Source organism: Spea bombifrons, chromosome 8 (genome assembly GCF_027358695.1).
Source record: "Spea bombifrons isolate aSpeBom1 chromosome 8, aSpeBom1.2.pri, whole genome shotgun sequence".
Taxonomy (NCBI): domain Eukaryota; kingdom Metazoa; phylum Chordata; class Amphibia; order Anura; family Pelobatidae; genus Spea; species Spea bombifrons.
In genome coordinates, this window is record NC_071094.1 from 22270347 (window position 1) to 22342435 (window position 72089).

General features: G+C 38.9%; 4 protein-coding genes and 1 long non-coding RNA gene across 5 annotated transcripts in view; 2 read left to right on the forward strand and 3 right to left on the reverse strand.

Moving 5' to 3' along the window:
- The window catches only part of ARR3 (arrestin 3), a 14857-nt gene extending 14592 nt beyond the window's left edge, over positions 1-265 (reverse strand). Inside the window, exon 1 of the mRNA XM_053474011.1 lies at positions 184-265. The gene's annotated coding sequence lies outside the window, so the exon portion shown is untranslated. The remainder of the gene's footprint in view (positions 1-183) is intronic.
- Positions 266-6163: 5898 nt separating this feature from the next.
- Positions 6164-31298, forward strand: LOC128503836 (phosphatidylinositol 3,4,5-trisphosphate 5-phosphatase 2A-like). The gene is made up of 22 exons (XM_053474031.1): positions 6164-6297; positions 7140-7203; positions 12388-12526; positions 12783-12975; positions 13375-13462; positions 14392-14463; positions 14678-14806; positions 14894-14972; positions 15895-16091; positions 16708-16825; positions 17025-17121; positions 17207-17345; positions 19002-19101; positions 19237-19322; positions 20171-20252; positions 25266-25349; positions 25622-25720; positions 28778-28866; positions 28942-29029; positions 29213-29389; positions 30241-30325; positions 31079-31298. The coding sequence occupies exons 1-22, from the start codon at positions 6164-6166 to the stop codon at positions 31296-31298; spliced, it is 2559 nt and encodes an 852-aa protein (XP_053330006.1).
- Positions 31299-34369: 3071 nt separating this feature from the next.
- On the forward strand, positions 34370-37665 carry P2RY4 (pyrimidinergic receptor P2Y4). Its single transcript, XM_053474010.1, has 2 exons — positions 34370-34470; positions 35759-37665. The coding sequence occupies exon 2, from the start codon at positions 35811-35813 to the stop codon at positions 37278-37280; it is 1470 nt and encodes a 489-aa protein (XP_053329985.1). The 5' UTR covers positions 34370-34470; positions 35759-35810; the 3' UTR covers positions 37281-37665.
- A 13687-nt stretch (positions 37666-51352) lies between these two features.
- On the reverse strand, positions 51353-52935 carry LOC128503826 (uncharacterized). Its single transcript, XR_008355305.1, has 2 exons — positions 52702-52935; positions 51353-51595 (listed from the first exon to the last, which is right to left on the reverse strand). It is a non-coding gene; the product is annotated as an uncharacterized LOC128503826 (long non-coding RNA).
- A 448-nt stretch (positions 52936-53383) lies between these two features.
- On the reverse strand, positions 53384-63270 carry LOC128503819 (diacylglycerol O-acyltransferase 2-like). The gene is made up of 8 exons (XM_053474012.1): positions 63030-63270; positions 61607-61735; positions 60090-60197; positions 59381-59451; positions 56275-56479; positions 54778-54952; positions 54056-54258; positions 53384-53592 (listed from the first exon to the last, which is right to left on the reverse strand). The coding sequence occupies exons 1-8, from the start codon at positions 63067-63069 to the stop codon at positions 53438-53440; spliced, it is 1086 nt and encodes a 361-aa protein (XP_053329987.1). The 5' UTR covers positions 63070-63270; the 3' UTR covers positions 53384-53437.
- Positions 63271-72089: the final 8819 nt, after the last annotated feature.

Below are 72089 nucleotides of genomic sequence, written 5' to 3' on the forward strand. Positions count from 1 at the left end.
ACTTACAAATTCCTTGTGGCACACAAACTGTAAATGCTATCATAATGCATATGTCTATATACACAAATGTCCAGTAAATAAATGCTGTAAATTCGCAGATATGGACAATGCATGCATGGGTTTGCAAATCTGTTTATCAAGAGGCAATATACATTAAACAAAGCCATTATTGTGGATACATACCTTGGCACCGGGGATTTATTTCCTAAGGCTGTCTTGTACTTGTATCCTCTGTTTAAAGGCAGCTTTTCATGACCTATGTCTCTCTTCCTTATATAATACTAACCCCCCACTCCAAGAAGGACATCAGATTGGGAGAGAGATATAAAATCCTATTAGTAGAGGATTCCTGTGAGGTGGGAGGCAATAGTAAGAGTGATTTATAAATATACCCCTGAAGAAGCTTATTGAGAAAAGTCCCCAGCAAGATTAGAGGATGAATAACGACACATGGCACATGGTACTTAACTTCTCAACACATCGTCATTAGAGTCACCAGCATGATCTCTTAGAGTCACATTGACACAAAACATGCACAAACATACAGCCCTGGCAATCCCTACACAATATATTGCAAATATGTTTGGCACTGAATGTAATTACCAATGAAAGAAATTCACACATTTCTTATTTCGCAGTGGGTAGAATCTGTTTAGTTACCAGAGATCATGAAAAGTACTTGAATCTATGTCTTTTAGGGAGTAGAGACTAAACAGCTGTTTAGGGCTCCAGTTGTCATAAAGAAGCCTCTTATAGGATGAAAAGAAGGTACTAATATAAATTGACATAAATGTGTCATTATATTATGTTGCCATAATGTTGTTTTTTCTTTAAAGCAAATTTCTGGGCATAAATATTGCATTCTTTAGTTTATGCTAAATTATTATTTTCATGACTTTTGATAAAGGCATAGTTCAGCCATCATAAAGACTTTAATACATATGATAGTTGTGAGGGCCCTTTACGTTTTCCGTTTTTCTCCACTTTAACGTATTAGCCATGAAGGAGATGTCAGCTCCAGCACTGGCTCTGCGAGCAGTCTGGCAGAGTCAAATGAGACCTCATGTGGCCCTACATAGGCAATTAGTGAGATGATTTTAATGCCTACTATCTTTTAAGCATATCTTCCCAGGATCGGCTACTTGGAGCCCCCTTCTGGGAGAGTGGCTTTATGAAATGGTCAGGTGGCCCACACACAAGTGCAGTATTAGCTGTGTGTAGGGGTGGGGCTAGCCCCAAACAGCCAGGAGGGAAGTGGGAGGAAAGTGGGTGGTAATAGACAGGAAATGGGCATAGAGCGGGTGTGGCCAAACAACACTCCCATGCCAGAGAAGAAGCTGACCAGGGGGAAGCAGGGCATCACCTGCAGACTCTGGGTCAAGCTCAGTAAATCAGGTTCAACCACAATGTCTGATAGTTTTGACGTGTCATAACCTCAGTGGCATTTATTGTGCTGTCTCTATGTTCTGCCCCCTCCCCAGGTGCTTGTGGTATCTTATTAAGCGAAGACATTATACATACTTTGCACTTTTAAGTCATAGCCACAGTCTTGTGGGTAGAGCGATCTCACAGTTTCCTTCCTTCTCAATCTGCCTTTCTGGAAACACATTGCAGCAAGAAGAGTTAATGCAACGTATACCTTCCAGGTCTAAGAAAAAAAGGCAGCAGGTGAGCAGTTATCCAAATCATTAAAAGAACAAGGTAAATTATCAAATTTATACACCAATTATACGAACACACCATCACAACTTCACAGTAACCCTTGGTATTTTCAGTGATACAACTTTACAGTGCAAATATACATCATACAAGACTTTTCCTTGTGGCTGTCAAATACCAAAAGCCGTATGAACTTTATGATCCTGTTTCAATGTGAAAAAAAAACATTCATTCAATTTTGCCTACAACCCAGTCCCCAGGTTGAGAAAATCCATTATATTTTCTATGTAATTTAGAAGAGCGCTATGGATTGTAAAATTCTGAATACAGGCAGTACAGAAGAGGACTCATCACGAAGCAATTGTGATGTCTTATATTCTCCACATATTGGTTTGAATTGTATCTGATTGTGTTTGTTTAAATGAGCATTTTCTTTGTTAGAGCTGGCTCCCTCGGTGCAACAGAATACACTGACCCTCTATAAATAAACGATAACACTGTATACTACTGTTATTGCTATACATATGATACACACTAATCTCATCAGTACAAAAACATATTAATCTCTGGAAATGTTATGCTTCAACACCCTATTGTATTATATTTAAATATTTTGTATTTATGTGGTTACACCGCAACTGAACAAAGCATATTTTTTCATAAGACATTCAAAGGTCTTACTAGCTTTTAAATTACATTCATTGGCACATCTAGTAGCTGTTAAGGCTTCACTAATCTCATATGCTACTCATATTTAATCTTCTAACTATCCCCAACAATGTGTATATGACATCTAAAATACCTACTTACGTGACATACTGTATCAAGCATAAACAAAGGGTAAGAGTAAGAAGTAAAGGGTTCAGGAGCTGCAGGAGTGGCATACCTGGAAGAGAGGAACATGGTGGGGTTAATGCAGGAAAGCATATTTGGCAGGTAGTGTGGATAAAGCACGATTGGAAAAAAACATGATAGGGTGGATGCCTACATATAGTCCTGTTTAACTTTAGCTTAAATACAGGCGACTGCATTCAGGATAACTTTACCTCCTGACAAGTAATTGTTTTCCTTATTTGCTTCTTTGATGCACATTGTAGTTTTTAATTTAGTGCATATCTCAACATACTGTATACTTGCCTTTCAGCGTAGTCTCATAGTTTATTAGTTACAGCCTACGTGATTCGATGGAAAGGGTCATCTCTCAAGGCTTCACCGAGAAATACTTATTTGTAGACTTGTGCACGAGGTCGAAAATAATTTGGGCCAAATTTTGTTTTTGTTTGTTTACTAATTCATTTTTGGCTCATTCATTTTAGATGAAATTCTGGGGGCCAAAAACACGTCTCTGTCCCCCAGAACCGTCTGTGCCCCTGCATCCTCCTCCTGCCTTGTATCTACCCCACCTGCTTTCTCCTGCCTTTTCTTGTATCCACTGATTTATTGGCAGATGCAGAGATCTTGTTGACAGGGGGGGGGTGACAGTATGTGAGACAATGTCCTGCTGCATAGAAAAAACACAGAAGGGGATCCTTCTGTAAATTATAATACAATAATTGTAGAAGTAAATCACTGCCCTACTTTCCTTACATTTCATGGTCATTTGCATATTAATTATGCTCCTCCTGAGATTTTTACTTTTATTTAATATACTAAAGTTATACTTAATGTAAAGAAGGCTTACTTTAATTAGAGGGTGGTGGATATGTGGAATGCTTCCAAGTAGAAGTAACTTAAGGTCCAGAGAACCCCAGAGATCTTTATTATTCTTTTCCTTATCTTCGCACCTCTTTAATATAAGTTGGTGTTTTGGTTCAGATTTTTATAGATAATATTAATATAAGTTTAATATTAGAGTGATCGGAGAAAGGATTTTTTCAGTATAGCTATCTCTGGCATTGCCTTTTTTTTTCTTTTGCTGTTAGGTAACCTTTCGCACACTGTCCTTTATTGTTTCCTGTGGAGATTTCATTTGCTAATACTTAACAAGCAGCACCGTCCCAGAATATGTGTGAAAGGCGTAGATTTCTCATAGGCAAAAAAATGAACGAATGTAATGAAATTATGGCGGTTTTGCTGCTGACTTTTTCAGGAAAGATTCACCTCACATCATCTCTACTTAAACCTTGACAAGCATTGCAATGGAGTGCATATTAACATTGCAGAAACCACATTCTTGCAACTACTAGTGCTTATAGTAGTTTTAGCTTAAATAATGATGACAGGCTTTCTAGAACAAATAACTGGCCCTTGAGCCAGTTATTTTGAATATTCGAATCATATACTCAGGAGTTGCACAAATCAGTACAGAAGGCTACAAATACTTTACAGCGCCATAATAGTAAAGAGTAGACATTTGGGCGCCAGCCAACTCTTCATGTTCGTCTTCGCGGGGGAAAAAATATTTGTATTCCAGGAATATTCGCCCGTTCCTGTGTTCAGTTCGGGCGAATATTCGTGTACATTCTTCGTGCTCATTTTTTTTCTTCATTTGTTTTTTAGAAGGGGTTAATACTGGTTAACGCGGTACGCAGCAGCTTTGGTGCCAGGATTTTAATGGTCCGTACGAGCAAGTCTATTCCCTGGCAGGGGCCTCCTATGCCATCAACCAATTAAGTGCAGCTGCTCATCATTGGTTGATGGCAGACGAGCCCCCTGCTGGCGACTTATAGAGTTACTCGTACAGACTTTTAAAATCCTGGTGCCGAAACTCGGCCTAGGGAGAGCACGCCACATCCCATTTGCCCTCTTTAAGATAAGACTAACCTCCAAAACAATTTCCAGATTTTTAGAAAAGCATTCCTCCCTACCCACTAAGCCCTTAAACCATCCATGAATTCCCAGTCATGTCCACTAAAATAGCATTAACCTCCCATAAAAATCCTCAATTATTATTTTGATCATGTGGTAGTAATTTCTTTAGGTATGGATTTACAGACCCTGGTATGTGTCCCAATATGTGCTCAGCAACATCTCCTGAGTACAGTGACACCACCCGTGCATAGGTGTGTTGGGTTGTTTGGGGGCTAAAAGGCCACAGGGTGGTGCACATCTTTTTTACATTTTGACATCTGGTCAGTCTGTGTCCATGTCCTATTTGGGACACCTTTGAACCCAGCCAATTGAAGTTACCACATCAAACCATACATTTTGTAGATATATTGTAGGATATTTCAAATGCTGGTATTTTAACTCTTTTCAGGATTTTTTGGAAGATGCAGCACCAATTTTAGGAATTGCTCATAAAAATAAACAGTTTTTAACTTTTTGATGTAATGGCAACATCACTGGGGTCTTTTTTAAAAAAAATTATAACATGTTTATTTTATTTTTTATATATTGTGACACAATACCCCTTCACTTTGGTACTGTCTGGGAATCTTTACTTACACACAGTCTTTCAGGCTGCAGAGACGGCTCAGACACGAGGAGGGTAAAATAAAAAGGCTGGGCCTGTTTTATTTTGTCACAGGCATAACAGGAAAATAAACAAATCAAAACAAAAGCCTTGCTCTTGTGAGCACTAACTAATACACGGATCTCCAACCTAACTACAGTTGGACGGCTTATCCGTTCCCAACAAACAAAATAACAGTTTGTATGCAATAATTGCAGCAGTCAGTATTTTTGGCAGCTCTCTCCCTCTCCCTCTCAGGGGGCCAAATGATCTCTCTTGCTCTCAGATCAGGAGGCTATTTAACTGCCTCTCCCATTAATTAGTGGAACCAGGTGAGTAGTAGGAGAGTTTCTGTTAATCTCCGGACTGGATTCTCACCTGCTGGTCTTCAGCTGCTCACAAAATGTGGAGTGGAGCACTGGCCCGCCCTACTCTCCAAATGCTCCACCCCAGGGACCCAAAATAACAGCAAACATTAATAATTACATTTGTAACAATACATCTCCCTGGGGCTAGTAACTATTGAGGGTAACCACCCTGCAGAATATAAGGTGAAATATACATTCCTTCCATTATCATTCCCTGCTTTCTGTCACAATATATATATATATATATATATATATATTATAATTTGTATTCATTTTTATCACTTTCTACGCTTGTTTCATCTTATGATGTGCCAGGCATGTCAAGAGGATCTGTCACCTAAATCCTAAAGAAACCTATGCAATGGTATTTACACATAAAAAGAGGCCTAGGTATATTAACTGCCTTTTCTTAGGATGTTTATTCCATCTCATTATGTTTTCACCTATTGTTAAGCCATTCTTTACCTCAAGAAACATGGCAAGAAGGCAAGTAAAAAAAAAATACCCCAAAAAACAAGCAGAGATAGGGGAGATAGGGATAAAGTCTTAACAAAGGAATGCAAACCAGAGAGTTGTAATAGTAATCTGAGAAGCATTCAGGTAAGTGGACTGGCTTGAGAAATAAATGTGGTCAGTTTTATAATATTTATTTACCATTTATAGTTATGGTGAATGCTGCAGTGCAAAAAAGCCTTCTATTTATGCAATTCTATTGAATAAAGCAAACATATTTTCACAGAATATGAATGAATACTGGTACCACGCAGGGCTGAGCCAGACATGTGCTGAGCAGTTGCTGATTCGTGACGGTCGGGATGGTGCTTTCCTTGTGCGTCCCAGTGAGTCTGTGAGAGGAGCATTTGCAATATGTGTTCTGTGAGTGACCGCTTGTTATCATATGCCATATTTTCCTTTCACCCTTTTGTCACATGTTTTTGTGTCTAAGAATCAAATGATATCTCTCAAAAGTCTTAATTTTTATTTATTTTGCTCTTAAAGTTAAAAGCTGTGTGAAAATTGTCTTTGAACTCCTTAACATCTCTCTAGATTAAATATATTTTTATATACGGTATATAGTTTTTAGTTTTTTGTAAGACGTATGTTTCATGGCTTTTGTATCATAGCCATACCCAGGCAGAAGCCAGAGGAAGAACTTGCAGTTGTTTACAATTTAAGCAACTAAATGGGTAAAATAATTGCGATGGTATTGTACTAGAGTTATGAGTGGTACCTTTAGTAGACATAGAGGTAGACACTCAAACCCTTTTCCTTAAAGGAACTGGGAGTAATGGAAGCGTGAAACTGGGGTGACAGATGATGGGGATAATGGATATTGCTTTGGTTGTTTAGATTTTTTTCCTTTTTTTATTTTCTTTTCTGTTTTGTTATTTCTTCATTCCCTGTTCAAAATTTTAAGTCTACGGGCCATACTGGAAGAGGATATTACTTCTTACGTTTGTATGGTTTTATATGAAAATGCAAATAAAAAGACCTTAAAAACATAATAATAATTGAAGTAAATGAGGTGAAAATTTGGATCGCAAATTGACATGTTTTCATTTTTTTTAAAACATATTGAATGGTGGAGGCTGTCATAAATGGCCATGTATATTCTACTGGGGTCTTTGAAATGCATGAATCTCATCAAGCATTGCCTCCAGTTTGTGGAACTCATCCTTTGCTGCCTTCTTTTACACTGTGCTTATTGTCTTCCGTAGTTTCAGAAAACAAGTTCACACGTATCGAGTTTTACCAGAAGAAAATGGATTGTTAGCTGTGCAGGTAGGCAACATTTCTTCCACTATTTCTGCCTATATCTTAATTAAATTGATTAAGTATGAAACAGACACGCTCGTGAACATTTATGATAATAAAGAAAGATAAAAATATTTTGTGTCGTCCTCAAATTAGAGGTTTGGCTGGAAGCTAAAATGGGCAATTGTCTTAAACTACTCAGGAACAAGTTTTAAGTATTAAACAACTGAAAGACAGTCACACTGTGAGCAAGCCCCGTAGAATGCCTGGTTTTCTCACCAATATTTATTTATGAAGAATAATATAAAGTATGATAAGAAAGAAAATATTTTGTATTGTCCATGAATTAAAGGTTTGGATAGTAGTGTAGATGGACAACTGTCAATTAAACTCTACTCAGTAATAGATCAGTATTTAATAAAAAAAAACTAAAACACACTGTATGAAAGCACAGTCAAATGCCTAATTTTGTCACAAATATTTTGTGTGTTGACCAAAAAGTGCATGTTTTGCCCTAAAATAAATTGAGAAAAAATGTCTGATGCAGTCCCTGTAAATGGTACATGTAAATTACCGTATTTGCTCGATTATAAGACAAGGTTTTTTTCAGAGCAAATGCTCTGAAAAATACCCCTCGTCTTCTAATCGGGGTCGTCTTCTAATCAGACCTCAAATAGAGGTCTGATTAGGAGACTAAGATCCAGATCCCCCGCACCGCTGCAGGGGACCTGGATCCTCCTGTCCCCCCCCCCCATCATACACACACTTACCGGTGCTTCCTGCTGTGTTGCCGGGGCAGCGGGTTGATGTCTACGCGATCCGCGTAGACAACGTCCGCTGCAGCCGGAAGGAGGTGTGGCTAGCAGCGGGGGTTATCTGCGTCCGTCGCATAGACCTTCCCCGACTGTCAGAGATCAGAACTCTGATCTCTGACAGCCGGGGAAAGCATACGCGACGGACGCATACAAACCCCCGCTGCCAACTCCACCTCTTTCTGGCTGCTGCAGAAGGCGACGTCAACCCGCTGCCCCGGCTGGAAGCACCGGTAAGAGAGGGCTGAGAGGGGTGAGAGAGAGAGTGTGTGTGTGTTAGTTAAATGGGGGTATAGGGTGTGTGTGTGTGTGTTAAATGGGGGCATAGGGCATTTCTGGAGTGGCGTTAAGGGGGCATTTAATAGAGCACTCTGCCTCCTGAAATGCCTTATACCTCCCTATATGGCACTCTGCCCCATAACATGCCTTTTAACCCCCTAAATGCCAGAGTGGCATATAGGGGTATAAGGCATTTCTGGAGGCAGAGTGCTCTATACAATGCCTTTTAACTCCCTTAATGCCACTCTGCCTCCTGAAATGCCTCATACCTCCCTATATGCCACTCTGCCCCATAATATGCATTTTAACCCCCTAAATGCCAGAATGGGATATAGGGGTATAAGGCATTTCTAGAGGCAGAGTGGCACATAGGGAGTCAAAAGGCATACCATGGGGCACAGTGGCATATAGAGGGTTAAAAGGCATATCATGGGCCACAGTGCCATATTGGAGTGGCAAGCCTGGGGGCAGATGTGCGTAACTGGGGGACAGGTTGGAAAATACAAGAAATAAAAACAAAAAAAATATTTTTCTCAATCATAGCTTTTATTAAAAAAAATAGTTTACATGAATTAACATTTACTGGTAAAACTTTTTTCCTTTGGGGGTCGTCTTATATTCAGGCTTTTTCTTTTTTTCCTATGTTAATATTCAGATTTTGGGGGGTCGTCTTATAATCAGGGTCGTCTTATAATCGAGCAAATACGGTATAAAAGAAATAAAAACAAAAAAAAAATATTTTTCTCAATCATAGCTTTTATTAAAAAAAAATAGTTTACATGAATTAACATTTACTGGTAAAACTTTTTTCCTTTAGGGTCGTCTTATATTCAGGCTTTTTCTTTTTTTCCTAAGTTAATATTCAGATTTTGGGGGGTCGTCTTATAATCAGGGTCGTCTTATAATCGAGCAAATACGGTATATGAGGCTGGTCTCCAAATGTTTCCAGGGCTGCTTTTCATTCCCAGTCAGGCCCTGCCTCTGAGCTCTATCTATCTTAGTGTGTGTGTTTGTGCCTGGATATGTATTTAATCTGGGTATGTTAGTGTGTGTCTGGGTATTTTATGTTAGTGTCTGTCTAACAGTGATGGGGAGACCAATAAAAAGAAATAGTAGGAGAGAAGGGGTATTAACATCAAAGAGAAAAGGAAGAAATAATAAGCAAGAGGAAAAAGGGAGAGATAAAAAGAAATAAGAGCTAACAATAAAGAGGGGTACATATAAATAGGAGGAGAGATAGAGATGAATGGGAGAGATGGAAAAAAAAGTAGAACAGGAGACATAGTAAGCAATAGGAGGATCAAAGAGAAGGGGAGAGACTAAGAGATAGCAGAGATATAAAGTGAGTAATAAGAAAGGGGAGAGATGGGTAAAAAGGGCAAAGGTAATGAGTGTGTAAATGCAAGGGTAAGTGTAAGACAGGATGTTTATGTGTAGGGGCAATCGTGAATATGCATGTGTATGTATGTGTTTATGGGCAGGCATTTGGAAGGATAGAGTATTTGTATGTATTTGGATAGTCTATCAATTACTGGAACTGTAATCAATTAAGGGTATAAAAAAGTAAAGGTTGTGCATAAGCCATACGTAGAGGAGATCCGAGATCCAGAGAGAGGCCACTGTGGGTGCATTCTGGGTGCTGGATAAATCCTGTGGATGCAATCTGGGTGCTGTTTGTGCAATCTGGGTGCTAGGGGCAATATGGGTGCAATGTAGGTGCCAGAGCTCGTCTTTGGGGTGTGCGACCTGTGATCTGTCAATGTATGGGAAGGGGAAGGTCGTGTATATAATGTGCTCACACGACTACACCCCCTTGCAGCAGCCCTGTGTGTGCGATGTTTAGTCAAAGTAAGAAAGCGTGTTCCCTATACCTCCTGAATTCAGCTAGCAGCATTGCTTACTTTACCTCTTTTTTTTTAACCCTTGCTTTGTTGTTCTTTATCTCTTCTCACTGCTTCATCTCCCACACACCCTATTTTCTTTCTTAAAATATGATTTCCTTTCACAACCGCAGAGCAGAGGTGTTACAGCCCAAGCCATATAACAAAATTTGTTACAAACCACGTCACAACATATAGTCATGGAATATGGTTATTTGATGCATGCAGAATGAAATCTTACATTTTGACATGACTACTTTAACTGTTTAAATTCGAGTTCATGACTATAAGCTCTAATTATGTTTGTTTTCTCTTTATTACATTTGTTTGTCTGTTTGTCAGCGCAGTTAAACACAAGGTATAGCTAAAAGACTTTTGTCAATATGGAAATTAATTAGGATCAAGACTGTGAGGGCAGACATGGGAGTAGTGGAACGGCGGCCCCAAGATGTGCCCGTGGCCGTTACTACCAAAAGTTGCATTTTATGCTTTACTTGCAAACCCATTTAAAATGGTCTGTGATGCATTCTCAGCCTGATTATATACCTTTTGTAGTGCCATAATCTTTATATTCACTTATGGTTTACATATATTTTGTTAATTTTAGGGTTATATATTAATATATTTCCCTAATCCACATTAAAATGCATAATTGTATAGTAATTAGGGCTGAAAGACAATGTAAGACCATCAAGTTCAAAGGCAAAAATTGTATCTGATGTAGGTTGTAAATTCCACTTTCTACTGTTATGTTTGGACTCTTCTTACTTCAAGTCCTAAAAGATAATCTGGAGGTCCCCAGAGAGTTTTTGAATGGCTTTGGAAGTGTTTGTAACGTTATCATATACACCCTTAGCCACCTAGAACTGAGCTCTACTGTCTTTTCTCATATCTATGTTGTTCAGTTTATCTTATTAAATGTGTGGTTTGTCTGTGTACCTTTTCTAGGTCTATAATTTGCCTTCAATTGCACGGTTGATTCAAAAAGAAGTCTTAATTTTTATCTGACTAATAAACAGGCTTTACCATCGACTTACATTGAATTGCACTCCCTTCCCATAAATTAACATCTGTTACACATTGTATTAATTGTCCTGGCAGTGACTAATTGATTGATTATAGCAGAGTGTATATTCAGGAGTATTTATTTTGCTCACCAATCTCACCTAAGCTTGTTTTGACCCAAAAAACAATATCTAATCATTCAGCGCAAAGTTGTTTATAAAGTAGTTTACAGGTGAGTTAAGGAAAGATGAATAATTTCAATTCACAGAATAATGCACCATTAAGGGGCAAGTCTGGCCAATTTCCCCTGCAAGAAAGGCTAAGCTGTGTAACATGATGCTCGGCTAAACCTGTGAGGTGTGAAATCTCACCAATTTAGTGGTGCATTATAGACAGCTCTAAGCTTTGGGTTAAAAGCTCACTGTGGCTATATCAGTGATTTAAATTTTTCTCCTCTAGAGAAGAAATATGTCCCCCCCCATGCATTTTGTCTGCAAGTACCATCTCAAACATTGCTGGTATATCAAGTCTTCAGTTTGGGCTGCATGCGCATAAACACATCAGCTAATAATATAATTTAGTTTTTTAGTATTATCGCCAAGATAATACGCTGATGCAATTTTCTACTTATCCTTTAAAGGGACGGCCTTTCCCATTTTATACTGTGAATTTAAGAAGAGGTTTTACCATTTGTAAAAAGGCTAGAAATGTGATTCTTCCTGTTAGGTAAATACCCCTTCTTATAGCTAAGCGGACCTTGGAGCACAGAGTGTTCCTTTGAGCAAATTAATTTATCCACCCATCTGTGAGGATACATAGCATATTTACAGTTGTACCTACAGTTGAACACATCTTCCTTTTGAGTCCTTTGGTTATACAACAATATTGGTCCATCTTCCAAGGAAATATATTGTATGCTTTAGCAACTGAAAAACTCTAGATCCCTATTATACATTATCCACAGTCACTTGGGTCACCTAGTCACTAGAAAGACAGACCCCCAAAGCAATGAGGTCAGTAGAGGTGCTGACTAGTGATCTGCATGAATATCAAGTGCAAAATTGTAAGTACTTTTCTTTGTTAGCAAATCACCTACCCTATTAATCCATCATGGAATAGTCATCAGTGTGGTTCATGTTTGTGTAAGAACAATATGTAAAAGCCCTAAACCAAAAACCGTAGCTCTATCTATTGTGTGAAAGCTTTTGGGCTTATGACTACCATTTCATTCTTAGTCTGTGCAGGGAGTTGAGGTAAAGAAATTCCCAGGGCTCAGTGAGCTGGTTTATGCCTATAAATATGAGAAGAATGGGATGGTCACATCGTTACTTTATCCTGCTGGATGGGAAGGAGATGGTAGAACAGGTCATTTTGGTAAGTATAAAAATATCTTTATCTGCATTTTCAGTTATACTCCCTGATGTACAATTGTTATCATTGTTATTGTTGTCTCGTCTACGATACAGTGACACTTGCTTAACAAAAATTGATTCTGGTGCAAACTTTACAAAAATGGTCTTATTGCCATAGCAATCAATGGAACAGTACAATTACCATAAACATTTCATTCATTGCTATGACCGAAAAGAAGCATTCTATGCAGAACCCCTAAAATGTTGCTGTCTTCCAGACTTACAAGGTGGTACATCCCCAGGTTGGAGGGTCATCCCTTGCATGGATCCAGAGCTAGGGTCATCCCATTGTGAGCATACATTCTTTTCACAAAATACGCATGTACAAGAAGACATATTTGCCTCTAAAAAGCAAGATCTTTGGCTATGTTCATTAAATCAAGAAGAGTTGGGGTGCAAAAAGTTGTACAGGTGGGTGAAACTGAACAGCCTAGTTAACCTGGACATTAACTTTATCATTAAGACATTTTTCCTAAGAAATTTCCAATTTATAATTGTTTTCATGGATTTGATGGTTTGTATGCATTGCAGGAAGTACAAATAATACTGCATTTGTAGGAAACATATTCCTACTCTTATATTAGTGGAGTAAAAGTAGTAACTTGAACCTACTAATGAAAAACAAAACAGAAACTACGGCCTAAAGATTAAATTAAGGGAAAACACATACTCAAGACCGTGTGTTTATTATATCCATTTGTGTCGCTTTTGTTTTTTGTGGTCGTGATGATGTTAGCTGACTATAGGATTGAGTATGCTGAGATGCGTTCACATTATATGTCTCTCTGTGTGTACTGTGTTTCTCCTCAGGCAGCTTGAAGTCACGTGGCATAGCCTGAAAACCCTTATGCACGTATTTGGGCATGTGACATCACATCTGCACCCAGACTGTGATCAAGTATGCAACTAAAATATAGGCAACAATGATTACACAATTATAATAATTATGTATTGCATAATAATGTATTTTATCTCTTTTGTATTATAACTATGATATATAATATATCTCAATAATACTTCTAAAGCGTAATAGAATAATTGATCTCTTTAATAGTAAGAAGTAAAAACAATAGAATTTCTAATTTTTTTTATATTTATACTGTATTCAATTTCATACTTGATTACACAATGTTGTAACTATAAGTAACTTATATTTTACATTCAAATGAATTGATGTTAAAGCTCATCTGACATTATTTTAACTTTTGAAGTAAATTATAATTTCTCATTATTGCATGAATACTAATGGTTTCTGACAGTTCTTGCTGCTATAGCTTAGAAGATAAAGTGCATTCATTTTGGAGAGGTGGAAGTCTGAGCTTATTCTTGGCTAAAATGTAATTGTAGAGAGCTATCCCAATTTTACAGCATGCCATACACATCCTGAAATGTCATCTCTGCGGTTTTTGTGTTTTGTTTTTACATACATACAGAAAAGCAATATGTCCATAAAATTACTCGAGCTCAATGCGATGCACACATATTTTTATCTCTTAAACTATAACAACAAAAATGCCAGAAAGAGATGCAGAGAGATTAATATTTATAGAATAAAGAATAGTAGTATTGTTAAATTGTTTCACACACACTAGATTATCAAAGCATTTTACATTACTCGTGTTTAGCACAAGGTAAATGTGATTTTATATGGTACATTGGTTGGGAAAAGCCCAACTTGGAACTTGAAATATAAATTTGTTTATAGCCTCTATGGTTTTACTCTTTTTGGACCAATATTTACTATTTCAAAAAATGTTGATCATGTTTGCTGTAACTTCCTTCTCTCTAAGAATAACTCTGTTTATTCATCTCTTTTGCATCGGTCAGGTTTTGTCACTGGACTCACTTATCCATAACATTTTAGCTGTGCAGGAGATCCTGTGTTTTATTGAGAGGAATGTGAGTGTGCCCACCACAGACATATATTGTATTTACTTTTGTTGATTATCTCTCAATTCACTTCTCCAGTGTCCCTGTATTAAATCCTGCTATTTAAAATCTTTTACAATTAGCATTTTTAAATCTCCTTTATACTATGGCCATAATATTATTGAATTCATTTTTCCTTATCGTCTAACCTTTGAAAACTTAAATATCCTCACTCTCTCTCCAGACACTTCACATATTACGAGAATATATCCTACCGTCTCCCATCTCATATCCCCCTGTATCTCCTGGAATAGTGACCACAAGCCCTAACAAGCCCACCAAAGAGACAGAGTTACCTGGTGTATGTATGAATGTGAGCTGTATCATTTATGAGGCTCACCAATAAAGAACATATACAGTAATGAATAAAAAGTGACTGATTTGTGCTCTCTTTTAATAGATAATATGCAGTGACAGCAGTCAACCTAGAAGGAATGTCCCCAAAAACCTATCTGTGTTTCTTGGCACATGGAATATGGGTAATTCAAAGTCAGAAACACCGGAACTGATGCCCTCTCAACCTGTTAGTGTCATTTGATTAGAATATGTTTATAGAGCACTAGCAGGTTCAGTAGCACTCTTGCAATAGGGAAAAATACAAAATAAAAACTGATGCTAAATAACAATACCACCAACTCAAATGTTAAGGCGTGCTGGTGCAGGAGTAGAAGAGGTCCCAGCTCTTGAAAGCCTACAGTGCAGTAGTACAAGGATGAGAGGAATTGAGACTGAAGGTGAGGGACTGCTTGGGTGAGGATGATTTGATTGTAGTGGCGGTCATGTGGAGAAGTAATTGGCGTGGAGATTCAAAAGTAGTGATCATATGGTTCTATAAGTGGGATTCTAGTTTAAATTAGAATAAAGAGAGTCTAATTAAGTATGTAATGAATCATGAGTAAAAACCTGGAAAAGCAAATTAGCAGAAGCAGCTAATGAACGAAGCAGGTAGTTATATCTGGCATAGTGGAAGGAGGAGAGAGAATAGTGGAGGTAGAAATTGGAAAAATTGGTGGGAATAGGAAGTAGGAATATCTGAAAGTATTTTAGTAATTTCTTGTTTATGAAGAGGATGCATTTCTGAGATTGTTCACAGATAAAGGTGCCAGACTTGGGGTCTCACTAGAGGAAGTAATGAGAACCGCGATTATGAGAACGTTAATTTTACAATCACAGTGCTGAACAAAAAGTGATTAACTTGCATTGGCAGATTAACAAAACTGTGTGAAAAGGTAACATTATCAACAGTGCATGTTAATTGACAACTTGCCTTTTATTATTTTATGATTGCACTTATGCAGCATGAGATTTAGCAGTCTACTGCTTGCATAAACATACATACACATACACACACTCATTTCATGTATGTGACATTTGCTGAAAATTGATGTTTTTTTCTGACAGGTGGATCTCTTCCTCCTTGCTCCATCTCTTCTTGGTTGTCCTCCAGGGGGTCTGGAAAGATCTTTGAGGACACAGGTGCTTGTCTTTCACATGACCTTTACATGATTGGGACACAGGAAAATCCTCAGGGAGACCAAGAGTGGACAGATTTTCTCAAAGCAGCTCTGTTTTCCCAGACTGGAAAACAGTATAAAGTGGTAAGGCACACATAATAATAATAATAATAATAATACCAAATTTATTTTAGTAGTACACATATAATGTTTGTATTTGACACAGCTTTGATATGGAATTCCTAACTAAAAATTATATACCTTTTCTGTTTTGATCCAGTTAGTATGAAGGTACTTTATCTGATGGTAGCATTCTTTTTTTTTTAAATGCACAGATACGTGTTGTGTTTCAATTGCGCAATTTCATCACTAAGACAGGTATATCTCTAATCTTCCCCTTGAGATTTAAAAAGTCAACAGTAATATGTTAAGAAAAGCGAAACTACTGTGTCATAGTGAACATTAATAGATCATTCTGAAGTGCAGTTAAAGTAAGGAACAGGATCTGACTAGGATATAAAGTGGGCCCTGGCACTTTAAGGCCAGTAGCCCATAGATCACAGGCATGTGGCCACCTGGTGGATGCAATGGTCCACATGTTACAGTTTTACATCAGCTTTGATGTAGAGTTATAGTGTGCACCCAGCAGGCAGCTGCCCTCTACCCTATTCCAATATCATTGTAATGTCAATCAGAGCTCTTGGGTTTTGTTGGTAATCTAGGTACTTATATTGATTTAACCATCTTTTTATCTCTCAAGGTGACGGCAAACTCTCTTGGAGGGCTTAAACTTGTACTCTTGGTAAAACAGGAATATGAGAATTTTATCACTCATGTGCAGTTGTCGAATGTGAGGACGGGGATCAGCAATGCTGTGGGTATGAACCTCATTGTGTTATAATAATGCTGTAGTATGTCATGCTAAAACCACAGGGTGTGAAGCCAAGACAAGTGTTGCAAAACCATGATGAGCTTATGCCAAGCCATGCTAGTTGTGAGTTGTATCCTACACCAGCCATGTGAGTAAAGAAATGTTTTGTCACACATACTAACTAAATTGATATGATATATCTACAGGTAATAAAGGAGCTGTCGGTGTGTCTTTTGAATTTACTGGGACATCATTGGGATTTGTAACCTGTCATCTGGTGTCCAGCAGCAAAAGGGTTCAGAAGTACATATAATAGTAACATATAATGTCTTTATACTTTTTAGTTCCATCCAGTATTGTTTTTGTAACAGAAGTATTAACCTTGCAGGAGAAATCAAAGTTTTGGCGATATCCTGCATTCTTTGTCACTCGGAGATGAAGCTTTGAGAAGTTTCCAGCTGCCTCTGAGACTTACGCATCTCTTTTGGACAGGAGATTTAAACTACAGGATAAACATGCCTGTTCAAGTACCAACATTCATTTATGTCCCTTGCAAGCCTCATTTTGTCTCTATACCACTAACCTAAATTAGCTTCATCAATGTTTTTACTATGAATATATAGATTTTTTTGTCACTATATATCATATACACTGATTAGCCATAACATTATGAGCACTGACAGGTGAAGTGAATAACACTGATAACCTTGTTATCATGGCATCTGTCAGTGGGTTGGATATACCGTATTGGCTCGATTATAGGCCGGACCCGATTATAGGCCGCACCCTAAAAGTAAGGTGCTTTTTTAAAGAAAAATTTAGATTCTTGGATTTAAAAAACAGTGGAATAGAAATGCTGCCACTCTACTCCCCAAGATATGCTGCGACTCTGCCCCCCCGAGATATGCTGCCACTCTGTCCCCCCCGAGATATGCTGCCACTCTGCCACCTAGATATGCCCCCCCAGGCCGGCGGACATCCGCGTAGACAACTTCCGGTGCCGCCGTGGGAAGTGCCTGCAAGGGAGATTGTTAAAGCACATCACGCAGACATTCACCGGCTGCAGCGATGCAAGCGAAAACAACCTCCGCTGCCGGCACGTCTGCTCGATGTGCTTTACCAATCTCCCTTGCCGGCACCCCACCGTTGGAAGTGCTGGCAGGGGAGGCTGTCTCAGCGCATCGCGTAGACGTCCATGGCTGCCGGAGAGTAGGATCCAGCTCCCCTGCATCAATGTGGGGGATCTGGATCCTAACTCTGCTGCCTGCCCAGCGCCCGGGAACTTCATGTCCCGGGGTGTCGGGCGATGCGAATTGCGCATTCCTGCGCTAAACCCCGATTATAGGCCGCACCCCCACTTTAAAGACTAATACGGTATTAGGCAGCAAGTGAACATTTCGTCCTCAAAGTTGATGTGTTAGAAGCAGGAAAAATGAGAATCTGAATGATTTTGACAAGGGCCAAATTGTGATAGCTAGACGACCGGGTCAGAGCATCTCCAAAACTGCAGCTGTTGTACAGTGTTCAGTACCTATCAAAAGTGGTCCAAGGAAGGAAAAGTGGTAAACCGGCGACAGTGTCATGGGTGGCGAAGGCTGGCCCATGTGGTCAAATCCAACAGACGAGCTACTGTAGCTTGAAAAGGTTAATGCTGGTTCTGATAGAAACAGTGCATTGCAGTTTGTTGCATATGAGCTGCGTAGCCGCAGACCAGTCAGAGTGCCCATGCTGACCCCTGTCCACTGCCGAAAGCGTCAATAATGGGCATTTGAGCATCAGAACTGGACCATGGAGCATTGGAAGAAGGTGGCCTGGTCTGATTAATTAACATTTTCTTTTACATTAAGTGGATGGCAGGGTGCACGTGCGTCGCTTATCTGGAGAACACATGGCACCAGGATTCATTCATGGAGGCTCCAACTTGCAACTTACAGGACTTAAAGGATCTGCTGCTAACATCTTGGTACCAGATACCACAGCACACCTTTAATGGTCTAGTGGAGTCCATGCTTCGACAGGTCATGACTGTTTTGGCGGCAAAATGGGGACCTACACAATATTAGGCAGGTGGTCATGTTATGGCTGATCAGTGTACATGTTTCATGCTTTAAATCTGTATAACTGCTATATTTTATTTCATTAAATATTTCCAATTAAAATAAGGCTGCATTGTTCATTTGCAGGATGTTCTGCAATGTGTGTACAGTGGACGATACCATGTTCTCCTTCCAGTGGATCAACTAAACCAGGAACGCAAGAGGAAGAAAGTCTTCCTTGGATTCAGTAAGATTCTTATTCTAGGAAATACTGTACATATCAAATATCCTACATACAATACAACCAGAACATTTACATGGCACAGACTTTTGAAGTGTGACTTTCTTTTACGTACAACTACTCTTGTGGCTTTATCAACAGAGGAGGAACCGATCGCATTTCCACCAACATTTCGGTATGAAAGAGGATCTCGCAACTACGACTGGCAAAAAACTAAGGCCACTGGCGTGAGCTCCATTTTTACAAATTGACACCCCTCATATTTTTCTTCAAATATTCTTTTCAGTGTTTATATGTGGGACAAATCTTCTTAGCCCCCCACCAAGAAGGGAAATTACAATCTTCAAGGGTAACTGGTGTCTAGAAGGCCATTCAACCTTCCCCACCAAAACGGAGTCTTCAGGGCCAGGGTGTTAAAAATCTATATCGCATAAAAAAAAAAAAACATGCACAAAATCAACAAAAAGTACAATGCTCTAAATGTGTCTAGAAGAACCATATTGGCTCCAGCCTATGGCTGGGATTATGAAAATGTAATCCATTACCTGGAAGCCATTGGTCAGACTAATGAGGGGGAAAACTAAAACCTGCAATGAAGGGTCCTAATATGTGACTAAAGTGCACTGACATACAAGTCAGTGCACTTTACCAGCACCATCAAAGCTATGTATATTCCTCACTAAAAATTCATCTGTGGTGTGCACTCAGAATGATTGAATCTGGGGGTTCCAAAATAAACCTCAAGCTTCAATGTGTCCTCAGGCTTTGCCCTGCACACAAGATCCCGGTTTGCTCAAGCTACTCTCTACTTGCTACAGGACTGATTTTGAAACCAAAGCTTCACGCCACTCAATTTTGTGTAGGCTTAGACTCACTAAGAACTTAGGTTCATTGACCTCCAAAGCCTCCAATTGCTCCAGTATGTTTGTATTGGCATTGTACCAATGCTCCTGTATATGAAGCTTATTCATAACTGTATGTGCTTCTGTTTACCTCTTCTTCTACATATTTGTATGTCAGTGCACTTTAGCATCAGAGATTATCGAGTGTACTCTCACAGAATATTTATCAACAGACTCGTATATTTGCTCCATCCTGGAGTGATCGTGTGTTGTGGACATCTTACCCAGACACTAAGATCAAATGCACATCATATGGTGAGAATAATATGGATTAACGTGTTTTTGTGTGACTTTTCATATGTGCATATGTATATATACAGTGATGTATTTATGGCGGTTGCTGCCCTAGACCTGACACCAGAGGGTCCGCATTCAGTCCCTTTGTCCCACCACACCCCCTTTTCCTTGCTTCCTGTAGTTCAGGGATAGATCAAATAAACAATACATGTAAACAGCACTTGCATGTGTAGATCAACTGAATAAGAAATACAAACCCTATATTTGCATGTCTACATAAATAATGTATGGAAACATAGCATAGCAGGTATAGATCAGCAGAATAACCCACAAATCTAATTTTGCATCTATAGATCAACTGAAAATAGCATGTGAACTCAGTATTGAAGGTATAGATCTAATAAACAGAATCAGAATTCAAATCCTATATTTGCAGGTATACAATAACAATGTATTTAAACATAGCATAGCAAGTATAGATCAACAGAATACCACATAAACCAAGCTTTGCAGGTATAGATCAACTGGAAGTCTCATGTAAACTCAGTACTAAAGGTATAGATCAAATAAACAACACATGGAAACAGCACCTCAGAGATTAATGAAATTAGACATTCAAACCCTGTATTTGCAGGTATACATAAATAATGTATGGAACGATAGCATAGCAGAAATAGATCAACAGAATAAACACACAAACCCAGATTTGCAGCTATAGATCAATACATATATACATCTATGATACAGTCTATGGATGCACCAAAATGAAAATTCGGGACCGAAACCGATATTTCAGGATTCGCTTGGCCGAAACGGAAACTGAAAATGACCCCAACCTTTAACCCCTTCGCGACCTTTGCCGGTTCAGGACCGTCATAACAAGAAGGTCACTAAATGACCTTTGACGGTCCTGAACCGTCAAAAAATTAAATAAGCTTAGAAAGTGATCAAGGATCACTTTCTTCGCTTAAACGGCCTTGCTGCAATGCCTCGATGTCGAGGCATTCAGCAAGGCCGAGATCGGCATCGGGGGCCATGTCTGGCCCCTCCCCGGGGCGTCAACAGCCGCCATACATTGTATGGCGGCGGACGCCCGTTTTAAAAGCGTTTAGGAGGCGATCAACGATCGCCTCCTAAACTTAAATGGTGTCGCTGGAATGCCTCGATCAGGAGGCATCCAGCGACACCAAACACTTACCTCTGGGTGGGCTGTGACCGCTCCGGAGAGCGGTCACAGCCGCCGCTGCCGGTGATCTTCGCCATCAAGTAAGATGGCGGCGGCCCGGGAACTACAACAATAAAGACGAAAAAGTTCGCTAGAGGGTCTCCAGACCCTCTAGAGAACTGGCTCCACTTGCTGGTTGAATACAGGTACTGCATTCAACCATGCAAGTCAATGGAGCCCAGCTTTCTAATCACTATGTGATTAGTAAAATATTCAAAAAAAAAATAAAAAAAAATAAAAAATGGAAAAAAAAAAATAAAAAAAATGTGGTAACATTTAAAAATAATTATGCAGTGATGTCACTAGATGAACCATCCAGTACCAGCAAAATGTGTAAAACAAAATATAAAAAAAGTATTAAAAAAATAAAATAAAATTAAAAAATAAAGTTTATTATTTTGAGCAAGTGCTAAAATTTCTCAAAAATCTCAACAAAGAGTTAAAATAAAAGCACTTCAAATACCCAAGGGGTGTCTAATATATACAAAAAATGGCTGATGGGGTAAATTGGAGTGGCCTAGCTCAAAGATAAGGCATAGTGTACCTATCCAAAATGACTGACCAAAATGGAGAAAAAAAGCGCACTTCCCAAATGTGGCATTTTAAATCTGAAACAACCCAACAAACCCATGCATGTGGGGTATCGCTGTACTCAGGAGATGTTGCTGAACACATATTGGGGGGTTGTTTGACAGTGACATATACCAGAACCTGTATATCTATAACTAAAGTACAATTTGTGTGAAAAAAAAAAAAAAATAATTACTATGACAAAGTTTGACAAAGTGTAGTTCTATAATTGGTGCATGGAAAGGGTTAAAATAACAGCATTTGGAATACCCTGGGGTGTCTAGTTTTCAAAAATATATGGTTTGAATGGGTTAAATTGAGTTAACCGGCTTCAAAGATATTCCAAAGAGGAGAGGGAGGCACAATGACCAAATGACCACCTGAATTACGCATGCCCCAAAAGTAGCCTTTTACCAGCCAAACAATCTGACAAACCCATGCATGTGGGGTATCGCTGTACTCAGGAGATGCTGCTGAACACATATTGGGGTGTTGTTTGATAGTGACATATACCAGAACCTGTATATCTATAACTAAAGTACAATTTGTGTGGAAAAAAAAATAAAAAAAATTACTATTACAAAGTTTGACAAAGTGTAGTTGTATAATTGGTGCATGGAAAGGGTTAAAATAACAGCATTTGGAATACCCTGGGGTGTCTAGTTTTAAAAAATATATGGTTTGACGGGGTTAAATTGAGTTAACCGGCTTCAAAGATGTTCCAAAGAGGAGATGGAGGCGGACTGACCAGATTTGTTAAAAAAGATTTGGAAATCATAAAACGCTGCTTGTACTTATTGCCCTATAACTTACAAAAAACAACAAAAAAACATAAAAACATTGGGTATTTCTAAACTCAGGACAAGTAGTAGAATCTATTTAGCTAGTTTTTTTGCTTGCTTTTTTAGGTGAGTAAAAGATTTTTCAAATAAAAGTCATAAAATGTGTTTTTTTTCAATTTTTCACCATGTTTTTTTTATTTTTTTTAGAGTAAATAAGATGATACGATCAAAATAATGGTATCTGAAGAAAGCCCATCTTGTCCTGAAAAAAACAATATATAACTTATGTGGGTACACTAAATGGGTGAGGAGAAAATTACAGCTGAACACAAGCACCACAAAAGTGTCAAAACAGCCTCGGTCCCACAGGGTACAAAACGAAAAATGAGCCCGGTCCTTAAGGGGTTAAAAAAAAAAATATATAGCCAGACTTTTATTAAAAGTAAGTAACACACCAAAATTAGACAAAAAAATCAACATATGATTAACAGCAATCACACTCCTATCATGCCCAGGCACACCCAGATTCCAGCATGTACTGGCTGACTTGGCATGATAGGAGTGTGATTGCTTTTAATCATATATATTAATAGTGTTATTGTTTTTTTCTGTCCAATGTTGGTGTGTTACTTACTTTTAATAAAAGTGTGGTTAACACACCATAATTGGACCAAAAAAATCATATTTATAATTGCTAACAGCAATCACACTCCTATCATGCCCAGGCAGCCAGTACATGCTAGAACCTGGCCATGATAACAGTGTGATTACAGGCTCCCTATGCCACACACACTCATTTAAAAACATTCATATGCTCATTCGTTCCCTCAATCACACATACTTGCTCATACACCCTCTCCCACCCCTTAACCTGAACTGCAGATCTCTCACTCACAGACTTCTGCAGTGTCCCGGCTGTACGAGCAACTTCTCTAGCCTCGCCCCCAGGGGAAGAAGGAAGGGGACAGAGTCATGTGCATTCACATGACTCTGCTGAGTTCCTGCTTTTCCTGGCCGGCACAAGAGACGCTGCTCGCACAGTGTGCGAACAACGCACAAGTAAGCAGCCCAGCCCCTGCAGACGATTATTTTCGGCATTTTGCCGATAATGGCCTTTTCAGCCAATATATATTTCAGCCATCCCTATGATACACACAAACACTTATGCAGTCACTCATTCACTCTTTCATTTACATAATCATTATTTACACAAATCATTTACACATATTCATTAATGCATTTTCAAAAAATCATTCAACCAATTCATCCACACATTAATTCTCTCATTCATACACACAATTCATCCACACAGTAATTAATTCATTCTCTCACTCATTCACACAATTAATCCACAAATTAATTCATTAATTATCTAATTCATTCACATAATCATTAATTATCTTACTAATTCACACAAATCACTTACACATATTTATTAATGCATTTTCACGGAGGAAACAGAAGGGCATCAAGCCGTTGCTGAAAACTTTTTCATGGGCGACCGCTCGGCGCCCCGCTCTCTCTCTTCTACTCCCTGCTGCCTCGGCGCAGCCCTGGCCTTGATAACTGCTTGCTCTTGCTTTCTGCACCCAGGGCAGCCTCGCCCCCCTATAGATACGCCACTGGTTGAGAGTAACTAAAAAAGGTAGCTATATCAGGGGTACAAAAGAATGTAATAATTTTGGAAATATGTATTTTATGCCTAGATTGTGTTTCTTAACAAAATTAACTTCCAGGTTATTAGTGACTACTCTGCAATACATTGCGTGTTGTCACTTATACAGGATTTGTCTGCATTCATGTAGAACCACATATCCTGGATACATTTGCTGATTGGGTTTGGGGCTTTAAGAACAAAAAATAGTTTTCCTTATGTTGCTTATTTTGTTTGGCTTATACTGAGAAATAATGGTGAAAATACATTTTTTTTTGCATTTGTACCATTTTACAGGGTAGAGCTGGATACTTCTACCTGGTGGGTAGTTGAAGCCAAGTAGGCCCCTGCCCATCTGTCCTCCCCAGGAATTACTACTATATGCACACTCACTTCAACACACACAACTCACACACACCCATACACAAAAATATAGTCACTCTATCACAATTCACATGCCTCAGTTAAAAAATGACCCCAGCACTCAATAAGTTAGATCACTTTAGTGCCACAGCAATAGAGCTGAGAGCCAGTAACACTGACAAAGGGGAGATCTGTCATTAGAGAGTCTGATCTGCCATTCATCAGCCGGGGGACTGCAGCGCAAATAGTGTAAGAATGTACTACAACATCCTCGATGGCTAAGCAATTATCTGTGAGGACTCACTATAGCATCCCTAGGAGGTTAAAGATCCAAAAAATTATATCTCACAGAGGACCTCAATTTCTATATATTGTATCTATATCAGCAAAAAGTAAAACGTTGACATAGCTTTACAACAATGCCCTTTTTCTCATAGGCTGCACAGATGACATTGTGACCAGTGACCATTCTCCTGTTTTTGCAACATTTGTTATTGGACTCAAAAGTTTGTTGCAGAAAGGTGACAAATTATTTCTGTTTCATGTAAGCTTGCGAGCAGGGCTCTCTCCACCTAATGTTTTGATTTGTCTTAGTCTGTCAATTCTTGTCTTGTCATAATAATAATAATCGTTTTCAATTTCCTTTTTTTAATAGTAGCTTTTGTTGTCTTACCAAATGATTTTAAATCATAGAATTCTTGGACATTTTTAAGCATTTGTGCTTCAGAACCATGGTCTTAACCTGTGCGAAAAACCCTTTGTATGAGTCTTCTTGTCTTTTTAATATCAATAGGTCTCACCTACACAATCAGATTCCAAAACATTGAGGCCATCATCAAAACCCACCACAGATCCCAAGGCTATATTCAGTTTCAATCAAAAAGTTTACAAGGTAGGGCAAGTCTAATTTCATTTTAAATGCAAATCACCACATATTCCCATTTGCTCTGAAAAAAACTCCTTGTCTTATAATCGAGCAAATATGGTATATATATTTGGATTTTTTTTATTTTTAATTGGAACTGGTGGTCCCCCTGATGGTGAGATCAGTGGGAAATTATTTTTACATGTTACCAATTTTTTTATTTATTTATTTTACTAATCACATTGTTATAGACCCTCTTTAAACTCATTAGTGTTTCAGTTGGCTCCGCTATCTTGTGAGTGGCAGCAATGTCACTCACTGATGGTGATCAGGGTAGGGGGGTTGTGTTGCTGAATGTCTCCATCGCCGCCATCTTTGTTATCGGCGGCCATTGTGGTGGAGGGATTTCCTCCAAATATCCACGTGAGCCCGTACATGTATGGGCTTTGTCGTGAAGGGGTTAATGACAGGGTCTGCAAGTAGGGCTCCTCTTGCAGATTTAGATATGAGTGTTCAGGGTGCTATTGTTCCCACCCCTTTTCTAAGGCAAGGGTGCCAGGGGTTGAGAAGCTGCAGGAAAGGGGGGACGCCAGTGGTTTAGAATTCCTTTCAGGGAGACAAGGGAAGGAAAGAATCTTAAATCAGGACCAGCCCATCCGGACATTTTAGCTAAGTTGGTAAGAAGGTTGAGCGGAGGCATGTGACAGGTTCATTCTTAAAGGCTTCCCTTTTGGGAGATGTTCCAAAAACGGCTCAAGGAAAGTTTTATGTTGTCCACCATCTTGCATACCCTAGGGACAGTTCTGTTGTTGTCAATGACAACATACATAAGGAATTATGCAAGGTGTTATATGCATCATTTAATGTGGTGATACATTGGATCAGGCATTATGGCCAGGGGGCATTGATGGTCAAGACGGACATGGAGTCTGCCTTCCGATTGCTCCTGGCCACCCGGAGTATTTTCACTTGCTGGGTTGCTTTTGGGATGGAGGCTTCTACGTGCGATGCTCCATTTCTTGTGCATACTTTTGGGTCCCTTCAGTAATACATTGCCATGATTATTTCTTAAGCATTGATCTAGGGGGTCATCTGGTCTGTGGGATGCTACTGGACAAAGTACAGCATGTTTTAGGAGGCTTGAGGTTCCCGTAGCTCCTGAGCAGACCTAAGGCCCTTGTGTTAGGTTGAAGTTTTTAGGTGTGGAAATGGAGAAATGTTGGGGGAGGATTTTTAGGCAAGCAAAAAAGGGCGACACTGCAGCAGTTACAGTCGCTTTTGGGGAAATTACATTTTGTGTGCCTCATTATCCTCATGGGCCTGATATTTTGTAGAAGACTGGCCATGGCCATAATGAGTGTCAGGGCCCCACATCATTTTATAAGGTTGTCCAGGGACATGAAGGAAGACCTTGCTGGGTGGGATATTTTTCTCAAAGATATTATTGGCAGGTCTGGCTGGATGGACGTAGTTCCTGTCTCCTCGTACCAGTTCAAAATAGTTTAGAAAGGGCCCTTCCAACCTGTACCACACAGCTCCAGGTTGGAAGGGTCCTTCCTAAACTATTTTGAACCGGCATGGGGAGACAGGAGCATATCGGGTCACGGGTCATCGAGTCTGCTTTCAAGTGGCAGGTGTCTCATTTAACGCTGACCTCTCCCTGTTTGTCTAATTACCTTCTTTTGTGAATGCTTTATAAACCAAGACTTTTAGTTTTGATATTTAACATTTGCGAGCACCCAGTAAAGTCAAACATTTAGTTCTGTTAATTATTGTAGTCATGAAAGGCCTGTCTATTTTTGTGGTTATTACAGGTGTCTCCCTGCAAATCTACACACTATGGTATAACAGAAGTCATTTCTAAAGGCAAGGGTACGCCTCCCAAGTGCCAATTATTTTACATTTATCAACATTAAACTGGAGGTGCCACACTCTTGACCACTCTTCTAAGTGGACATTAAACATTATGTGCAGTGCCCAAGTCTCCCCTACCAGCTTTGATTATATTTTTTAACGCAACAGACTCAGCATTCATTCATTCTCTTTAATTCATTTGTATTGTCTGTCACTTTATTTTGTATTCCACAGTTTTTAAGTGTTTATTCATTCTATTTGCGGCTGCAACAGTTTCATCGAGTAAGTCTGGTATAGGGCCTATATTATTGACTTGTGTAATAGTCTTTTTGCAAGTCTGTGCATTAAAATTGTTCAATGGATTTAAATGGACGATGAGGAAGCAAGCCTATGTTTTATGACTAAATACTAGACTAGATACTTTTGAGCATCAAGTGATCATTGGTACATTAGTGTATAATGTATAATGTTGGTTTTATTACTGCACAAGTCTTATATTTGAACCTTAAAAAAGTGTATTGGAGTTTGAAGGAGCAAATTCATATAAACATACGTATAAATCACAAATATTTCAACATAAGGTGTAAAGTAGTAGGGAAGAGGAAAACAAAGAGGTTGGGTGGAACTCCTGTTAAACTAAGCTTGAGTTATGGTCAATCAGTCTGTTGTTATACAAACACTCAATTAATAAATAACGATGTAGCCAACCAACTGAAAGTTTTAAGGTGCACATAGCAATTCAGCCCATGTGGTTTTATGAGTAGAAAACAAAACTGTGTCTATATTAGTGGTAAGGTGATAACAGCAGACGAGCAATAGTACGATAGCAATGGTGGAGTAGCCATGGGATTGAGGTACAAGAAACATATGCTTCAGTTCTTCAAGAGTTCCTGCGTTACCCATACTGAAAAATGTTGGGGACTGAAAAATGTTGCCTGAATGAAGTTCAAATTGTAAATACATGGTTAGGCCCAGAAATGATGGGAAGAATATTTGGGTGTTCATAGCATTTTAATAAAAGCTTGTGTTTCATCAATGAGGCTGTTTAGCCATATACTAATATATTTCTCTATGTGTAGTTAAAATATCCAAGGTGTGTAGTACAATTGCCAACCTCCCTAGTCTTTTCTACTTAACTCTAACTTAAACTATTTTTAATGTCGCTTTTATTTTTATTTGTCAACTCTCTGTGTTGGGTATCAAATATCTTTTCTCATTCTGCCTACACAGGTTCACCACAAAGTACTGTGAATAGTGAACATAGCAATGAGGGTACAGCATTTCTGAAAATGGGTTGGTCAGAGCAAGATTTGCCAGAGGTGAGAAATAAGAAGCACTGATTGTACAACCAAAGTGTTTTCACTTTGTATATTCATCATTTTTACAACCCTCAGCTTACCCTGGTTGGCCAGGATCCAAATCACAACCTGACAGGACACATACTACTTAGTATAAAAGCTACAGACGGAGGAGACTCGTATGGTATGTAGAACGGCCATTGGTGTTCATTTAGTAACAAGTTAAAATGTCTCGAGAAAGAAAACGGAATAATTAACAGAGTTTTGATCTACATGAAGAATCCCTTTCTTCTATTGTGATACTGCTTTGTGGAGATTGATGAAATCCTTCTCTATTTTGCTGCCTGTTTCCTTATATCTTAATTAGGCGAGTGCTGTGTATCAGTGCATGCACTCTGTAGAAGCAGTGACCATCACTTTCAAGCATTCATGTCACAGCGGGGAGAAGAGACAGGGTTTCTTCAGGGACGTGTGAACCTGATCACCCTCACAGAAACCAAATTGGAGAAGACTACTCCGTCCTCCCAAGCACAAGTTGTGAAAAGTAAGGCTTGTACACTGACTCTCGAACTTCAGATCACATATTGAATACTAAATTGCTTCTCGGCCTTTTGGCTAAGATCAAGTGTACTACCCCTATGGGAAGAGGGGGGAAACACTGATCCTCTGGCCTTAGGGCCTGGAAAGCATGGAGCCCGAGGTGGTTAATTGCCCTGGCAGAGATGCCGGAGACACCTAGCGCAGTATTGCACGCCGCTGCGTACGGTGAGCGCGCGTTCTGCACTGGTGGCCTTCCTACACTTTCCTCCAATGCACCATACGGGCTTGGAGTGAATTTTATTTTTGAATCTGGCTAGGCCAGACACGGCCTGCCCCTATTTATTTTTTATTTATACATCACAATGTGTGGATGCACGTGTACCTATGAATTGCCTTTTTGATTTTCACGGTTGCCAAATTACTTTGCGAGACCACGACCACTCTTTGATTTTCGTTTTGGACACTTTGGATCACTGTTTTTTTGGCAGTGAAGCCTAAAGGGGGTTACTCCCTTGCGGGAGTGCCCGAAGGCAAAGGGGTCTCACCTTGAGGGAACCCAGTATCGTATCGAGCAGCACCAATGGAGCACGCACCTCGGGTTCCAAAAAAAAAAAATTGAATACTAAAGTGTCCCATGCATGCTAAAATTCCCTTACTGTATTAGTCTGTACTGCTTCTTCTGCTGTCATTTATGTACCAATCCCTCAGTAATGTAAAACCTTCTCACATTGCATCTAAGCTTCTTTGTCTCTAGATGATTTCTATTCACCTATGCACATTAGCATTTTTTTCTGCTTGTCATCAGTCATAATAGATACACAAAAAACAAGTTTCTTCTTTATTGTTTCTATTCAGTTAAGGAGAATTCTTCCCGTGTCAGCTGTGCAGCGGATTCTGCCTGTGACACCCCAAGCTTACGTTCGTCAAAAATTAAAGAAAGGTGATTAATTCCCCAAAATCCATATTCACATATATCAAGCTTAACATTACCCGGTTCTTATGCTGTATTTATTCCTGTAGGTGTTTTACCTGCATTCCAGTACTGAGATTGTCAATCTTTGTATTGTACCAATGTGTCATGCACATCTCAAATAAATATAGCACAAAACCAAGCCATGAATTCTGATTATAGATTTTTTTCATCTCTTCCTATGAATATATGAATAAATATTGAATATATTGCAGTACTTAATTTTGGTTCTTACCACAGAAGGAGTAGGGCAGAGGAGGGATGGAGCAGATCAGAACCAGTGTGCAGCAGAGGGATAGGGAAGGCAGCAGAGGACACTTGCCTTGTGGGAATTAATGTATATATATATATATATATATATATATATATATATATATATATATATATATATATACATACATACATATTAGCTGCTCAGTCAACAAGATCTGCGAACAGTATAGTCAATTTCATGTAAGTTTACTTTTCACAGAATGTTACCAGATAAATCGTAGCTATTGGTTTTTATGATGCAATTTTGACCTATAAAACAGAGGTACATACATTAGAGGTTAATACAGTGAGAGAATTTATAGATTTGAGGTTTGAGAATTTAGAAAGGAACAATGGGCAGACTGAACAATGAATAGTTCTTATCTGCTGTCAAAATCTGTTTCCATAATATTAACCTAATATTTTAACAAAATATTCAAAATATATTAAAATATATCTCCAATCTTACAGACGACGTCCTGCAAGTATTTGCTGTTCTACTAGCAGCTACAGCAATGCTGAATATTTTCTTCTTGAGGGGACTCAGTTAACCCACACTCCAACCTTCAGCAGGCCCCACTCCACCTTGGTAAATGGAAAACATCAGCAGACTGCTGAGCAATGGAGTGAACTTGGGCAGGCTTCTGTGGTACCTCCAACCAACAAGTCAGAACCATCTCAAGGTCAGTAGAACAAAAATACATCCAATCATTTGGGATTCTTGGGAGCATGGCAGCACATTAACCCCTTAATGACAACTGGCTGCAATTTACTTACCATATTTCTCATGTAGTGCACCCACACACATTATATATTGTTTGTTTCAAGACAAGCAGGGCATTCTTTGGATACCATTATTTTTATCATATCATATAATTTACTATAAAAAATTATAAAATACAGAAGTACTTTTTCTGACTTTTATTTGAAAAATCTTTTACTCATCGGCAAAAGCTAATGAAGAAAACCTGTTAAATAGGTTGTAATATTTGCCCTGAGTTTAGAAATACCGAATGTTTTTTTTGCTTTTTTCCAAATATTTTTTAATATATTTTACTGATCACATAGTGATTTGTGCGTTTGTGGTTGCTCTTGGGAGTGATCATAGGGCGTTCGGGGGGTGGCTTGTGTTGCCGAATGCCTTGATATTGAGGCATTTCTGCAACTAGTAAGCGATTGCTCATTTGCTTCCTAAGCTCTGTTTTAGCCGATGCTAACTTTGTTGATCCATTCGGAGGTGGCAATTTTTAGGGGGCTTTCCTCCCAATATCATCGGCTAGACCCACTTGCGAGGCTTCCGTGGATGCGGCACAGTCACCAATGGCAGTGAAAATGTTGCAATTACAGCAATTTGAAAGCAGTCGATACATATATGTGCTATATATAAAAAAGATAATATTAATAATAATAATAATAATAATGCTTTGCCAGGCCTTTACTGCAGTGGCTGCAGTTGTTTGTTTGTGGATGTTTCTGATGTGTTATGCTTTGGATCATGAGTCGTTCCAAGCCTTCTCCATACCTTTTTCTTTCCATCATTCCGGTACATTTTGATCTTAGTTTAATTTGTCCAAAGAATGCTGTTCCAGAACTGGGCTGGCTTTTTTAGAAGTTTTTTTCACTGGTTAGCTATACGCTTTAGGATTCAAAATCATGGCTCTTCACAGCGCTCCTGTTTTTTTTTTTGCTCATCGGAGGATCTTCGTATGTCCTCTCCTCTGATTTTTACTTTTCATGGACACTTACAAGACTTCTGAAGGGCTATGCTCTGGAATTCCCTTCCCTGGCTTATCCAGATGTCCCTCTGCCTCGAGTTCTTCAAAAAATCCTCAACACTTACTCCTCCAAGGATGCCTTTCAACTGATATAACGCCCTAACTCATAGATTGTAACTTTCTTTACCTTTTTGTTTCTGTAACTCGAAATTGCTGTAATGCACTACTTTTAAGTCCTGTTTACCCATTAGTAGCTCTGTGGAATATGATGGTGCTACATGAATCAATAAAAAATAATTAATAACAAGCCTAAAATATAAATTACAATGTAAAAAATAGCTAACAAAGGCACTGTAAAATATTCTATTATTGTGATAATACAATGTAAGTACATATTACATCGTACAGTTCTGGTTCTATATGTTTTTCATACATGCATGTGAGTATTGTATGTTATGGTAGCTGCACTCTAATTTGTCCCCAAGTCATTGGCCACAAACCTATGATATTAAACAATAGTAAGTGATTAGAAGCTTCGGGTTCTATTTTGTACTTCTGTAGATGTATCTCTTGGCCGCTAGATGGCAGCATTACTACTATTTTGAGATCAGCTGCTGGCTGATTTTGCCACCATCCAAATCTGATGTACAGAATGTTAGGACCATGCCTTCCACAGTATGATGATGGATGTGAAGTTCAGGAGACTACCTGCCAAATAAACTATGTAATGAGACAACTGTTTGGTTAGTTAACTGACCCCTTGTGTGGTAGAACCCCTTAATATGAATTATACTTTGGTTTGCCTGATGACGTGAGATGGAATATACTCTTTAGGTGGGACCGTTTCTTCAGATCACAGTTATTTGGATGATTATATCCATTACATACATTTCATGACACAGAGTTACCATATCCAGATAATTACTTGAATCAACCTGATATATATTTCCACAATTACAAACTTTGCAGAATTTCTTATTAAGGAGAAAAGCTGCTTTAACCCAAATTAGACAGTTCATTGAGTAAGCTTATTGGCCTCTGGAAATAGAGTGGGGCAATGACTGTAGAGCATTTAAGACGATGCCCAAGTAAAGCAGGTCAAATAAACTATTGAAGGGATTGTTAAAAAAAATTAATGGAAGTGACAATGCAGGAAGGGTACACGCAAATAAGAACAGGGAAGAAGTCAAATGGAGCAGAGGCAGTTGAAGTATATAAGTAGATATAAGGGTATATATGAGTAGATAATTAGCCCTGTGTAAAATGCAATGGAAACGAGCAGAGGAGGGAAAGGACTTAGGAGGAGTGGAGAGTGCATTGGAGGAGGAGAAGGGATATAGCATAAAATGGAATATGAAGAGTATGTGAACTATGCTTCAAATGCCGGTTTTAGGAAACTATGCACATCCTTTATAAAGATAATAGTAGGATTTAATAGTGGGATTTTTAAGGAAAAATAACCACAAATACGCCAGATACACACTTGCAGCATTTCATTTGTGTGGATCTGCATGGATAGTTGTGCTAAAAAATGCAGTATTTAATAAATTTATTTTTTTCTTAAGATTTGTAATCATTTTTGCATACAGAGCATATAAGGAAATCAATTTAGCCATTTTCCATAACAAAACATATCACGTTACATCTCAATGTTATCAACATTTCAAATCAACTAATCTGAACAAAAATTATACAATTATCACAAAGATTGCATTTTTTATGCATAGTGGAAATGCAGTAGGAAAGTAATTACTAAGTCGGTGTTCTAGCTATATCCTAAGAGAGGTAGAAAAATGATGCTCCTTATCACAGTTTACACTTTCCTATCATCTATTACCCTGTCACCCTCCCCCTGTTTGCTTCACTTTATACTTCTCCCCACCCTTGGTGACATCAGCCAGGCTGAATGGATGTTTTAGAAGAATGTCCCAGGCAGAAGCACATAGATGTAGAAACTGACCTATAGAGACAGCAAAACAGAACATTACATGTAAGGGAAGCTGCTTGAGAGTCAGTGTTATGTGGCAACAAAACTGTGAGAATACAAGCCAAAAGACACCGACCGGAGAGATAAGTGGTTACTCCGCATCAGGCAACAATTATATTTCTAAACTTTCTTTTGGAAGTCTTGAGATTTTCCTAGAACAGGTAAGATCATTCATATTTATCATATTGCATGACTTCTGCGCCCTGTCTTATCAGAGTGATATAAAAATCACACAGTGGAGTTACTGATAAATATGAAAAAAAGCCACAATATTTTGTACTATTTTCTGCTATATGACATAATGATACCACTAGTTCTCCAATCTTTTTACAATTTTACAATAAAAAACATGCATACAACATTCTGAGTTTAGTTTGCATTCTAAAATCGGTCCACTTTTGGGGCCGGCATTTGTTCAAATACATTGTCACTGGAAAATGCAGCCACATTCAAATTTACTGCAGATTTAGAAATATTTAGAGATATGCAAATGATATTTACGGTGTTTTGCAAATACGTTCTGATGAAATCTTGAGTTGCTTAACTTCAGGGAAATTGAAATCACTAGCAAGTTTTAGGCAAGCTTACCCTAAGCCTGTGAGCCTTTATTCAACTGCTACAAAGTAAGTTTGAGCTGCTTGGGGAATTAGGTATTAGTAAAGAGCTCTATAGAGCAGGAGAGGATCCTGAGCCAGCCGGCTCGCATCATCCCTTTTAGGTGAGATGGCAAGCAAGCTGGAAAAAAAGCCTAATGCTTGCAATCATGCAGGGATCAGTCATTGTGACATCACATGTGACCCCACACTCTAAACCCCCTCAATGTAAACAATACAGTAAATACATATATTTATATAAATATGTTTATGCTTTTAGAATAAAAATAGACTGATGAGTTTGTGTGGCTTGGAATTTGTTTCTTTAGCACAATTATTATAATTATGGAATTTACCCTCCTTGTGCATGCCTACCCAGCGATATGTTGCATACTCTAAACAAAGCAAGAATTCAGTGCAAACCCAGTGGATACCATTCAAAAAACACTTATCTAAGACATAAGTATTGGGCATTCCGTTACACTATATATCCAAATATCCACCGGGTATGTGCTGAATTCTTGCTTTGTTTCGTGTACTTATTGGTCATTATTATGATTATGTGTATGCCTGTTATGCTTTTTAGATTGTGTGCTCCCCTAGTTTATATTTTTCATGATATGTTGTTTTACTATTTGGTTTGGCATTTTGGGGGAAATAATGGGGTTAAATAGTTTTTTTATTATTTCTACCACTATATCATGTTATATGGTGCAAGGTTGTGCAGCAGATCTTGCCCCTTTAATGTGTAGCCACCAGCTGGATACACACAGACAGACGCTGCAAAAGTGTAGCTTGAATTTTATGGAAACACGCTTTAGTTTGAATAAAGATAATATCTATTTTGTGTTTTCAGGAGCTGCGTGACTTTATGTTTGGGCAGAGAGGAGACATCCAAGCTGTGAATCATGACAAGTTCCTCCTTTACTCTTCTGCTGTCCCCACTCCCATCCAATGTAACAGAAGAAGACAATGAAAGCTGCATCTTCAATGAGCAATTTAAGTTCCTGATTCTACCAATTTCCTACAGCGCAGTCTTCATAGTGGGGCTGCCCTTAAACGCAACGGCTATATGGATTTTCATTGCTAAGATCCGGCCTTGGAGCCCAACCACAGTGTATATGTTTAACCTCGCGCTGTCTGACATGTTGTATGTGTTATCACTTCCAACCTTGGTTTACTATTATGCTGACCATAACAACTGGCCTTTTGGGGAAGCCCTGTGTAAAATTGTCCGTTTTCTCTTCTACACCAACCTATACTGCAGCATCCTTTTTCTCACCTGCATCAGTGTGCACCGCTACTTGGGAGTATGCCACCCTCTTCGTTCCCTGCAGAGAGTAAAAGTCAAGCATGCGCGTATAATCTGTGCTAGTGTGTGGTTATCGGTTAGCATCTGTCTGGTACCTAATCTCATTTTTGTCACAGTCAGTCCGAGAGGTAATTCGATAATTTGTCACGACACCACAACGCCTGATCAATTTGAAACTTATGTGGAGTACAGTACAGCTGTTATGAGTCTGCTCTTTGGGGTCCCTTGCCTGGTGATCACATGTTGTTATGGATTCATGGCCAGGGAGCTAACAAAACCACTAGTTAGTGGATCACATACTTTACCATCCTACAAGAAAAGGTCCATCAAGACAATTGTTGTGGTCCTTGTAGTATTTACAATTTGTTTCCTCCCATTCCACATTACACGGACCTTGTACTATTATGCAAGACTTAAGGAAGAATGCCAATTTCTTAAGGTGGTGAATATAATATACAAAATAACACGTCCAATGGCTAGTGCCAACAGCTGTATTGACCCTGTCCTCTATTTTCTTGCCAGTGACAGCTATCAGAGACGGCTGTTGAGGACAGTGACTAGGGTTTCTGGGACATGTAGGCGGCATTTTGCTACACGCCGTTCAGGGCCCTTGTTATGCAGGAGAGGTGGCAGTCTTGCTGTGATTACTACTGAAGAGCCACAGACCACTGGCAGTTTAGGCAGCATTTTGGAAGAAAGGGGTATGAGGAGCAGAGTTGCAGGGAGAAACACAGAGGAAGTTGAGAATGGGCATGGAGAGCAGGAGTGCAATAATCAAAGTCAAAAAAGGAGAGCCTTGGAACAGAAAGAATGTATGCAAAGTGGAAAAGAATCCTGGGGGGAAGTGGTGGGTGCTATGAAAGTCAGAGATACAGGAACTGCATGTATACTGGAAAGACATAAATCACTGGGAGAGAAAAAGAAGGCAAATGGCATTGGAGAAAACCATGGCAGATGGAGTCTACGTATGAGAGATGTTGGAGATGCAAATGAGGAACAAATACATGAAATCCCATGTGAAGCAAAGGGTAGCTCCACATGGAACCTCTTGGAGTCTACAGAATGAACAGTGTTTCCTTGTTATAAGGAAAGAACACAGAAGGAACAAAATTAATGCTGCCAAGCATCCCTGTTATGTAACAAAGGGAAACAATGAGACTATTGTGTTAAAACAAAGTAATTGGAGCATTGTGTGTATGCTGAAATTCTGGGAGAGTGTATATCGCCAACTGTCTAGCAAAATAGGTGTGGACATAAGCATAGTGTATCAACAAAGTACACTATGGGTTTATAGGGGACTGACTTATAAAGCTGAGCACCTAGTTATGATATCACATAACACAGAACTAGGACTGCAATTGAGACACTTGTGGGGAGACTGAAACAAGCACAGACTTCAAGCTCTCGCCAGCAGTATACAATGGTTGTCCCATGCAATATATATTGTGAAAGTATGGACATGGTGGTGCTCTCTCTCTGTTTCTCTCTCTCTCTTTTTCATTCTCGTTTTCTAATCATTCACCAACCTGTGTTTTGTTTTACATTTCTGGGAGATTAATTATGTATGCCATCAAACCTCTTGGTCCCAAAGAAGCAGATTATAGTAAACTTTAGCCAGTCTTGCCCATCAAGAGTGCATGGTAGCGTGAGAAGTCTCACTATGTCACATAAATTGTTATAGCTCAATATTCACTTCACAGCAGTTCCATGTAAAGTGAGTTTATATGTGCAGGACTGGAGAAAATCCTAATCCAGGATATTTTCCAGAGCCCTGTTAAATCTTAAATTGTGACTGAAACTTTGTTCCATCCTACAATGGTCCACGTTTACATAAGGAATCCAATAATTCTTTCTGCTTTTGGACTCTTGTTGGTCTGTAAAGATTTCCATGGAAACGTGAGAAATCTTCAGGACCCTTGTTCTAAAACCAGATAGCCCCTGAAATCCACACCTGGAATGTCCCTTGTTTCTAACTCGGAGCTGCTATCTTTTGTGTTCTCGTTGTGGGGGCTGGGGAGGTAAAGATCCTTGTGTTCTGCTGCACTAGCTTGGATAAATGTTTAGCAAGCACAGTTTCTCCTTTTCATTACATTTACAGGAGCCTCATTGACACAGAAACCAAGGGTTACAAAAAGACAATGAAAACAAGTCAAAGAAAAGAAGACAAAACTGTGGCCATTATAATAGTTTAACCAAACACACAAGCAGTTTAGAGAGGGGGAGTGGGGCTTCAGGGCATGACATTTGGGAAACTGTCAATAGGAGATGGAGCAGTTGAACAACTATATGCTATTTAATTTGCCAGGCATTGCAAATATTCTTTGAAAAATAAAATGTTATGTTATTGTTGGTTTGAGAATCCTTTGCTATTTTTTAAATAATACTTTGGGGTCACTGGTTGTTCTTGGTCAGACTTCTTGTTGTCCCTTACTTTATCCTGTATTGAGGTTCAGTGATTTAACTTTAGCATAAGCCTATAAATTATATTTTTAGAATAACTTTGTTTCCCAAGTAGTTTTAACAGCACTGTCTATTTTGTAAAAAGTTGTAATGTAGAACAATTCTTTAATCTAAAGAATATGTCCACTGGGATGACAGGAGGAAGCATGCAGTCTTCTTTCTAAAGTTATCAATCACGATGTTACCCTGCTGTGCATCTGGGATCAGTGCTAAATGTAAAAAGGAAAGCTGTACATTATGTGTGGTATGATTAAAAAACAAGTTCAGATCATTACCGTTTGCATAAGATATAAAGCAAGCCACATCTAAATAATAATGATTTTAGGCAAAAAGTGAAAAATAGGAATAATGTGTTTTTCATTATAAATGTAATTAACTTCCTCTACATTGATGATACTGACTTTAAGACTTCACAGCTCCATTCTTAAAAGAATGCTCTTCTCTTCTAGGCTTTGGGTTATTCCATGGCATCTTCAAATGTATTTAATGGCACGTGGGTGCATGAGGATGATTTATTCATTAATTGAATGTATGTACAGTATATGCATAAATACTGTATGTGTGCATATATATATATATATGTGTGTGTATACATAACATACTCATGTCCATCTATTCAGATCACATAATTTACATTAATTTTATTTTTATGCACGATTTGACATGAATTTGACATGAATGCACTGTATATCATTGCTTCACTTTTTACTTTCACTTGGATCATTTTCATTTATGTTCCTTTATTATAGTTATTTATACTCACACCTTACACAACACAATACACACACAAAAACTATAGTGTAGGATTTCAAACATGACACCTATTATTATTAGCATTTCTTTTTTCACTACCACTATTATTTATTCATGGGATATCACTGCCAATTAACTTTTATACACCATTAAACTTATTTCATTATATTCCTATGCGTCCCTTGTGCCATCTGAAGTCTACCTATCACCTTATCTGTTGGTACTCATCACTCTCTGGAGGCTGAAATTCAGAGGTCTTACAGGGATGATATCTTTATTGGTCGATTGTATATTAATCATCTCATCTGTTTTGGGGCGTCATGACTATTGATTACATTTCATAATATAAGGAATGTCTTAAAATGTGGCAACCAGCTTATGACTATGGATTTAGATTCAAAATGTATCTCTTGCAGAGGGACCCCAGCATGATGGGTTATGCCAATAGTGCTTATTTGCAGGCGATGCAGTTGCTGTTAGCATTAGTATGAGGTCCGACCGGTACTTCTCAAAAACCAAATCCAGCTAGAAAATGTTTAGTGAATTTTGATCCATCACAAACCATGCACTGTTTTCTCCTTGTCAGCTCTTTGTCAAGCCTGTATAAACTATTAAATATATTCACTAACACCGAGAACACGAAAGAAAACTTGCAATAGATCCAATCTTAGAAGCAAGACTCTCAAAACTTCAGTTACAGTAAATGCTAGTTTTACGTAAGGTAAGTCATATGCATATGATATTCTACACACCCTACCAAGATTAAGCATAACAAACTGGCCTTGCTCCAAAATGTTTTTGAACCAATATCTTGGTTACGTTTCTATCATCACTGCTGACACTAGAAAGAAAAGCCCTGGGATTAAGAATAGATGTATAAGCTGCATGATGATGCATTTTATGTCATAAAATATATGTATCTGGTTATTTAAGGGCTGGAGGTCTTACAGTATAACTTACTAGGAAGGGTTCAGTTGATATCAGTGCATCGTAGGATAATGTAGTGAGCAAGATACGCAGGCTTGTGAGTTTAGAACATGCCTGTAAGCAACATTAAGAGGAGTATCAAGTTCCCAGACTTCAGATCAGTGTGGAGTAGGCAGAATAAATTAGACAGGAAGGAGAGATGCTTGTGATCAGGAGTTTTGGGAGGTTATAAAAGGGATAAATCTGTCACAAGGATTTTGTTTCCCTTCCCACTTCCGTTTTTCTTTGTTTTATGTCAAGATGATCAGTGATTATGGGGGTCCCTAAGGAGTGTGAATTTTGGTGGGACTTGCTTGATTGGGTGGCACAAGCAGTGTGTCAGTGTATGTGAGGGACCTAAACTAAAACCTTTGTTAACAAAATTGATTAGAAAATTGGCAGCTAATTTGCCCGTCCCTTTTCATTATTATAGGGATCCTGGACCTTTTCCTAATGGTTAAATTAAGTTATGAATTTGAAAATCATCCATTTATTTAAGGCTGTAATTTCCATGTATTCAAATATGTTTATACATAATTTCTTAATTATTTTATTAAAAAAAAAACTTGACGTGAAAATGGGCCAAAAATGTTTCGGACAAATTTTTAAATTTTTGGCCCATTCACTTTCTGGCCAACATGGCGGCGCTTGCGGTCACATCCTCTGCCCGATCATCCAATCGGAAATTCCCACTGGAAGATGTAGAAGAAGATAGAAGATAGCAAATTGAAGATAGAAGCAAGAAGATAAAAGAGAATGAACGTTTGATAGAGTGAATGAGAGTGTGAGAGCGTGTGAAAATGGGCCCATGAATTTTGGACAAAAATTCCAAGCTTTTTCCTTTGTTTTCATCCGATTCGTGGGGGGGCTGGCATTGTTTCTGGGGCTTCATTCAAATCATTGAATTTACTGAAATTTTATAAATCTGCAATTCGCACAAAGTCGAATGCATAAGACTATTAAGAACTATCTTCAAGAAGAACAAGTAGTCCTGGAAGTCATCCCTGATCTCTAAAATCATTGAGTCTGTATTGAAGAAGTTGCTGCCCAGACCCACAGAAGAACTGTGGTTAGCTCTCCAAGATTTTAAGAACAACCTACCTGCCGAGTTCCTTAAACTGTGTACAAGTATACCTAGTAGAATGGATGCTGTTTTTAAGGCAAAGAGTGGTCGCCCAAAATATTAATTTGATTTAGATTTTCTTCCGAAGTGCTGCTGGTCCAGATTTGGCTCACTGCTAGGAAATAAGAGAGACAAATGCACATGTATGTAGGAGGTGAGTACCTCATGCTTGTCCATTGCTAAGCAAGATATAGATATGATTAAACAAAGCAAAACAAAGGATCTGGTGGAAGGGAAAGAGACAACAAAAGGGAATTCCCATTAATCCTTCTAGGCATTTAAAAAAAATGCTAGTTATAAGGTAACACTCAGCCATCACATGAATTGAAGTTGATAAGAGTGCAACTTTGTAGCTACCAGGAACACATTTGGATCTTACAAAGAAACATTCACAAATTATACATTTTCACATGATACAAATTACAATTTATTGTGGTGTAAATGTGATTTGTTGAGGTTTTTGCTTCTTTACAGCATGTATAGGGTTAACCCCCCTACTGTAATTAACAAAACAGATGGGAGGTAAACAAAAAAGATTCTAAAATAACATTGTGTCCTGGAATTTGCAAACATGAATGGGTCCTATTCAGCGATCAGTGATTGTTCTAAGATCCCCTTGGATAAAGGTTGTAAGAGGCCCTCTGCAGTGATACTGGGAAATCCAAAAACAAAGCAGACAGAAGGAGAAAAGTACAATGTGATGTCAGAACACAACAAAGTTAGATATGGAATAAAAAGCAGTGCAGAAACTGTATGTATCAACAGGACCTAAAGTACAGCTCTGCTCGTAAACTCCACATAGTCTCATAAACATATAACTCAATGTCTTATATACCAAGACTAGTCATAAAACACCCTAACCGCTCATTCTTATCCTCTGAAGTCGGCCAATATGCTCTAAGCTCCTCATATCCCATTGCCAGACTGTTACAGTACTGTAATATAACACATACTTGTCCCTACTTTTTATGGCAGATAGAGGTGGTTTGTTTTATACACAAGTATGAGATAATATGATCTAGATGTAAAGTTTTCCTGAAAATTCAGTTTTAAGTTAAACGTGTGCTTTGTATGCGTACGGATTTTACAGGAGATTTTATGGTAATACCTTATGATGTCCCCACAATGTCAACCAACACATCTCCATATGTAACTTGCAAACCATTGTGAAAATTGCCCAATACCTCCTCCACACATTCCAAATGGCTTTTCTTTATAGTATGGCTTATTTTACCCACTTGGCTGTATTTAGTCATAGATTTAGCCGACAACCACTTGCTGACACTGTTACCTTTTAACCAATGTTGTAAAACATGCACACCAAGGATATAAATGATAGATAAAAAGAGAACCCGTGATGCTTTGAAAAAAATCACTATGACGCTTTAGTGTTAAAAATGTTCTTTATTGGTAAATGCTCAAAATCCACTAATTAGAGGCAGAGTAGTAAAACAGTGGGTCACTTATGGAGCTCTAGCTGACAACAGGCAGATTACAGCAGTTCTGAGGGTACTCACGGGCGTCCGAGTTTCAGCCACAGCTCTCATTGAATTCACCATTTGAGTGAGCTTTGAGTTTCTTCAAGTTAGTTTCTTGCAGTTTCCTGATTTTATTCTGTATTTGAGGTTTAAGATTTAAACCTACTAATCAAGTAAATCCACAATTGTACATGCTTAATGTATGTTTGAGACATTTACACCGAAAGCAGTGCTTTTATTCATTGATGGCTCACAGCACTTTTAAATTATTTTAAATTTAATACTGTGGGTTACCTATTAAAGTTTTAAATGAATTAAAAAAACCCAGAAAATAGACACAGATTGTTATTAATACTTTAATGCACAACATTGTACTCCTCTTTAGTGTATGGGAGGAAAACGAAAAAGGGATTTTCAGTTTTTGCCAATCTAACCTTCCTTGGCTATTTGAGCTGGGCTTATACTATAAATACATTTTAAAAAAAGGGTTTTGTCCACCAATTTATATTCTCCATTGTAGAGAGAGCAATGGATCCCTAATTACTGACATCAGCAATTTAATGTTTAGCAATGAGTGTAGCAAAACACATCTAAGGAGCATCTGGGTAATTTGAGTAGTTTGAGTGACAATTACAGTTGCTTATTGGGAGCAATTGGTAAATACAGGATGTCATAAATAAAAGTTTCCTTCCCTACAGTTTCTGCGCAGTAACAGAATGCCACATCACAAGGTTTATGAACAACATTTGCCTCAGGCACAAATTTAAAAAGAGAGGACCAAAGAACCATGGTATGCATACTAAAGGTTTCATTTCTGTGTTCACTGTATTAATAAAGTGCAATGTAAGCAAGATTGCTGAATTGGCCTTTTATTTATTTTTTTGAAACACATTTTTATTTTCAGTATACAGTGTAAAATTGTCTTTATCCCCTTGCCTCTTACAGGCATACAGTACAGATTATTAAGCAGCTTTGCGTAGTGGTGATTTAAGAAGAGTTCTAATTTGGACAAACTGGCAGTATTGCCCCCATAGTGTTTCTTGCAAGCTATAGTTACTAAACAATAACTTTTACTCTTCTCAGGTCCTCCAACTTCGCTTCTGACTATAGAAGCTAACATCCGGCTCCGGCCACCCATCTCAGAATGTCATCAGCTGCATGTGTCATCCCAAGCACCCCCCAACCACCACCCTCCTTGCCCGGATCCTTTAGCTGTCAGTTTTCTCCGCTTGGTGAAGTTGTCTGATATTCCACCATTTTGTATATTGAAAACTAATTTGAATGTGGCGTCTTGTGTGTATGTCAAGAGTTCTAATAAAAGGTTCACAGTTGGTGCAATTTAGTTTTACATTTAGGGGGTTCAGGGAGAATCCATTTAGTCAGAATACATTTCATCGCTCTTGGAAAGTCTCTAGATATTGTTTGGCTTCTTCTGGAGTTTCACCTTGTCCTGATACCGAACCCAAAGCCTCGCTGGGAAAAACAGAACAAATTTATTTTTTTCTTTTGGCGTGTTGTGCACAGGAGAGAAGCTCAAGTATTTTACAGTCATTGTTGCTGAGTTAACTTGAAAAAGCAAGAGAGGTTGGTTTTGATAAAGGATACCTTTCTGAATGTGGTAGGCTGCCAGCAACCTCTGCTTGTCTGCATAGTTAAAAAGGTGAAAGATTACCGTCCTGGGTCTGGAGTTGTCTTTCGTTGAAGGTGGGCCCACTCTATGGGCTCTTTCTATCAAGGGCTTTCAGTCAGGGTGGTCTGGGCCTAGTGTTTTGGAGGAACTCCCAAAGTTGTTTTCCTGAGGCCGATTCAGCAGTCGGAGGTTATTCCCGTGGCTTTCGTTATCCAGATCCTCCAACTTTTTCTACAGTGACTCATTCTTCTCCTGGAGTCCAGCAATTGCCTGGCGGAGATGATTTGTGTCCGATTCACAGGTATCTACTTGTGCTTCCACCGCCTCTAAGTGACCAGTTTGGTTCCTGATTTCCTCCAGGATGGAGTCTACTGGGGTAAGAAAGTCCACCACCTTTTGAGCACAAGAGTCCACTTCAGCCCCCTGCACAGTTGGCAGTGAGGAAGGAATGAGACTGTTAAAGTCTTTGTCTTTGCCCAGGGTTTTGTCTTTCTGGTTGAATTTTTCCCTTTGTGATTTTGCAGACATGGTGGTTTCCAAGTTGGGGTAGTATTTTTCCATAGCAAAGGCATATTATGTTATTCGGGGAGGCATCTAAGTCGTGGCACAGATAGGGTCCAGATAGGGTCGTCTTGGCCCAGCAAGTCACAATTACATTTTCGAAAGCACAAAGAGTCTCATGTCAAGTTCAACCAGGGCAGGAAAACCGTCAGGGCTGTGCCTTCTAAATCCACTGTCAGGGAGCTGGTATCTGTAACTGCAATAAGGTAGTATACATGGGCGTAGGAACCGGGGGGACGGGGGGGGGACATCACATCCTGCTTCCTCTGTGCAGTACCAGAGAAAGCAGAGGGAGGCCGCGCTCCCTGCTGAAGTCTGTGAGCGGCATCGAGGAGCTACAGTGCAGGTAGGGGGTGGGGAGGGAGTTTGAATCAGTATGCGTGATTGAGGGAATGAATCTGTGAATGAGTATATGAATAAATGAGTGTGTGTGTGTGATAGTATGGATGTGTAAGTGCTGGAACCTAGGCATGATAGGACTGTGATTGCTGTTAGCAATCACACTCCTATCATGCTAAGTCAGCCAGTACATGCTGAAACCTAGCTAGCTGACCCCCTTGTGTATTGATGCTGCCAGCAGTAATGGGGTCTGCACATCACTTACAGCCACCCTGTACCAGCATGTACTGGCTGACTTGACATGATAGGAGTGTGATTGCTAACAGCAATCACAGTCCCATCATGCCTAGGTTCCAGCATTTACTGGTTGGATGTGTAAGTGCTGGAACGTAGGCATGATGGGACTGTGATTGCTGTTAGCAATCACACTCCTATCATGCCAAGTCAGCCAGTACATGCTGAAACCTAGCTAGCTGCCCCCCTTGTGTATTGATGCTGCCAGCAATATGGGGTCTGCACATCACTTACAGCCACCCTGTACCAGCATGTACTGGCTGACTGGGTATGATAGGAGTGTGATTGCTGTTAGCAATCACACTCCTATCATGCCAAGTCATATTGCTAATTTTTTTTGTCCAATTGTGGTGTGTTACCTACTTATTAAAAATGTGAGTTTTTATTATTATTTTAAAAGCTGGGGGGTGATTTTCGGTTTTGGCTAAGTGAACCATGAATGTTTTGGTCCAGAATTTTCATTTTGGTGCATCCCTAGAATAAATAGAACTATTTCATTTTTAATTATCCTGAGTCCTGAATTTGTAGTCACAAAACTTTCTAGGCCCAGAAATCAGTCAGAGGAAAAGTAAAGGTTTTGTGTCATTTACTTTATTTTAATCTGCATATTTTATTAAAGGCCATATTTTCTCACAGTGAAAAATGAGTGCGGCCTGCGCACGTATACAATTCTGATGAAGTGGCCCACTACAGAAAAAACGTGGACACCCCCGGGGTAGACAGTGAGAAGGGGGGTAGGGAGAGGGTAGCTAGTGAGAAGGGGGGGTAGGGAGAGGGTAGCTGGTGAGAAGGGGTAGGGAGAGTGTAGCTAGTGTGAAGGGGGTGGTAGGGAGAGGGTAGCTAGTGAGAAGGGGGCGATAGGGAGAGGGTAGCTAGTGAGAAGGGAGGGTAGGGAGAGGGTGGCTAGTGAGAAGGGGGGTAGGGAGAGGGTAGCTAGTGAGAAGGGGGGTAGGGAGAGGGTAGATAGTGTGAGAAGGGAGGGTAGGAAGGGGGTAGATAGTAAGAACGTGTGAGAGGGGGAGAGGGGGTAGATAGTGTGAGAGATGGGGAGAAAGTGGGGATCTGATGGGGGAAAATGCTGTCCCCCCCAGATTTTTAGGGGTTCCTACGCCCATGGTAGTATAACTGCGTGCCACACTGCAAGCCCCAGCTCAGCAGACAAGTAGTGAGTTGGAGTGTGGTAATATAGATGTGGTCTTCACAGAGCTAGTCTAGAAACAGCCTCGCTGAAGAGATATTGTAGCAATAGTTGTGTGAAAGTAGAGACTATGGGTCATTGTAGCTCTATGGTATCAGGATAAGTTGGTTGTGTATGTTTGCTGAATATAGTAGTGTGAGGGGGGAACAGGGGGGGCACTTGTATGCCTACATTACAGAGCAGTTACTTCTGGTGTTTGTCTCAGGCATGGCCCCCGTTATCAGCCTTGTGGGGGAGCATGCACACCAGGCGTTGAATGCAGGTGTTGCTACAAGTCAATGGAGCCCAGCTAACTAATCACTATGCGGTCAGTTATATCAAATAAAAAAAAATATAAGAAAATAAAAAAATGCAAACAATGTAGTAACATTTTAAAATAAAAAAGCCCCAGTAATGTCACCATGACATCATAAAGAGAACCATCCAGTTCAAGAATGATGCCCGAAAATTGTAAAAAAAAAATAATAATTTATAAGCAAGTTTTAAAACTACCGCCGCATCTTACCAAAAATCCTGGCATGAAAGGAGTTAAAATACCAGCATTGGAGATATCCTGGGGTGTCTAGTTTTCAAAAATATGTGGATTCAGATGGGGTAAATTTAAATGGGCGATTCCAAATAGGATATGGGCGCAGACTGACCAGATGTCAAAATGAAAAATACATGTGTACCTCCCAACCCACAACCCAGCAAACCTATGTATGGGTGGCATCACTTTACTCAAGAGATGTTGCTGAACACATATTGGGTGTTGTTTGGCAGTGCCATATAACAGGAGCTGTAAATGTACACCTAAATTACATTATGTGTGGAAAAAGAACAGACACAAAATTACTATCACAGCCTCTAGTTTTCAAATATGGTTTGATGGGGTAAATGACAAAACAACCCGACAAACCTATGAATGGGTGGCATCACTGTTCTTAGCAGATGTTGCTGAACACATATTGCAGGGGTGCCCAACATACGGCCCGCGGGCTAAATGCGGCGAGCCACACCTCGAACCCAAAAGAGTCACGTGAATTTATATCACATCACATGACTCTGCTCCATTCCTGCTTCCAGGGCCGGACTGGCCCACCGGGATACCGGGAAATTTCCCGGTGGGCCGGAAGGTCCGGGGGCTGGGCGGCCATGAAGACAGCCGCTGAGCTGCCCCCCAGGCTGCCCGAAATCTAATCAAAGCGGCCGCTGGGTGCTGATGCGGCCGGCCGGCATCAGCACCCAGCAGCCGTGTGCGATGGCCGTCTAGTGATGGGAGCAGTGTGAGGGGTGAAAGCTCCGCCCTCTCGCACTGACCTTTCACCCCTCACGCTGCTCCCATCACTATGCTGCCATCAGATTGCTGGGAATGTAATCTGAACGGCCGATGCGTGCTGATGCCGCCGGCCGCCTCTGCTTTAATACTTTTTTTTTTACTTTATATGGCAAGCCGATCCAGCTTACCATATAAATAATAAAAAAAAAGTGTTAAAGTAGCTCCGGCCGGCGGCATCTGCACGCACCGGCCGTTTAGATTACATTCCTAGCAGCCTGATGGCTGCATAGTGATGGGAGCAGCGTGAGGTGGAGGCTCCGCCCCCTCGCGCTCAGACTGCTGCAGCACCGGATGTCAGGTCAGTGGCATCCTGTCAGCATAGAGGAGAACAGTGTGCAGCTGCCAAGAAGTCAAGAGAAGTAGAAGGTGAGTAAAATAATGTATTTTTTTGTACTGTATGTTTTTTGTATTTGTTAAGAACAAAAAAAATCGGCATGTGTGTGTATGAAAGTGTGTCCCCCTATATGCCACTCTGCCTCAGAAATGCCTTATACCCCCCTATATGCCACTCTGTCCCATGATATGCCTTTTAACCCCCTATATGCCAGAGTTGCATATAGGGGTATAAGGCATTTCTGGATGCAGAGTGACATAGGGGGTCAAAAGGCATATCTGGAGGCAGAGTGGCATAAAGGGGGTTAAAAGGTATATCATGGGGCAGAGGAGCATATAGGAGGGTATAAAGCATATCGGGGAGGCAGAGTGGCATATAGGGGGCATAAGGCTTTTCTGGAGGCAGAGTGCCCCATGATATGCCTTTTAACCCCCTTCATGCCACTCTGCCTCCAGAAATGCCTTATACCCCCTATATGCCACTCTGTCCCATGATATGCCTTTTAACCCCCTATATGGCAGAGTGGCATATAGGGGGTTAGAAGGCATATCATGGGACAGAGTGGCATATATTATTTTTTATTTAATATGGCAAGCTGGATCGGCTTGCCATATAAAGTAAACAAAAATGTCCCATGATATGCCTTTTAACCTCCTATATGGCAGAGTGGCATATAGGGGGTTAGAAGGCATATCATGGGACAGAGTGGCATATAGGAGGGTTGAGGCAGATCAGGGAGGCAGAGTGGCATATAGGGGGGGTATAAGGCTTTTCTGGAGGCAGAGTGCCCCATGATGTGCCTTTTCACCCCCTTTATGCCACTCTGCCTCCAGAAATGCCTTATACCCCCCTATATGCCACTCTGTCCCATGATATGCCTTTTAACCCCCTATATGCCAGAGTGGCATATAGGGGTATAAGGCATTTCTGGATGCAGAGTGACATATAGGGGGTCAACGGCATATCTGGAGGCAGAGTGGCATAAAGGGAGTTAAAAGGGATGTCATGGGGCAGAGGGGCATATATGAGGGTATAAAGCATATTGGGGAGGCAGAGGGGCATATAGGGGGCATAAGGCTTTTCTGTAGGCAGAGTGCCCCATGATATACCTTTTAACCCCCTTTATGCCACTCTGCCTCCAAAATGCCTTATACCCCCCTATATGCCACTCTGTCCCATGATATGCCTTTTAACCCCCTATATGGCAGAGTGGCATATAGGAGGTTAGAAGGCATATCATGGGACAGAGTGGCATATAGGGTATAAGGCATTTCTGGATGCAGAGTGACATATAGGGGGTCAAAAGGCATATCTGGAGGTGGAGTGGCAAAAAGGGGGTTAAAAGGCATATCACGGGGTAGAGGGGCATATAGGAGGGTTGAGGCATATCAGGGAGGCAGAGTGGCATATGGGGGGTATAAGGCATTTCTGGAGGCAGAGTGACATAGGGAGTAAAAGGCATTTCTGGAGGCAGAGTGGCATATAGGGGATTAAAAGGCATATTATGGGGCAGAGTGGCATATAGGAGTGTATAAAGCATATCAGGGAGGCAGAGTGGCATATAGGGGGCATAAGGCTTTTCTGGAGGCAGAGTGCCCCATGATATGCCTTTTAACCCCCTTCATGCCACTCTGCCTCCATGAATGCCTTATACCCACTATATGCCACTCTGTCCCATGATATGCCTTTTAACCCCCTACATGTCTCAATCATAGCTTTTATTAAATATGGAAAAAAATAGTCTACATGAATTAATAAAGAAATAAAAGTTTCTTACCAGAATATCGTGAAGAATAATGTGATCAGTGTTTTGTTCCACTGAATAAAATGGAACTCTTTCATCTAAAAATGTTCGCAGTAGTAAATGTTTTGATCCCATTCTGTGTAATGTATTTCATTTATTGCCCAGGTTCCAGCATTTACTGGTTGCCTGGGCATGATGTGAGTGTGATTGCTGTTAACAATCATATATATATATATATATATATATATATATATCGTTTGGAGAGGTCATTTTCGGCTTCGTGAGCCCTGAATTTTCGGTTTCGGTCCAGAATTTTCATTTCGGTGCATCCCTACAATAAATAGAACTATTTAATTTTTTCTTATCCAGAATACTGAATTTGCAGTCATTTTAGAGTACAAAACTTTCTAGGCCCAGAAATCAGTGAGTGCATAGGTGCAGTATGACCAGATTTGGAAACAAATTTTTTTTGAAATAGTAAAATGGTACTTCTTGCCCTACATATTTCTAAATTAAGGGCAAATATTAAAATAAATTTAGCAGTTTTTTTCTTTAGCTCTTATAGATGAGTAAAGGATTTGTCAAATAGTCAGAAAAAGTGCTTTAATTTTTCACCATATTTTATTATTTTTGTAATAGTAAATTAGATAATATGATCAAAAATTGGTATCTAAAGAAAGCCATTCTTGTCCTGGAAAAAAAATATTTTGTGTTGGTAAACTAAATGAAAGAGAAGAAAATGACAGCTAAACAGCAACACTATCAAAATGTTATAACAGCCATTGTCACAATGGATACAAAGCAAACAAACAAAAAACAAAACAAAAGCACAGTCCTAAATGGGTTAATATACAAGTGTTGTCCTACAGCTCCTCTTACTGGCAGAGAGTCAAAATGCATCAGGATTTTGCAGAAAAATAATGTCACATATGAAACAATGTATGGCATGTAAGATTTGTTTATGTATACAGAGCAATTGTGGAACAAAGTAGTAAATTCAAAAAATCAGCAGGAAGTCTCAATGGTTGCTATGGTGCCTATGGTTATCTTATCAACACAATTGTTTTTTATATATAACCAGAGCTGCGCTGGCGATGATGAGGCAGCCCTGGCACTTTAAGGCTGGCAGCCGCCTGATGACGTAAGTGCAGACGATGGCTTTATATGCCCACATGATGAGCGGCTGGCCATATACAGGCAGTGGCCGCACAATGCAAAACCCGATCTGCCACTGGAGTAGCAGTAAGTATGGATCAGCATGGGGGAATCACACCTCCTATAGGCAGAGTGGTGTATGGGTGAGTGGCATATTGGAAGTTAAAAGGCATATCAGGGGGCGCAGTGGCATATAGGGGGTATAAGGCATATCGATATTAAGCATATGAGGGGGGCATAAGACATATATAGGGGTAAAAGGTATATCAGGGGGCTCAGCTGCATATCACTGGCATATAAGGAGTATAAGGCATATCGGGGGCACAGTGGCATATCAGGGGGCACAGTGGAATCTGGCATATAGGAGGTATAAGGCATATCTGGGGGCACAGTGGCAAGCTGGGGGTCAGGTGTGCATAACTGGGGGCAGTTTGGTAAATAAAAGAAAATATAAACAAGGCTTTTTTCTCAGTTTTTATTAAACATGAAAAATAGTTAACATATGAATTAATATTTACTAATAACTTTGTATTAAAACCTAGTTTGAGAAACACTTTGTTTGGGTTCTTGTAGCTTTTATTATTACGTCAGTAAAATAAGAAGGTGAATAGAGAAATGCCATTGTAATAAAGGAATGAAAGTGTAAATTGTAAGTTTTTTATTACATTATTTTACATTTGCTTTTTTTTTATCCGATTAATCGATTAATCAAAAAAATAATCGGCCAACCAATCGATTATCAAAATAATCGTTAGTTGCAGCCCTAATTGTGTGTATGTGTGAACGTGGATTTGTAATTGTGTGTGTGTGAGCATGGATGTGTGTGTGAACATGGATGTGTATGTGTGTGAGAGCATGGATATGTAAGTGTGTGTGTTAGTGACTATGAGTAAGTGTGTGTAATTTGTGTGTTTACATATGTTTTATGTTGGAAGGAGGGGGGGCAAGGGGCATACACACAGAAACACTCACACCCTCACGCATGCACAGAGATTCTGACACCCTCACTCATACACACAGAGATGCTGATGCAGACACACACAGAGATGCTGACACACTCACTCATACACACAGATATGCTGACACTCACTCGTACACACAGATATGCGCATACACACACAGATTCCGACACACACAGCAGCAGTTCTCATCACTCCTCACAGGCGTTTGACATGGTTACAGCAGCACGGAGGAACAGGAAGCAGGGGAGGGCTGCCTGTCTGTTCTTTGCTGTTTGTGTAACTGTTTGAGTGCAGACTCACTGATAAAAGCATGTTCCAAGCTCCAGGAGCCAGATTCTAGTCGCCATGGCTACCTGGCACCTGATATTTGTCGAGCACTGGATTAACAACTGTGTGAGTGTATGTCCGATCCGATATTACTGAGGGCCTCACAATACCTGTAGCCCAGGGGCCTACAATGTCTTAATCTGGCCTCATGGCCAGCCGCCCACAAGGCATTTTCTCAGTGTGCCAGATGGGCCTGTACATAACTCTAATGTGTCTTTAGTAAAGAATGTGGTACTAGTGTATGGGAAAGAATGGCGTGTATGATGAACGCACAGAACTACATGTGTCTGTAACATACTATGTGATACAAGTTTGTAAAATAAAACAATGAGTGATTATGAGCATGGTTCACAAGGGAAATAGAAGGGGTAGCAGGACATGCCTCAGTCCAAAGACTTAGGGTCAGCTTTGTGTATTGTGGTTCTACATTTGGACAAATTAATAATTTGCATGATCGCATTTAGGCAGTATTTCTACTCTGGAGGTATCATTTCCATACAAAAACATTTTCAGGGCTGTAGACTGGCACGGCCCACCTGCTACACAATGCCTTTTCCTTAATTAAGCACCTTGTTGAATTTTCAAAGGATCCGAAGCTCGGCAGCCTCTCCCAGACCGTACTTGGTCTTGTACTCATGGAACAGTTTTAGGAGAGAGCGCTTATACATTTCATGGTATTGGTCCACTATCTGCGGGCTTGGGTCCTTGATCTGAGGTACAGTGACTGGCTCTCCAACTACAAGAAACCCAGAGGAAAAATAAGATATTGCGGGGATTAAGTGAAATAAACATTTTATAACAATGTTTAGCTTTTGACAAAGTTTCTGCCAAGTAAATCTTGAAAAAAAGTTTGCATAAATACTAATTTTTGATGTTGTATATAGCTCATAAGACATATGTGTTTTGGGTATACGTTTTTAAACATATATAAAATCTATAAACAGTGTTTATTAACATACTAGCAGGGAGCTATTAATCACTGGCCCTCAGCCCCCCACTTTGTGTTCTCCATCTTCCAACTGAGTGCCAGGGTATGACGCCATATCCTGAATTATACACTAGAAGGTTCAGTAACAAAAGAACTGTGCAATTATAAATGTATTATTTACAGCAATGTTGAAGATGGTGTACTTTTGTCTTTTTCAACCTAAATTACTATTACTATTAATATAACAATGTAAATGGAAAGCTATACTTACTAACAGTGGTGACTGGACGAGAGTATGGGATAAAACCCTTGGATTGGCAGGAAGTTAAGCCACGACCGTAGAAGAAACAAGGAGCAAAGCCAAACAGTTTCTGGAACTTGCACTGAGCTGCTCGGAGTATACTGCCCTCTGGGAAATGTACCTGCTGGTATAGATCAGTCTCCCCAAATGAAAACGAGGGAACCAGGTCTGTCCTGCGTGATGAAGTAACAAGAAAATTCACATTTTATTTGGGGAGAATATGCAAAATGTGACATATGCAAATGATATGTAGGCATCAATTGTTTGTGTTAGGATGCAGCAGCTGTAAGTGGACAGGTAAGCCATCACACCCCATACTATTGAGATTTTTAGCAATGTAAAAGATGTACAACATGAGTAGTAGATTGGTATGGACATCAGATATATGTTGGAATATAAATCTTTAGTATAAGGCATGTGATAAGGTTGGAAACGTTACTAAAAGGACACTCTTGCCACCATATGCACTCAAACGCATGTGACAGATGCGTGTATCAGATACACATATAAATTAATGTTTTTTGTCCCCATGCAAATACATGAAGACATTCCCCACCCTCCAGCTCCATAGCTTGCCGGAGATGTGTTTAGCCAAAGGTGTATGCTTAATTTGCTGGGATTTGCGTTTTTCTTTCCTATTTTCTTTCTAGAGTAAAAGTTACTCTACATTTTGTTTTATGGACAATACTGACCCGTTCTCCAGTGCCAGTCTCACAAAGCCTTGTCTCCTGCTCAGAATCAGGGTGGTGACTCCCGGCTGGCAGGATAAGGACTCGGCTGCTCCTCCGACTACAATCACCACTGCATTGCCACGGCCGCTCTTTGACAGCACGTAACCGATAGACTTTCGATTTACTGGACAGAGCCCTGTTTAAAAACCAGGCGAGGAACCAAATAGTTAGAACATGGAGACAGAGGACGGGACAAGCTGAAAGTATCAATAAAAACACAGACTATGTTGCATAATAATTCAGGAAAAAATAAAACAGTTATTGCCACCAGGCCAGGCCGTTTATTACTCTATTCTATCATATTCTACAGGCTATATTCTTATTAATTTCTTGTTTAGACATATTGGTACAAAAGGAGACAAGGGCAATGCTCTTGAAAGCTTACAGTGTAATAGGAGGTGGAATGAGTAGGAACAGGCGAGGATTATTTCATTGTAGTTCATTGATGTGGAGAACCCAGTGACCTGCATATATTGAAGGTGGGGAGGATGGATGGTCCTTCAGGATGCATTTTGAGGTTATTAAAAGGGTAGGCTGTATGGTTCTCTGAGAACGTGTTTTTTATTGAGCATTTACAGTTAAACAATGAGAGAGTCTGACAGAACAGGGTAGGGAATTACAGAGAAAAGGTACAGCATGGGTAATATTTTGGATACATGAGTGAGAAGGTGTGCTATAGTAGAAGACGGAGCTATAGAGAAGCAGTGTTATTAAGGGCTCTGTAATTGTGTAATAACTGATGATCTGTAGGGTGTCAGATTTACTGGGTCTCCATTTCAAAGTTTCAACAGTTCATATATAAGAAAAATTCCCTGATATAAAAACATACTGTGTTCTAGATAATATAATACAATTGGTGTTAGCCAACCTTGAATCTCACCTAGGTGTTTGTTCAGGCTATACTCATGGATTTGAATTAAGGACCCCTTGTTTTCTTATTCAAATAAATTGAATGATAAATTTTTAAATATATCATATTGTCATTGTTTACCTTGGCCATATATGGGCACACTGCAAGATTTATATATTTTTTTGTTTTTGAAAAAAATAATGTAGGTGCTGTGTTAAAACTGAAAATAAACATTCTTTAGTGTAACAGGAATGAGCAGTCCAGTACAGGCACAGAATGTACCTTGAAAGCACCAGTTAAGAGGGTTAGATATTAACAAAAATATTATACATTAAACTCCAGTTTGTGCAACACAGAGAATACATCCATTTAACCTGAGCCTAAAGGAAAATAATGTCTAGAATATCATTTTCACCATCTCTTTTTTAACATTTGACCATAATACACCAAATGAGCTAGAAGAAACTGTCCAATAAACTTAAACCCAAAAAGTCAATGCTAACTAGAATGTCTTCTTTAGGCAAAGTATTCTTATAATGAACTAGCAGGTTTGTTTTAACACACCACTTTTGAATTGTTTTATGCTATAACCCCTGTAGTGAACTTACCTCCACTCATCATGTACTCGCGTAGTACAGGCAATCGAAAGTTTCCTGCCAACGTCGCCAAGTATGGACGGATTCCAGGGAATTTCTGAGAGAAGCCAGTAGACTCTGTGACAAAATTACAGAATGCCCCAATGCACAGGATGCCATGTGGATGCGAGCCAATAATGTAATTACGTCCAGGAGGGAGGTTATGAGTCTTTACCAGCTGAAAGAACATAACAGAATTTGTAAGAGACTTTATGGAAGGAATGTGAAGGAAGAACATGACACATCCATAAAGAAGAAAGAAGTGGAAAGAAGAAAATAAAAAAAGATGGATTAGAAAATAAAGGTCAAATTCATGAATCAATAAGAATGCATTTGAAATAAAGATGAAGAGACATGGCAGGACAGGATCTTGCTACTACTGAATATAAATAGGAAACAATGCCGCTATAAAGAAGTGGTGAAAAAAGTAAATTAACCCTCTGGAATCACCTTGTTTTCTGCATTAATTGTTTCTAAGATATGATCTATATCTAAGTCACAAGTATAGATAAACACAATGTGCTTAAGCCAATTATTATTTGTTATATAGAGCGCCATCATATTCTGTAGCGCTGTACAATGGGTAGACAGGACATAACAGGTAGTATATAACATAAAAATTTGGGCTAGGAGAGCCCTGTTCAAACGAGCTTACAATGTAGAGAAACACACAAAAAATGTTAATTTGTCATGCCTTTATTACCCTTTATTTACTTATTAAACATGCACAGTGATGGGAGAAAAGTAAGTAAACCCTTGGATTTAATAAGTAGTCAAACCTCCTTTGGTAGCAATAACCTCAAACAAGTGCTTCCAGTAACTGCAGATCAGACCTGCGCAACATTCAGGAGGAATTTTAGACCATTCTTGCTTACAGAATTGCTTAAGCTCAGGCATATTCTTAGGGTGTCTGGCATGTATGGCTCTTTTGAGGTCATTCTACGGCATCCCTAATGGCATCACTTACTGGGCCACTTCAAAAGGTGGATTTATTTTTTTTGCCATTTTTAAGTAGATTTACTTCAATCTTTATCTATCCTGCTACATTCGCAACTTCTACTGAGCTGTCGCCCTGATATTATTCTGTATGATACCTTAATAAACTTGGGAATTCATTGTCCCCTCAATGGCAAGCTTTGTAGGCTCAGAGACAGCAAAGCAGCTCTAAGTTCCCACAAAGTTTATCTTTGATGTGATGTTTTTATGTTGGTAAGTGGGGCCCTTTTTACGTCATCTGTAGTACTGCATGTTTTTTTTCCGAACAATTCAACCTTAGTTTCATCAGTCTACACAACACTTCACCAGTAGCATCAAGTTGGTCTTTGCTAAACTTCAGGTGTGCAGCAATCTTGTTTTGGAGAGCAGCAGCTTCACCCATGGTGTCCTGCTATCAGGGCCGGCCCAAGACATAATGCCACCTGGGGCGGGTACTGGCATCTTGGTAAGCGAAAACCACTCGGCGCCCCTCTCCTCTGCGAGCCCTCTAGCTCGATCTCAGTGCCGGCTTGTAATGCTGAACGCCGGAAGTGACGTAAATTTCCGGCGCTCAGCATTACAAGCCGGCACAGTGGCAGAGCTAGAGGGCTCGCAGAGGAGAGAGAGGGGCGCCGAGTGGGTACTGACAACTTGGTAAGCGAAAACCACTTGGTGCCCCTCTCTCTCCTCCGCTTTAAAAAAACAAACAAAAAAAAACTGCTTGGGGCGGCAAAGTGCCGCCTCTTCAAAAGTGCCGCCTGGGGCAATTGCCCCACTCTGCTCCATTGTAGGGCCGGCCCTGCCTGCTATGGACTCCATGTCTGTTCCATGTTTTGTGAATGGTAGGCTCATGAACAGAGATGTTAAACAGTTTCAATGGTTTCAAGACTTTAGCTGTTACTCTAGGGTTCTTTTTTACCTCATTAAGCATTATGTGTTGGGCCCTTGGAGTCATCTTGCCTGGACACCCACTTGTAGATAGAGTTGCCACAGTAATAAATTGTCTCTATTAATAAACAATGTATCCTACTGTGGACTGATGAACATGTAAACTATTTCAGATTACTTTGTGCTTTATGCAAATCAACAGTTCATGATTGTAGGTCTTCTGAGATTTATTTTTAGTGAGGCATGGTTCACATCAAAAGATGCTTCTTGAGAATAGTAAACCCAAAATGTTTGAGTGTTTTTTATGTGAAAGAAGCTCTAAAACACACCTCCAATCCCGTGTCATTGATTGGACTGTTTCATTGATGTTTTCTTACTCCTGACTCCAATTACCTTTTTTTAAGTGATTAGCCTAGGGGTTCACATACTTTTTTCAACCCACACAGTCAATATTTGAATGATATACTGAATATGGACATTTCATTTGTTCATTAATGTAACTTAGATGAGGATCATATAATATTTAAGGCACATTTATACATCAATGCTGGTAATTCCAGGTTCACTAACTTTTTCTTTCCACTGTGTGTGTGTGTGTGTGTGTATATATATATATATATATATATATATATATATATTTACTCTCTTATCTATAAAATACATTTCTGGTTTCTATTAATCTTCAATGGGCCTATAAAACCAAACCAGGATCACATATTGGTATAGGGGAGCTTCTAGAAAGGTTGACTAGAAGTCAGTAAACCGACAGAATGCAAGTTCTAATGGAGCAATGAGTAGCAATGAAAAAGAACAAGAACCTCGATCGTAAGTACAGAAATAGATCATGCATGTGGACATCCTCTGCCTCAGAACACCCGTAGATTTAGCTTATCATGATATAGACATTTTTGACCTGATCAATGTATTCTGTGGTTTGTAACAGGAAAATATTACTTTCATAGATCTTCCAAATAAATCAGCAGACAAGAGTCTGTAATTGTTATCAAATGTACTTGTAACAATGGATCTGAATTGCTCAGAGTCCTTTGTCCACAAAGTATCAGCACAAACTTGCTCCATGCAGTAGATTCTATTCTGGAGTATACTTTATATGAATATTCCCAAAACAGCCTAAAACGAAAATTAGCCTATTTTTCAATTATCATGCAAGCATTATATAATATAAAATACTGTATATATTAATAACGAAGAAGACCTGTATGGGAAAGTAATCTCGAAAATAGTTCCAAACAGACCAATTTCGCACCCACAGACTGCGACGACCCCCTGCAAATTAACAGACAGGATCAGAACAGTGCATAGTATGTGTTATATTGTACAAATTGTGGGCAATTGGGTAAGCACTGGGAGTAGATGCAGAGGATACCACACTCTACACTAGACACCTTTTATTGCTCTAATTTTGCCTGTACTCTGCCTAGTATCTGCAAGTGGCAAAAAATGGAAAAGGTCCAATTTTGTGTGGTAGATTTAATTATATAAAAACCATAGACTTCAAAACATATGTTGCATTCTTTTTTAAAAAATACATTACACTTTAAAAGATAAACCAGGAAATGCAAGAGACCACAAACCCCCCACATTGCAGTAATAGGCAGATGAGGTATGTAATAAGCAAGTGCAGCAAAACCAAAACATTAACATAATTAAGTTAAAATGATCAACAAAATGATGTTAATTCCTCTTTGTAAATAGCAAATTGGGGAAAATGTACTATATACTGAGATAAACCAGGAGTATTGGGCGATTAGGTATACATCTATCTTGTCTACAAGACAGTGGGGAATGTACATCATACATACTCTCTCTGTTTCAGCAGTGGCAGGCTTGCACTGTTAAATTATCAGTAATGTACTATTGCACAGTTTTACTAAGACACGCAGTGTTTCCGTTTTATTGCTCACCTTTCTCAGGTGTTTCCCAGTCTATCAAGAGCCAGCTCATGTACAGGGCAGAGACCAACCACAGTTGTGTAAAGAAAAGATATGTGAAGATAACGAGGAACAGCAGGCCTGGGAAACAAAGAAAACAAATCGATAGTCAGTCTAAATGTATCTATGTATATCCATACCTAAATCAGACAGCATTGAGATCAAGGAACTATGGTTATGGGTCCAACCCTTGTTATATGTAGCATACAACCAGGGCCAGTGCTACCTATAGGCAAAGTAGACGCCCGTCTAGGGCGAACCGCCGGCTGCAGTCATTCATTAGAAGCGCGGCCGCGGCTCGCGGTCACTTGATGGGAGGCAGGCAGCTGTGCAGGCAGTGCAGGCTGCAGCCGAGAGCCGCTGGCCGCGACCATTCTGTAATTAATAGGGGTGTGGTATAAGTGGGTGTGGTAAATGGGAGGGGCTTGTGGGTGGAGCAAGGGGGCGGCAAAATTATGTTTTGCCTAGGGTGGCAAAAATCCTTGCAGCAGCCCTGCATACAACATGCCAAATTGCAGCATAAATGTTAAATATATGATGTGAGAATGGGCATAGATAAAGGGATTCAATAAAACAAAAGACTTGTAAAGACAAGATATTCAGACAGAAGTCAAACTAGAGAGTCAGGGGCTCAGAAGTAATGTAAGGACATTTTACTTCACTAAGAGCGTGACGGTGCTTAGGGTGCTCTGCACTTCATTAATGTGGAATTGGGTGAGGAAAAAGTCTTTCATTGGAAAGTTATCAGCAATGAGACGTGGTGATGCTCTTGAAGTGTAATGAAATTTAGGGAACTATGAAGTATTGAATTGAAAGAATAGACCTTTGAACAGGTGTGATGTGAGGTGTATCTAATGATACATGGTGATAGTATACCAATAAAACAAGATGTGTAAAGAGGCAATTAATGAAAGAAGGAGAAGCCATAAAAATAAGTGTGAATGGGGAATGAAAAGAAATATTAGAGAGACATAAGTAAATATACAGGGGAAAGAATAGAGGGGGAGTTACTTTATATAATATTTTACACAAATCAGTTAAAATCCTACAACCAGCCCTGTAGGCTTATTTTGGTGAAGCATGGTAGAAATATCAGTTAACATATGGTGTGAGACAGCAGAAAAGAGAACTATGAATAAAGATGTGCCTAGCCTTACAGCATAAGCCGAGAATAAGACACATTGTAATTATGCCCTAGGAGCCAAATCCAAGCCTGGCAACGTAGGTTTTAAACTGATAATAAAGAAAATGCTATCCCTGCGACAACAAATTCAATGTATACTATTAAACATGTTGCGGTAAAACCTCTAAAATGAAGCCATTACGAAGCCAAAATGTTTGGGTACATTAAAACCAATAATAATACAAAGCCACACAGGCTAATGAAAAATATTTGCATGAAATGTATTTGTGTTAGAATTTTATTATGTATTATTTCTACTTGTAATGTCTCAGATCATCACAATGTGTGGAAAAGATCATTCACTTACCCATCACTAGAAAGGAAAATATCCATTGCAGAACAGACAGTAGTTGCAAACAAGTACGAAAATGGTGTTGTATGAAGGCAGAAGCAGCAGAAAGAGATTGAAATGAAGACCGCAGAGTCAGCCTGCTGCCTGCAATACACAGACCCATGGTAACGTTCTCTTTTTGGTCTTAGTATCATGGACAGAGTTCTGTTTATATCAGTTCAGCCTATAAAATGCCTACAGAAATGCCCCCAAGCTCACAATATGCAGGGTGGTTAAGAATTTGGTTCACCAAACTGAGCTTTAGTTGAGTTTTGAGTGGTTATCTTTCCCGCATTAACTTGGTATTAGAAGGGACCAGCCATGGCAACTTACTCTACATAAAGGGTTCTTTCTCCATAAGGCATAGACATCGTGCTGAGAAGCTATCGTTCATCTCACCACAACTCAACTATACCTGTAAAGTGAAGACTACCTGTATCTGTAATTTATTGTGATCTTAACAGTTAATATGTATTCAAGTATAAACCTAGGGTATTACTTTGTTTTCTAAGATATGACGGATACATTTGTGTTCTCATGTTGGAGGGGCAGTTAATGTCCCTGTCTCTAAGTATCCCAAAATAGCATCATGAAGGCATATACATAAGAGAAAATATTTTAGGAAATTAACCAAATGCATACAAACTTAATTACACAATCTGAAGACAAACGAAATAGCTCATTAATACTAAAATAAAGTTTTTGAATGTACCGTACCATTAAGAAAATATATTTAGGGCTGCATTTAAATGATTACTGTCCTTCTCTGTGCATCGTTTAAAAGTTCCATAATAACACAACATTTTTGCCTATTTGATTAGTTCCAACAAGATTTCGCTCATAGTTTTGGCAATGTTGTAATAGTATATGTAAGAGAGAGGTTTGGTATATCTATTACATAACCTTTACCTCAAAATGTTATAGTTACAATAATGTAATAGTGTGTGTGTGGTGTGTGTGAAGAAAGTGGCTAGTGTTTTCTTCTATGCAAAGTCCTTATAATATATCACTATGTTACGTGGGTATGACCTCTTTTTTTACAGTTTAGAAATTGCATAAATAGACGACTGCATAGATCGTATGCTAGCCAATATATATGTGGTAGGTCTTTTCAGAATTATTTTGAATTATTGTAAGCCTTGACATACATGTGATAAGTGCGTTCCTGATTTGTATACATCATCGCCATGTGATAAGTGCGCTCCTGATTTGTATACATCATCGCCATGTGATAAGTGCGCTCCTGATTTGTATACATCATCGCCATGTGATAAGTGCGCTCCTGATTTGTATACATCATCGCCATGTGATAAGTGCGCTCCTGATTTGTATACAGCATCGCCATGTGCCCAGTGCTTCTCTGGGTTTAGGACATCATGCAGCAGTTTCTCGGACTTACCTTTCAGGTTTTTGGAGTATGCAGCAATAATGGTTTTCATAGCTTCAGATTCAATGTGTCCCTTTCACTTGTCAGTCCCTAATGATCCTTTAAAGTTCATTGATGGGCGATGCCATCTTTAACCCAAATGGTATAGTTTATTCAGGCCCCAGCTGTATTCTACTTTATACATTTAATTTGAACTGGAGGAGGGGTAAAAGCTAATAAAAGTAGTTGTCTACCTCTTTCCCCACAACAAATGAAACACTAGTGGACTTCAGGCTCTTCATCTAACTAACACCTGTTATATATCCCTAGCAAATTTCGGAGTGGTACATTCCACATTTGAAACTCCACTGCCCTTGGTCCAGGGTTAATGGGAATCGTTCCAAAACAAACTAAAACCCTTATCAGTGTGTGTGTCCCAGAGGATGGTTTAGGAGGGAGTTGTTTCAAAATAACCACTCTCTCTGTTGCTCTCTTTATATTCATTTACAATTGATATATATATGTACAACATTTCGTCTATAGTTCGTTATCTGCCAAAGGGATCACGATCCATGATTGAATGGATGTTAATTGTGTTAACCTTCATAAAGTGAGAAATGCTTAAATACAGCAATATCTCAGATAATATGTAGCATGAACCCCATGTCCAGTAGTGAAATTCAGGATATAGAGAAAGTCAACAGTCATTATTTTTTTGTTTTATAGGCATCTATGTTTTATTACACTGCCACTAAAGCTCTACTTTGTTTTCTTCTGTCCACAGAATATTTTCCCAGAATGAGTGTGGCTTCACTAGGTAGGTTTTGGCTAAGATAAGTTGTCTCTTCATGTTTTCTTTTCAGCACTGGGGTCCGCCTTAGCCTTCGCCAATAAAGACCTTCTTGGCTTACTGGATGTCATATTATATGGGTTGAAACCATGATTCCCAATTGCTCTGGGTTAGCATTAAGCTGTGTGAATGTCTTAAGTGGTGTTCTTTCCACAGTTCACATCAACCTTGAAGACTTTTCTGGTGAATTTTCATCTTACTACAATGTCCTGGGCAGTTCTATCAGCAGCAGACTTCTTAATAGCATTACAAACTCTTTGGAGATGGCCTTGTACCCTTTAGAATTTTTATGTTTGGTAATAAAAGTGTTTTTGATGCTCTCAGATAGTTCTTTTGTCTTCACCATTTTGAAGAAGGAGCAGGGAATAAAAATGGCCCTTTTAAGCATTAAAGCCATCATTGATTGCAGATTTAAGCCATGGGGGCGCTGATAATTGAGTCTAATTTTACAACAAAGACATTCTAGTTCTGCATTTCAAACTGATTTGAATTCTTTAAGAGGGTGCCAATAATTGTGTAATTCCAATGTTTTATACAATTTCTTCCCATGTCCTTTTTTAATTGTTATTGCGTTTTCATGCACTGCTGTGTATCAAACATTAAACTAGCGGATCAGAAGCTTAGTGTAGTAATAAGATATCATGTAAGATAGTTTTACTTTACTGAGAGGATAGTAGAAATTACAGTCTATTATGGTCTATTACAGTGAAATAATTTAAACATGTATGGAAAAAGCATAAAGCTACCTAAGATGAGACCAAGGACTGATTAAGGTCTGAATCTTTACATCAGGAAAAAATGTGCAGACTGGATGAGCTGAATGTGTTTTTATCTGCTCTCAAATTGTATGTTTCTAAAGCCTTGTATAAAATTATAGATTGTAAATGTAACTATAATAACCAACCGTTCCATATGTGCACCTTTTTTTTCTCTTTGATTGTGTTAAAAAGCTACAATATTTTTAACTAACTGTCCTGACTGAAAGAAGTCAGTTAATTTTTAAATGTTGGAGGGGAAAATTCAGAAAATTTGCAAAAATCTAGCAAAAATCTGGCAACAATATTTAATGTAACAACCATTTGAACCTTTTTATATGAATCTGCCTCTCATTCTGCAAAGTATGATTTAAACACATTAACCTGAGAAATATAATACCATATGCCTTTCCAAACCATAGTCATGGTGTCAAACTAGAACAGATGATAGTACTGCCTCTGAGCAAGAAATGGTTAAATCTGTTTGCCACGTTACCCCTCTGACCTATAACCCTACAGTTACATCATTTATCAACAAAGCAAAATCCTGGCACGAGCTGTACATGTTGATTAAAAACATGTTATTTGGACAATATGGCACCCCAAGAAACAACACTTTAAGTCACTTGTTATAAGTGACAGCAAAGACAGTGACCTATGTAACAAATTATATGGTACTAAATATCATTATTTTCCAAGTAAGATAAACTTGGACATTCGCCAGATATCTGCCCTCTTTAACATGTTGTTTAACAGGATTTTAGAAAACTATTAGGTAAACACTGACTGCAATACACAATTCACTCTATAAACAGGTATATGTGCTATGTTAACTCAGTCACAGTGAAGTCATATTCTAAGTACAATAACTGTGTGTACGATGTGTTACAGGAACTCTCTAGAAAAGTACTTATTTACTTATTTGCATAGTGCAAGTGTACACTATACTATATAGCTCTGTGTAAAGCCTAATGTTCTATCACTTCCAAGAATTTGGGGCAAGTGTCCAGACCTGTGACCTACAGCCGCTCCATATAATCTGACATCCTGAATGTAACCAGCATTTCAGTTCCAAAACATGAGTTTGTAAATCAGACAGCGACAGGAAATGCTACAGTTACTTACTTAAGGAAAACAAATAAATTGACTGATTTAAAATTAAAAAACACCTCTGGATTCCCAGGAGTTAAGTACCTAAAGTGATTGCTTAATGAACCGTGCAGCCTCACCAAAAAAGAATGTGTGATAAAATACTTTGTGAATACTTTACTATGCATTACCTAAAATGTTAAAATTCGAGAGAAGCTGCCGCTCCCATCCTTCTCCAGGGTCTAATGTTTCTAGTTACCGATTGGCTGCTTAAAGTAGCCATTCAGTGGCAGGAAATCTCTTCCATTGAAATAAATGTGAGTGCTTTGTCTGCAGTCGCTGAGCCAGAGCCAGAGCTTTCTGGTGGTACCTATACCATGTGTTCAGCCAAACATATCTCCTTCTTGGCAACTAACAGGGGGTGAGGAAAGGGGTAACAGGGTGCTGCCCCAAGGTTCAGACTTGGGGCAGCACCCAAGGTAAAAACCTCTCTGGTGACTTTCCAAATGGGATCTCTAGTTATGGTGCACTGCTGTCTTCTAGAGAGCAATACAAAAAAAAAGATATATTAAAAATATAAAAAAAAAATATTAAAAAAGCCAAAATACAAAAATTTAAAACCGTAATCAGCTGTACTATCCTTTTCCCCTCATCTAAAAAAAATAACTCTGCAAAAAAATACTTGATGCAGTAAGAGAAGGTATGTAGCTGGTTGTTTGAATCCACTTTGCTTGCTATATATCTCCTAACAGCTCTGTTAAAAATAGTGAAATGGTTGAGAGAACATTTTTTGCTTTGATAATTTGGGGTCTATTCTCTAGGTAGGGTTGTCTGGAGAGTTTGCAAGAGAGTTGTGATTTTAACGCTTTGACGTCACTACACTTTTTAAAAGTCAAACCCTTGTGAACTTCTTTTGTAGGAAGAGCTTGGTTGGCCCTGGATAGTGTATAGTTAAACCATTGAAATATATTCAAAGTCTCTTCACCCCTTGAATTATACATTATTCAGAGCCAGCTCAGCCCTTCTTGATATAGAAACTTGTCAGTGTTTGGCCCTTCATAATGAAACACCCGGTAAGAACCACTTGGTCCATCTAGTCTGCCAGTTATTCCTGATGTAAAGGCTAAGAACTTAATCGGTCTTTGGACTTGTTTTTAGATTCTGGATAGATTAAACTTATCCCATGCATGTCTAAATTCCCTCATTGTATTAGCCTCTACCATTTCTGCTGGGAGGCTGTTTCATTTATCTACCAATCTCTCAGAGACTTGTGAACTGAGGTAGTTGAAGCAATAACTCTCCTGCCAACCCCCCCCTTTAGTGAATAGATCCCATTGTTTTTAACTTTAAATTTGTGTCCAACATATAATCCCTTTATAGGTAAACTAGACGAAGTTGGAGAAAGTAGCAATGCTTTAAATTGTGATTATTGACCATCTTTAAATGCAGGTAAATACCTTTGACAAATACAGAATAAATAAGTAATCCAATGTGGTTTAACAGAGAGGTACGAAACACTGTAAAAAAGTATTTTACTGTCTTTAAGAAAGAGGGGATAGTGGAATAATTTCTAAAACACAGAGAAAATATGAGAATTCATTAAAAAAAGAATCAAGTTAGCTAAAATGGAGAGTGAAAAAGATCATTGCAAGGGAAAGCAAACAAAATCCCAAAACAGAAAATGTAGGATAACTGAAACCGGTTACAGAAGACAAGATAAAGGCAGAGGTGCTCAATTCATCTTTCTCTTCAGTTCATTCTTATAAGGAATGTCAAGAATTGCACAAATAAAAGGAGATCATACTGTCACCTACCTCATACTTTTGGCTGAAAGGCCAAAATACAAGAGAGATTAAATACTCTGAAGGTCAATAAAGCTCCTGGACCAGATTGATTCCCCCTCGGGTACTTAGGAAACTTAGCTCAAATATATATTATTTAAGGATTACATTTTGACTGAAAATCTGCTATTGGATTGGAGAATAGCAAAGGTGACGGCTTTGTTCAAGAAGGGGTCCCGTTGTGAGCTGGGAAAATGTTTAAAGGAATGTAAAGAGATGAAATCCAGGACTTTGTTTCAGGTAGCAATGTTAGTGCACACAGTCAACATGGATTTCTGGGTAATAGGTCATGTAAGACTAACTCACTGACTTTCTATGGAATGGTAAATTCCATGTAATCTCTCTGGAAAGGGATTTAGTCAAAATAGGAGAATGGACAGTCCGTTAATAAAGGCTGTCCAAAGGGGGCATCTTTGTGGGGATATGATAAACCTTTACATGTATGTTCAAGGTCAATACAAACATCTCTTTGGAGATCTCTGTATAAATCTTACCTTCCTGACAACACATGGGCATCTATTAAAATTGGAAGAAAGGAATTTTCATCATAAAGGAATAGACTGCCATCAGGAAGTTATTTCGGCCAATCCAATCATTATATCCTAGCTTTGGATATTTTCCTGGATATGAAATGCATACAGAGTTAACACGAGTAAAAATAGATAAGGTAATGTTGATCCAGGGTGAGTCTGACTGCCTTGGAGTCAAGAAGGATTATTATTCCCTTTGAGATGACATTGCCTTTTTTGCTTTCTTCTGGATCTACTAATATGAGTTTGTATAAAATGAATATAATATGCTATATCACGTGTGCGTGAATTAAATGTGTAAAGTGAAAAAGGTAAAAAAAAAGTGATATACTTCCCAGATGACCGCAGCAACCCAAAAAAGCACTCTTCCTTAGGGTGCGAATATACAGATATACGGATGGTTGGGGCGCAGGTACATATAAGGGAAGAAAACAAATATATATAGTGTAAAAAGTATAAACACTAAGAAATGTGTAAAATTATGAATGCACTCACAAACAAACAGAATGCTTCAGGCCTTTCAAGTGATGTTAAAAGTGGAATCTTTAATTGATCTTCATATAAGATCTAAAAAATAAAACTGAACATGGTGCAGTATCTTCAATAAAACAGTATTGATTATTTAGATTGCACTCACAGTTCATCCATGCACGGAGTGCATATAAAAGCGAATAAAGTCCACCGGGAGGGGGAGGGGAGTCCCGTATGGTCTTTCCTCGTGAGTAAAGAGTCCGCCGTGGGGGTTCCGTGTAGTCCTTCTGACGCGTTTCGCCGTATGGCTTCTTCAAGAGAAGGGTTTTCTATCCGGTATTCTTCTGTGTTCGGTGTCGCTGTTCTTTTTATATATGTGTTCCTGTCTTATCCTCTGACGTACGCTCTGACGTTTTTAATGTAGTCGCATTCGGGCGCGTTCGGATTTCTTCGGCTTTCTCCGTCTGTTTATTTTTCGTTGTTGGAGTTCCGTAGCGAAGCCGAACAGAGGATAGCGTACACATCTATCTAAAATTAAACATTTTATCCAATGTGACACTATTAATGTTATATACCTCTTAGAGTGCAAGTGTGGTGCTCAGTATATTGGACGTACTTCAAGGAAATTAAAAACAAGAGCCCTAGAACATTTAAGAGGAATTAAAAACCAAAATCTTAAACATAGTGTCTCTAGACACGGTAACAGTTGCCCATCTTTTTCATTTAACAATTTTAAAGTTATAGGAATAGATACAGTTACTCCCCATTGGCGCGGAGGAGATATAAAACAACAACTAGCTAAGCATGAAACAGAATGGATCTATAGGTTCCAAACTCACAAAAAAGGAGGATTAAACATGGAACTCGATATTTTAGCTTTTATGGATTAATAATTTATTTAATATTGATTAATCAGTATCTTACCAATATTTTTAATAATTTTTATTATTTTTTATTAACATTATGAATATAAATAGTAGATACTCTACACTTTAGATTTTACCGAGTAATATATAAATTAGTATTTTACCAGTATTTTATTAATATTTTAGTATTTTTATCATTCATCTATTTATATTATAAATATCATTTATTAACATTTTTATTTCTTCTGATTAGGTCAAATTTAAAATATATATGTATGCATATCAGTTTCACAAACGTATACAGCTCTTTTATAGGAGTTAATATATAATCTCTTTATTGTCATTATAAGTCATATACCCATCATGTATTTATTTATTAATTAAAAATTAATTTAAAAAAAACATTATTGACTATCACTTTTTACTTAGGATAACTCTTGATAATTCAATTCATGATTATTGTAATCCCATCAGTGTATCCAATATATATATTTTTATTATTATAGCACTATAATCATATTCATTATAACCCAATCATACTCATCATACACTACATACATAATTAGGAGAACTAAACATAATTTATAATCATCACAGCACCAATCACACACTACTCACATACACAATTAGGAGATTCAATCTTATCACTATGTTAGATATTTTAGATAGTGCTATTAAAATGATGTAATGAAGTCCAGCATCTATACGACATTCTTTTACCACCTCCGTATTTCTCCTCGATAAATATATAGGTTCACATCACTTACACACTTACACACAAAGAATACTCATCACGTTAATTGATTCACGATAAACATTTTATTAATTCTTTACTAACATACCTAAACTAGATCAATTGTCTTTGATCCTTTCTATATTACAACAAATTTTATATGGTATAAGACAGCTTTCTTTTTCTTTTCTTGACCTACTCACATTGAGTAAACTATACAATAGATCACTGCAAGTTCACATCCACGATAGATGTGTACGCTATCCTCTGTTCGGCTTCGCTACGGAGAAATCGGAACTCCAACAACGAAAAATAAACAGACGGAGAAAGCCGAAGAAATCCGAACGCGCCCGAATGCAACTACATTAAAAACGTCAGAGCGTACGTCAGAGGATGCGACGGAACACATATATAAAAAGAACAGCGACACCGAACACAGAAGAATACCGGATAGAAAACCCTTCTCTTGAAGAAGCCATACGGCGAAACGCGTCAGAAGGACTACACAGAACCCCCACGGCGGACTCTTTACTCACGAGGAAAGACCATACGGGACTCCCCTCCCCCCCTCCCGGTGGACTTTATTCGCTTTTATATGCACTCCGTGCATGGATGAACTGTGAGTGCAATCTAAATAATCAATACTGTTTTATTGAAGATACTGCACCATGTTCAGTTTTATTTTTTAGATCTTATATGAAGATCAATTAAAGATTCCACTTTTAACATCACTTGAAAGGCCTGAAGCATTCTGTTTGTTTGTGAGTGCATTCATAATTGTACACATTTCTTAGTGTTTATACTTTTTACACTATATATATTTGTTTTTTTCCCTTATATGTACCATCCGTATATCTAATCTGAGTTTGTGTAATTATTGCACTTGATGGACTATATGTCTGTTTTTTCCTCCTAATGTACTATGTAACATGATTTTAATAATATTTTTATTATATTTAATAGGTGACAGATTATTTATTCTTAAATAGCCTAGTTTAAGGGATACAAATGTCTACAGAATATTCCACTACTGAAATATCTAAAACATGCAGCCCCAAGAATACATAAAAGATTGTTAAATATGTGATAGACTTGTCCTCATTGCACATTCCCACCTTGAACTGTAGTGAAACTGTATTCTCCTCTATGACCCAGACAGTCTTATCACTGGGTTACTGAAATGTCATCATTGACCAACAAGCATCGGCTATGCTGTCACACCTACATGAGCCTGCATATGTGCTCTATTGCATGTCAGCAAAAACTTTAGCTTCAGTTGTTGCTTTGATGTATACCGTCTCATTGATAAAAAGTATAATTTTTATGATATGCATTATGGGCGATGTACCAAATGCATGCTACATCTCAGCAGTGCTTCGTTATGTTATAATTAAATTTGTTTAAGGCCTAGAGTAGAGGAAGCTAGAAATAAGCTCAGGTCTAACTCTTATGACCACCATGCTGTATTTGGGATAACCTAAAATGCCATTTGTTTAATTCTTAATTCCTGTTTTACTTTCCTGGTACACCACATTGGTTTTGATTTATTTGTTTTGTATTTGTTTCCCATAGGTATATATTGGGATGTGTAATTTTGCAGTGTGTGCTTAAAGGTATTCCATTTGTCCTCTGTGTTTAGTTCAGAGAATAATCCATTCCAAATAATTTAAGTAAATTATAAGAATGTTCAAGAGTGTGGCAGCTGCAGTTAAGTGTTGATAAAGGTGGGATCTCAAGGACAGGGGACGGGATGACGTAGCACGTCGCACGCACGCACACTTGCAATTATGCTGACTGCTGACATCTGAATGAAAGGCACTAATAGCAGGAACGTTTGAAGAAACGCAGCTACCAAACAATTGGATATGATGAAATAATTTAGGATTTTATTACAGACAGGAGGCTTCATATTATGCATTAAATTCCTTCTTTACTACTTCAGCAGCAAAATAGTTAAA

Bases quoted from the DNA above. Each gene is read 5' to 3' on its own strand.
- LOC128503819 (XM_053474012.1), bottom strand. From the start codon at position 63,069: ATGAAAACCATTATTGCTGCATACTCCAAAAACCTGAAAG. The intron at 59,452-60,089 runs GTGAGCAATAAA...GTTAATTTGCAG, and splicing joins CTGGGAAACACCTGAGAAAG to GGGGTCGTCGCAGTCTGTGG. The intron at 53,593-54,055 runs GTAAGTATAGCT...GGTTTCTTGTAG, and splicing joins TCGTCCAGTCACCACTGTTA to TTGGAGAGCCAGTCACTGTA.
- LOC128503836 (XM_053474031.1), top strand. From the start codon at position 6,164: ATGAATGAATACTGGTACCACGCAGGGCTGAGCCAGACATGTGCTGAG. The intron at 14,973-15,894 runs GTAATTCAAAGT...TTTTTCTGACAG, and splicing joins TCTTGGCACATGGAATATGG to GTGGATCTCTTCCTCCTTGC. The intron at 28,867-28,941 runs GTGAGAAATAAG...TACAACCCTCAG, and splicing joins CAGAGCAAGATTTGCCAGAG to CTTACCCTGGTTGGCCAGGA.
- P2RY4 (XM_053474010.1), top strand. From the start codon at position 35,811: ATGACAAGTTCCTCCTTTACTCTTCTGCTGTCCCCACTCCCATCCAAT.